The 60948-nt window shown below is 32.1% G+C and overlaps 10 protein-coding genes across 10 annotated transcripts; 6 read left to right on the top strand and 4 right to left on the bottom strand.

Annotated features, from left to right (window-relative positions):
* Positions 1 to 2034: 2034 nt before the first annotated feature.
* On the top strand, positions 2035 to 3272 carry LOC132926197 (52 kDa repressor of the inhibitor of the protein kinase-like). Its single transcript, XM_060990536.1, is given in 4 exon segments — positions 2035 to 2074; positions 2642 to 2909; positions 2911 to 3082; positions 3159 to 3272. Coding segments are annotated over 4 exon segments (594 nt in total).
* Positions 3273 to 17247: 13975 nt separating this feature from the next.
* On the bottom strand, positions 17248 to 19216 carry LOC132926196 (uncharacterized). The gene is made up of 4 exons (XM_060990535.1): positions 19099 to 19216; positions 18811 to 19031; positions 18080 to 18387; positions 17248 to 17266 (listed from the first exon to the last, which is right to left on the bottom strand). The coding sequence occupies exons 1-4, from the start codon at positions 19214 to 19216 to the stop codon at positions 17248 to 17250; spliced, it is 666 nt and encodes a 221-aa protein (XP_060846518.1).
* Positions 19217 to 20083: 867 nt separating this feature from the next.
* LOC132926195 (KRAB-A domain-containing protein 2-like) lies at positions 20084 to 21803 on the bottom strand. The gene is made up of 4 exons (XM_060990532.1): positions 20960 to 21803; positions 20597 to 20842; positions 20264 to 20431; positions 20084 to 20175 (listed from the first exon to the last, which is right to left on the bottom strand). Exons 1-4 carry the CDS (start codon positions 21801 to 21803, stop codon positions 20084 to 20086), a joined length of 1350 nt encoding a protein of 449 aa, XP_060846515.1.
* A 580-nt stretch (positions 21804 to 22383) lies between these two features.
* LOC132926194 (uncharacterized) lies at positions 22384 to 24606 on the top strand. Its single transcript, XM_060990531.1, is given in 6 exon segments — positions 22384 to 22389; positions 22817 to 23149; positions 23235 to 23651; positions 23653 to 23780; positions 24173 to 24515; positions 24577 to 24606. Coding segments are annotated over 6 exon segments (1257 nt in total).
* Positions 24607 to 24665: 59 nt separating this feature from the next.
* LOC132927639 (uncharacterized) lies at positions 24666 to 25592 on the top strand. The gene has a single exon (XM_060992220.1). It carries the CDS (start codon positions 24666 to 24668, stop codon positions 25590 to 25592), a length of 927 nt encoding a protein of 308 aa, XP_060848203.1.
* Positions 25593 to 26971: 1379 nt separating this feature from the next.
* LOC132926193 (uncharacterized) lies at positions 26972 to 27788 on the top strand. Its single transcript, XM_060990530.1, has 2 exons — positions 26972 to 27729; positions 27785 to 27788. The coding sequence occupies exons 1-2, from the start codon at positions 26972 to 26974 to the stop codon at positions 27786 to 27788; spliced, it is 762 nt and encodes a 253-aa protein (XP_060846513.1).
* A 9-nt stretch (positions 27789 to 27797) lies between these two features.
* LOC132926191 (ATP-dependent DNA helicase pif1-like) lies at positions 27798 to 29139 on the top strand. Its single transcript, XM_060990529.1, is given in 2 exon segments — positions 27798 to 28301; positions 28304 to 29139. Coding segments are annotated over 2 exon segments (1188 nt in total). The 5' UTR covers positions 27798 to 27949.
* Positions 29140 to 36163: 7024 nt separating this feature from the next.
* Positions 36164 to 36982, top strand: LOC132926190 (zinc finger MYM-type protein 1-like). The gene has a single exon (XM_060990528.1). It carries the CDS (start codon positions 36164 to 36166, stop codon positions 36980 to 36982), a length of 819 nt encoding a protein of 272 aa, XP_060846511.1.
* A 1390-nt stretch (positions 36983 to 38372) lies between these two features.
* Positions 38373 to 43746, bottom strand: LOC132926189 (uncharacterized). Its single transcript, XM_060990527.1, is given in 4 exon segments — positions 38373 to 38678; positions 41693 to 41933; positions 43375 to 43446; positions 43448 to 43746. Coding segments are annotated over 4 exon segments (918 nt in total).
* A 10231-nt stretch (positions 43747 to 53977) lies between these two features.
* Positions 53978 to 59540, bottom strand: LOC132926188 (zinc finger MYM-type protein 1-like). The gene is made up of 7 exons (XM_060990526.1): positions 59405 to 59540; positions 57780 to 59238; positions 56991 to 57064; positions 56813 to 56918; positions 56501 to 56742; positions 55270 to 55497; positions 53978 to 54126 (listed from the first exon to the last, which is right to left on the bottom strand). The coding sequence occupies exons 1-7, from the start codon at positions 59538 to 59540 to the stop codon at positions 53978 to 53980; spliced, it is 2394 nt and encodes a 797-aa protein (XP_060846509.1).
* Positions 59541 to 60948: the final 1408 nt, after the last annotated feature.

Raw genomic sequence — 60948 nt, 5'->3', positions numbered from 1 at the left:
AAATTCTAAGGCTAATCCTTGTGACATCTCAAAATTTTTTGATACACAAACTACAAGAGTTATGTCTTCAGGTGCCTCAAATATATCGCCCTGAATTTCGATTACATTTGAATTTGTTAATTATGTTTTCTGTATATCTTCTTCGAATTTTTCATATGTTTTTGTTCTGTAGTCATCTACATTTGATAACTTGTCGATTTTTGCTATTCGACTTAGAGCATCTGCGTTTGTGTTTTGCGTTCCTGGCTTATATATGATATTATAGTCATACTCTTCTAATTGTAGTCGCCACCTGGTCAAACGAGCTCCAGGATCTTTGACTCCAAATAACCACGATAATGGTTTGTGATCTGTCACAATGTTGAATTTGCACCCGTACACGTAGTGTCTAAATTGTTCAACTGCCCAAAGTATCGCTAGTAATTCTTTTTCTGTCGTATTATAATTGGTTTCCGCCTTATTGAGTGTACGTGACGCGTATGCAATTGGCAGATCCGAGCCAATTTTCCCTTGCGATAAAATAGCTCCGATTACAATACTACTTGCATCTGTGGTGATATTAAATGGTTGATTGAAATCGGGGTATTGTAAGATTGGTTCATTTATTAAAATGTTTTTAAAGTAATTAAACGATTCTTGACAAAGATCTGACCAGATGAACTGTTGATTTTGTTTTAGTAAATTAGTAAGTGGCTTAGCATTCTTACTGAAATCTTTGATAAATCTTCGATAATATCCGACTAGACCTAGGAAAGATTTTACGTCTTTTGCATTCGTTGGTGTGGGGTAGTTTACCATACATTGTATTTTCTTCGGGTCTGGTTTTACGCCTTGCTCTGTGATTACATGTCCGAGGTAGATTACTTCTCGTCGAAGGAATTCACATTTTGTCGGTTGTAATTGTAGTCCATGTTTTTTGAATCTTTCAAATATTTGACGTAAATTTTGTTCATGCTCTTTGATTGTTGCTCCTATCACAATCACGTCGTCTAAATATACGAATGATTTCACACCATTTAAACCAATTAGGATTCGGTTCATCAACCTTTGAAAAGTTGCTGGTGCGCCTTTTAGACCAAAACACATCCTATTGAATTCGAAATGCCCTTTTTCCGTGCTGAAAGCGGTTTTGTGCTTATCTTCTGGCTTTAGAGCTATTTGATGATACCCACTTGCCATGTCTAGGCATGAGAAATATTTGGCTTTTCCTAACTAATCTAAGATCGTTGATATGTCTGGCATTGGAAATGCATCTCCCACAGTAATTTCGTTAAGTTTACGAAAATCGATTACTACCCTATATTTTTGGATACCTGATGCGTCTGTTTTCTTTGGTACTACTAATAATGGTGCGTTCCATGGACTGTCACTGGAGCTAATTATTCCATCTTGTTCGAGTTGTTCAATTTGTTTATCTATTTCTTTTTTTTGAGAATAAGGGAGACGATATGGTCTCTGAAATATGGGTTGGTTTGTTTCTGACGTTTTGATTTCATGTTGTATTGTTTCTGTGCAGGATAATGTATCTCCTTCAAGAAAAAAAATGTCTGAATATTCACTGCATAATCTTTCAATGGATTCTTTTTCTTCATTGTTCATGTGATCGCATCTAAGATTTTCTTTTAATAGTTGAATACGATTATTTGCATTTTTTGGAATTTCTTTACTTTGTGTAAATTTTATAGGTACTATTTCAAAAGTTTCATGAGATAATTCGTTTAGATTTGGAATTTTCACAGTTTGTGGGTTTTCTGTTGGATTTATTACAGCAATGAGTGTTTGATTTTGTTTTATTTCGTTTAAGACATTTCCACAGATTATATGTTCATTAATGCTTTGGGCATGAATAAGAATACTTTGTGAATCAGTTATAGAGGTTCGTTTAATATTCGTATAGGAATTATCGCTTCGCTTCTGGCTGGTATGGTTGTTGTGGCATTGTCAGGATAAGTTATTTCCTCCTGATCTACGTTGATGATGATTTTGTTTTCCTTTAGAAAAGGTTTACCCAAATTCCATCCCCGTCAATTGGAAATGACGATGGTACCACATGAAATTCGGTTTCAAAAGTTTGGTTCTTATCTGAAATCATAAGTACAACACCACCCATAGTGTTGACTAAGCGGTCGTTTATTCCTTGTAACTGATAAATATTAGTATCCGAAACTAGAACTTCGTCATGCAATACGTCAAGTCGGATAAGGTTTAGTTTTGCGCCGGTATCTATTAGGAGTTTTGCACTTCCTGACGTACATTGTGAGGCTTGAAATATTGCATGGTCGTTATGTAATTTTATTGTAAATGGTAAGGTTCTTATTGTGTTTGGGCTATTATTTTTAAATCTTTGACCGAACGACTGCCCGAGGCATTCGGTCCCGATCCGTTTCCCGAATAATTTTTTTGATTTCCTTTATCACCTTCTTGTTGATTATTTTTTCTTTCATCCGCTCCTTTTTTTTTATAGCATTTTTCTATGGAATGACCAGCTTACTAATCTAAAGTGTGTGTGCAAGGGTTCCTAACAATATTTTAAAAATTGGATATTAATATTTAATTTTCAATATTAATTAAATAAAAATAAATATTATATCTAAACTAAATATTAATCAACCTTTATCATTGGAAATTGTTACTTGGGCAGTGAATACACCTGAAGAATATTTTAAAATAACAATATTCATATCCTATTTAGACTTGTTTATTAACGAAATTGAATCAAGATTTATTGAACATCAGAAAATATTAAAAGGATTTCAAAACTTATTTCCAAAAACGTTAGAAATGTCGACACTTGAAAAAGATGAATTTATTAGCTTGATAGATTTTTATAATAATGATTTGGCAGATAACAATAAAGATATTTTGATATCTGAGTTAAAACTTATGCAACGTAAAATACTTGCATTAGATAAACAACCCTAAAAATGCTATGGATGCTTTAATTATCTGCAATGACATGTATCCAAATATATACAAATTGCTACAAATATTAGCAACACTACCTGTTTCAACAGCTTCATCCGAAAGGTCTTTTTCGTCATTGAAGAGAATTAAAACGTACCTAAGGAATACAATGTCAGAGGTATTTATATAATATATTATATTATAGGAACTGTATTTAATTAAACAAAAATATGAATGAAATTTTAAAATTTTAGAAACGATTAAATGGATTGGCAATGCTGTCCATTCATCGTTCAATATCAATAGATGCAAAGGAAGTGTTGGACGAATTATCTACAGACAAACGACGGCTGGATTTTATTTTATGAATTTCTTGTTATAATTAACTAATATAACACTATAAAAACTATTTATAACTAAAACCAATTTGAAACAAAATAAAAATGACGTTTAGTTTAACTAATAACTTGTAAATTTGATCATATATATATTTTAAAACCCCCTCCAGAAAAAAATCGTATCTACGCCGCTGGACGTAAGTACATGATATTTAATTATATTTGCTTATTGTTGAGTTAGAGTATATTAATGGTGACCACATGAACTGTAGTTTTTCATAAGAAAGTATTTTTTTTTTCATTTTTATTTTATGGTTCGAGCTAAAAATGCATAATATACTGTAAGATCGTAGTTGGGCTAAATATTATCTTCTAATTAAAATAAAAATACTTATATTCGAAAAAAAAATTATTTAAATAATCAATTCTAATAGGTATGTAGGAAAATTATTAAAATATGTTTGTACATCTGGTCACCGCGTTACGTTATATATATAAGAAAAAAAAGAACGATGCGTGTGTCTTAATTATAATTTATTTCAGCATGGACAACTTGAACATCGGTTCCATAAACAATTGCCCGGGTTTGCGGGTGAATTACTACGGTAATTCAAACCCGTCGGTAATCCCAGCAAACCCGCGGCCAAAACAGGCCGTACGCCGTAAATTTATCGAAATTTAAGCCGCAGACCTCATTATGATAATTCTATATAATTTTTCTATTTCAGGTTGCTTCAACTGCAACGGCTACGGTCACATTGCGCGGAAATGTGAGTATTTTATATATTTATAATTATTATATATATATATATATATATTAAATTTCACTTGCCCCGTGTGCTTTTCGTGAGCAGTATATTATTCCATTGTATATTCGTGTTACAGGCAAAAAATCGAAAAAAAAATATAAGCGGCCTGCAGTGGCGGGGATAGGCTCCAGTGAGAGGCCGGAGCGGGTGGCCCCTTGTGCGGCGGAGAACCCGGAAAGTACCGCGGAAACCCCGGGAACATCCGAGGTGGCGCCGGGTGCGGCGGCGGAGGCCACGGGGGCGGCGGCGGAGGCCCCGGGTGCGGCAGCGGAGGCGGCCGAAAAAAAAATGTAAGTAATATAATTTATGTTTAAAATTATTTTACTACAGTCGGGTCTCGATAATCCGAAGGAGATTGGGGAAAGGGGTCGTTCGGATTAGCGATTTGTTCGGATTACCTATGGCTTAAAAAAAATCATCAAATTTATTGTAATTTAAATTATGAAATTTTATTTTTATCTGTAAAAACTCGTTATTTCAAAAGACAATGAATATATAAAAATATTAATATAATTATGAGTATAATTATGAACCTTACTATTTAAGATATTGATTTTTTTTTTTTTTTTTTGTACACTGGTTTCTATTATGGATTGGTATCCCTTGTCCCGAAAACGTCTAAACAACATTAGTTCTTCGCAGCTTTCATCGTTCATACACGTGCGATTACAAACATAATCGAAAAATGTTATTACCGAAAAATATTATTTATAAATACATACATACGTACATATTACATATAGCGATAAGATAATTCTCAAGCCAGTTCGGATTACCGCGTCTTTCGGATTAGCCTGTGTTCGGATTATCGAGACCCGACTGTATATTATTGTAGTTAATGTATTAAATTCTTTTTTTTACAGCAAAAACAATAAATTTTAAATTTTTTACATATTTTATATTCATTTTTTTTTATATTTTTTTATATTTATTATATATTATATACTGACACACGCACACACACACACACACGCACAAATATATATTTATACGATTTCCCACGTATATATTGTGGACGTATATTAAATTAAATGTATATTGTTAAACGTAACGTGTTTTTAAATATTTTATTATTATGTATATATTGTACATTTATGTCTGTTACGAATTTTTGGTTTTGCATATATATATTAATATATATATTATTACAATACATCAGTTTTGTTAGTTATTATACTATATATATATATATATATATATATATATATATATATATTTGTCCTCAATATTTTCAATATATTATAAGGTGTTTGCTATAGTGCAGGTATTATTGGTTTTATTATCTGCAACAGACTTAACTATAACGTACAAAAAAAATGAAATATGTGTAATATATGATATAGTCGTAGGAAATTTACCGACGAATAAACAATAAATAGATTTACAATATGTTATTACACGGGTAATTTGTTGTCGATGATAAGATAGTCTTTTGATATATTAGTACACCGCTATCGACAAATCATTGGACTCACGACGATGGCAATAAGTACACGCGTAAAATAAAATCGTATACGTAAAACCATTGATTATAAATACTATAGATAGCCCACTGCTATAGAAAATAGGCTGCGCGTCAGTTGGCGGCGGCCGTTATACAGCGCTGTGGGCACCCGCCTAGTATTGGCGGTGAACGTTGTAAGCGCTAGTGATTGCAGCCTTGCAGAAGTGGGGACCGACGATACGAGGCCCACTTTCATGTTGATAGACTACCGTGCGTGATCCGCTATCTGGGTGCATTCCGATTGCTTCACATACTTATCGGTTCAAAAATGAACGTGTACACTCCCGCCGCTATACGTACGCTCTGTGTTATCATTGCCATATTATGTTACTTACAGTAGCGGATTAAAAGGGGAAAGACCCTATAGGTTTTTAATTTTTTCGGCTCGCTGGATTCGCATAATATATGAATTTATGAGCGAAAAAAAAATAGTTCTTATTTAAAAAAAAATATGCATGACCCTATTATGAGTTTAATTTTGTACATTACACTATACACATAGGTTACTAAACACAAAATACAATGTTCATATTTTTATTCTTATTTGTAAATTAAAAATATGGAGTTTGTGGGTACCTACCCATTTTAATATTACAAAACTAATCTAGGTAGAAATAAAACGTTAAAATATTTTTGTTTTCTTGAACCTCGACAGTATGATTTCTTTTCAGAAAATAAATTAATCGTTGTTCTAAATGTATTGTTATATTTTATAAACACAATGACATTTTTCAATGTAATTATTTTGGAAAAAATGAATTTAACCTACTGTAGTGGATATTAGAATACTAAAATTAGTTACTTTCAACTTTGATCACAATTATATCATGAAATATACCTACCTATAATAATATTGTAGGCTGACATACCGTCTTCGCTCAGAATCGTTTTTCGTATACAATGATATTATATCATTGAATTCAAATTTAATAACATCCAGTGACCCACTTGTAACATCTGATCAATATCCAAGGTAGATTTCGACATAAATTGTGATATTTGTTATTTGAAAAACATTTATATATTTTGTCATCAAACTGTTTACGTTTAAATCTACTCATATCACTACTCATATTATTTTTAACTTCATTCGGTCGAAGGAAATTAAATAAATTTATGTATGATTTAATTTAAAATACCAGCTGTTTTGTTTGCGAGGCCAGGTCAGACTCAAGTCCCGACCGCCACCGGTTGCTCGCATTTCTATATATCTATAATAGTGTTCCTAAACGTTAATTATACAAATAGTATACAATTTTATTATATAAAAGGTTTTGGAAAATCCTTTTTACGGTACACGATCAAAAATAATGTCTACTGATAATATTGTCGGCATTTATTTTTCATTTGATTCATACGAATTATTAAGTACAGAGCTCTAAAGTTCTTCTAGAGTTCTAGCTGTCTGTTTTTTTTTTTAAAATGTCTGGTGATAAATGTATGTTTTTTAATTGTAATTTGTCGAGGAGAACCTCTAAGAATAGTTTTTATTCTTTCCCTAATAATGAAGAATTGGCTAAAAAATGGATTTTAAATTCAGATAAATTATTTAAAAATAAATATTACCATATGATATTACTGAAGGTTACTGTATTACTTATTTTTATTTTATCAAACATAGGAAATATGAATCTAGTGTCACTCAGCCCTAAACGGTTGAAAAAAAGGTACATTTGTGCTAATCATTTTGATACTAAAATGTACAACGAACCAGTTGATACAATTCGTCGCACATTAAAAAAAAATGCTGTTCCGATGGAATATTCGCTGGGTAAAATTTGTTATATATAAATTAATTTGGAAGGCTTTTTCTGTGTATGTCGTATATGTGGGTATAGCGTCCTCTTAAGCTTATCGGTTATTAAAAATTAAGTTAAGTATTCGTTCTTTAAGATTTTACAGCAACGCATAAGACGGTGCCTTTAAACGCACCTTCTAGTAAATTATCCAATAAGAGATCGCCAAGGTTCCTAGTTGAAAATATAATTCCAGGTTAGACTACAACAAAATAAAAAAAATAATAATACTGTTAAAATTTTTAAAATTGTAAACACATTATATCCTGCAGATACACTTACTGAAAAAGGGCAGTTCCAATCTAAAGAAACCTTTGTAGTTACAGGTAGGTACATAATATGTTGACACAATTAATAAATGTTGGGTTTTTCTATAGATGTTGAATTGTTCATAGTTTCATACTTAAAATAAAATAAAATTATATACTTGTATCGTCTTAAACATATAAAACCACGTAAATTAGACAAACTTATGAAGAATTTTGTATTATTTTTATGAATTTCAAACATAAAACAGTTTGCACATTTTCGTGATTTTTGCGTATTTTGTCAAAATTCAAACTTTAAATGCTTATAAAAAAAATTATGACTGTATTTTTACAGTAAACAAAAAATAATTGTTTTTTAGATAATTTAACATTAGCAGAATCGCTTGAAGTCTTAACACCGAAACGTAAATATGATAGGCGTCAGAGATCAATTAGCCCCGTTGCCAAGCAGCTTTTTTTCGATGAAAGTCCAAGTTTATCTATTACACCAACTACGAAATCTTTTGTATCATCATTGATTTCATTTCCTACTCCCCAAAAAAAATCACCGAAAAAAAAATTGTTCACGGAATCTGTTCTTAAACAAAAGCTATTGACTTTACGAAGGATGTTAAAAAGAAAACGAGCTATAATAAGCGCTTTGAAAAAAAAAATGAAAAAACTCAAAAAATGTTGTGCGAAATTTTTTTAACAAAACAAAATTTCCATCAAAGAATTCCAAAGCCCTTACAATGATGCAAGTTCTACATAAAAAACGTAAACCATGGTCTCCCCAAGAAAAAAAAATTGCTTTGTCACTTTACTATAAATCACCATCCACTTACAATTATATGCTTAAAAGTGGTATTATACTACCGGGGAAAAGCACTGTAAAGCGTTGGTTGAACTCAATTCATTTTTCCACTGGTTTTCCATCTATGTACATGGAACAAATTAAACTTAAAACCTCAGACTTTGCGTACGAAGAAAAAAAGTGCGTTATTTTATTAGACGAAGTTTCTATTATGAAATCTATTGAGTACAATAAAATATTCGATGAAATCGAAGGTTTTGAAGATTTACGGCCTCTGGGTCGAACGCCTACATTTGGAACACATGCTTTAGTGATAATGCTACGTGGACTATATAAAAAATGGAAATTTCCGTTTTGTTATTTTTTTACGGGTAACGGAGTAAAAGGTGATGATTTAGTGATAATTATAAAGAAATGCGTGGAAAAAGTTATGACTAGACTCAACCTAATACCGACCACTATTGTTTGTGACCAAGGTACTCAAAACCAACGAATGTTTAAATTACTCGATGGAACAGAAGATAGGCCGTTTACCATAATAAATGAAAAAAAAATATTTTTAATTTATGATATGCCACATTTGGTGAAAAGTATAAGAAATAATCTGTTGTCCGGTAATTTTGAAATTAACAATAACATTGTATCATTCAAAGACATTAGAAAAACTTACGAGACAGACATAAAAAATACTGCTCGGGCTATGACCAAAATAACGCCAGCGCACCTTGCTCCAAATGCGTTCCAGAAAATGACATGTAAACTAGCGATTCAGCTTTTTAGTAACTCTGTATCGGCTGCTATTAAGACGTGTGTCTCGACTGGTGAACTGATATCTGACACGGCAATAAATACCTCCAACTTCATAAGCGTTATAAATGATATGTTCGACGCAGCAAATAGTAAAAATCTTTACGATCGTAATATTAATAAAAGGCCAATAAGTGATAATACCACACATGTACTCCAAAATTTAGAAAAAGCTCAATTGATGTTTAAAAACGCAAAAAAAAATAATTTAAAAACAAATAAAACCAGTGTTCCTCCTTGTTTCACCGGGATAATTTGGTCAACAACCGCCATAATGAATCTATTTCAAAGTGAAAAAGAAGATATGAGTCAATTTCAGCCTACTGGAAAAAATTACTTTTTAATGACAAACCGTCTCACGCAAGATGTGTTGGAAAATTTTTTTTCATTAATGAGACAAAAAAATGGATATAACAGGAATCCCACAGCGAGAACTTTCCGTTGTTGTTTTGGCTATATATGCACTTACAGTTTAATGCAATGTTCAACGTGTTGCAGCAACTGTGAGGATGATGACGACAATTACATAACCATAGCTGATGTAGAAAACGTAACTGTAGAACCGGGGCCCGTAGTAGTCGAAGATTTAAATGAAACGCTCGAATCAGTTTCTAGTTTTTCAGAAACTTCTGGTAGTCCTAAAACAACTTTCGAGGCAACACCAATATCGTTGGAGACTTGTAGCATAACATATTTTGCTGGTTATTTGGCAAAAAAATGCATTCAAAAATTCAATTGTGAAATGTGCAAATTTAATTTCATAACAAAACGTATGATTATACAGACCAAGGGTATGGGTTGACAGCACCAAAAAATATATTATTAGATATATCTACTACCTATATGTTAAATGTTTTTAAAAATAATTTTTATGAAATGAAGTGCAACAAAAAATTATTAGCTCAATTAATTTCTAAAGCAAAAACCAAAATAGAGGAAAAATATTCAATTTTACAATCTAATTCATGCAAAGAACACTTTCAATATATAATTGAACCTCTTTTAAGAACTAAATTATACAAAGAATGCAAGTGGCTAAATGCAAACAACGGAAAGCGATCGATGCAAAATGCAGATAAACTTCGGGTTTTACAAAATATCTAAGTAATTTATTATACCTATTTATTATATTATCTATTATCAAAGGTGGGCAAGTTAATGAAAATAATTAACTCAAGTTAACTTAAGTTAAGAGGACACAAGATCGATAAGTTAAAAGTTAACAGTTAACAAATTATAAATTTAACTCGATAAGTTAAAAGTTAATATAGAAAAAAAAATTAACTTAACTTAGTTAAAAAAAAGTTGATCTATTTTTTTTTAAATTATTATGTTAATCAAATAAAGAGTGAATGTGTCTTCCTATTTTCTAATTTATAAATTATAAAAACAATTTGATTGAACTTTTATCATAATGTACACTGTATACCCTTTTACTTTTCTATTATTTATTAACTTAAACTATGCTCATCTCAAATTAATAATTTAACAAATACATTTTTTTATAACGTATAGCAATTGAATGTCATAATACGTGAAGTTGAGTACATGACCTTCATATATATAAGTTATATAACATCAAAACATAACAATTGTCAATTTGTAATTTAAAATTATTAATTTTATTAAAAACATTATTGCAACTCGCATAATATGTAATTTACAACATAATTCCTTTATATTTAAATATAATATAAAACAAAAACTATAAAACCTTTAATAATTATACATTTTATTAGCATGATTTATCACATGATATTGAAATATTTATTATATTTCAGTAACAAGGTCATTTCAAAATTTTTATCAGTCATTTTTCCTCTCCTTTTTTCCATTAATTGCCCTCCTGCACTAAACAGCCTTTCTACAGGAGCTGATGAGGGTATCGCTGAATTGAATCTTATGTATGCTTTTTTCAATTGTAAAGGTAAATCATTAGGTTTTTTTAACAGTGTGTTTGATAGATAGTTATCCACCAACATTTGTATGTTATTGTTAGGAAAATAATCTGTTTCTACAGTGTCCCCAAACTGTAAAAAATCATCTTCCGAATCACTACCAGTAATCTGATCTTTAGACATGGGTAGTGACAAACTATTATCAGTATTATCATCCTTCTCATTATCTGAGATCAAATAATCAATCAGTCGCTGTCTTATATTAATTTTGTCATGAGGTTTGGCCCAATTCAGTTTAAATTTTGGAATTAAGACAGCTGATATTTGACAGTTTTCGCAAGTCATGTATCTTTGAAATCTAAAAGGTAGAACATAACATGTATGATAATTGATACTAAAAAATAAAGTAAAAATAATTAATTTGTAACTTTGTAAGATTAGTTATACCGTTTAGCGAGTCCTTTCTTTAAGCTGAGAACAAGAGGTTGACAAAACTTAAGATTTTTCATCTCATCATAGGAATTATTTATTGCGCTAATGGTAGGTAATAAATAACCAATGCAATTTTTTTTTTCTCCTTGCAAAAATCCAAAGCTCGGGCAACTGGTTTCATAACCTGGAAGTATCGATTTTAATTTAAGCAACTTTTTATATTTGAACACTTTAAAATATTTAAATATATAATTGAGTATTACATAATATGAGTATTACCTTGCAGTATTCAATTAAAAAACCAACTTCTTGAGTATTTGAAAAAATAGGCAACTGTAGTTTGACACAAATTTCATTAAGATTATCATGATTATCAGTTATAACATTCATTGCATCATAGAAAGAGTTCCACCTAAAAACCAAAACATATGTATTACTCCGCACACAACAGTAGTGTATTAGTATAACAATTAACAATATTAAATTAGAAACAAATTTAATAACGTATTTATAATTTTACCTAGTGGCGTTAGGAACAACGAGATAACGACCAAGAATCTCTTTTATTTGATCTGCGCACTGTGTGGACTGGTTCTGTTTATTTAACAACGCTTGACACTTAGCAAAAACACGTCTACTAATTCGTTTATAACTTGCATCATTAAGAGCCTCTACACTATCTACTGTAGCAACAAGATTAAGAGTATGAGCAGCACATCGTTGGTGTGGAGGTAGAGTCAAATTTTCCAAACTATTCATGTTCATGTTCACATCTAATACATCAGAAATTTCAATGCTTGTAACAATTTCTTCTTCATTTACATTCAAATCGTTATCATCATTTCCATTAAAAATTTAATACCATTACTTAATTATTAATCTATTAAATTAATCTATTATATTTATTTATTAACTATGTACGATTAATAAACTATTAACTATTGTAATATTATTAAATATTTAAATTAGGTACAATATTAAAGAATACAGAATACAAAAAATAAATAAAATAATAATTACCTTAATATGACTTCTGAGATTGGCATTTGAAGTATGAGAAACAGATATTAATTTTCTTCTGGGTACACATAACAAACATTTAAATGTTAGAGAATTACTGCGAGTATTGGTTGCAGTATCAAATATTTGTTGAAAAAAAGAACTAACGCACGACCATTTTAAACTATTTGAAGATTGAAGTTGTCTTGTATTTTCACTACTCGTTACCGTACTTAATGACATTTTTAATTATTTTAAGTAATAATGTAATAAATAATATTAAGAAATCTGAAATATAAAATGTCTACCATATAATATTAAAACAATATGTCAATATAACGAATGGACTAAATAAATATCGCACACGGTAGGTAAATGAATGACGATTATGATAAAGTCGATTACGATTTACAAACAACGTAAGGGACTGGTCGATGCAAGCGTACTATAATTCATAATATTGTCTACAAGTATAGACCGGCATAATATTATCATGTATATATTATACACAACTATAACTATATAGGTACTTTAAACGATAATTTAGTTTTCAAGTTATTTTTAGAATTTTCTTTCCAATTTAAGTTTTATTTTTATTTTTATACTGATAATATCAGATAATATTTCGTTTATACGTAGATATTACTATTATAGCAATATTTACGTAAAAACGAAAAATTTCAAAATGTTTTTAACTTATTGGTTTTTTTTTTTAAATCAACTGAGAAAAGCTAAGTTATTTCAACTGTAAATTAAACTAGTTAAGTTCATAAGTTGATTATAAAACAAACTAACTAGATAAGTTAAAAAGTTAAAAAAAAATTAACTTTTTAACTTAACTTTAACTTTTTAACTAGTTAATGCCCACCTTTGTCTATTATTACAAAAACAGATTTAAAATAGTAATATTTTTTGTATGTTAATAGAGTTGAAGATAAACTCAATTGTTATTTGTTTCATTAATTTAAAATCGAAAAACATTTTAGTGAACCTAATTAAATATTTGTTATTTTTAAACACTTGGTTTTTTAATATGTTGATGAAAATATTGTAGTTATCGTGATTAAAAAAACCTTCTATAGTTTATATTATTTTTTTTTTTTTTTTTTTTGAACTTAAGCCCGGCGACTAAGGCCATCAGCTGTTGTAGGGGTTATGAATTGTGGAGGGGATGTAGTGGTACGGTAGATTTTGTTACGTTTGTCACGGTATGGTAGCAAACACGTGTATATGTGTGGCAAGGTTTTTAACTACTAAGAACCCGAATGGTCACCCATCCGGGTTCTAGTAGCTGTGGCCGTTACTTACTCCCAGTCGCATTCCACGACTGGTAGCAGCCAACGCGCCACGCCAAGCCACAGTTTATATTAATTAATTAATATTTATGTTATATATGTTATATATGTTGTATATATTTATATTAATTTTGTGATAATATGAATGTGAATTTAGTTTTGACGTATTTGAAAATTATTTTAAATGTACACAAATGAGTACCTAAGTAATCGAATTAAAGGGAAAAACTTTTTATGTGAGCAAACTGCGAACGGTCTGTTCGTATTCTGGCCGCTATCGGCGTCGGATCTGTGAAGTGTGAATGTAATAAACTAATAAATAATAATATTGCAATTGCAATCGCTGAACGACTGCGACGGCATTTGCCGTTTGACGACGACACACGACAACGCACGACAACGGTTATCCTCGGCGGCGGTCGGCGACGATAATGACGATTAGAAATAATTATTTTATTTTATTACAGGTCAATTAATGACAATTATACCTTAACGCTCTCTATCGGGAGTAATTACGGCGCAGCCTATTTTCTATAGCAGTGGGCTATCTATAGTATTTATAATCAATGGTTATACATACATATATTCAAATATTATACCGTATATTTATTGTAATTTTTTTTTAAAAATTTTCCCAGAAAACACGTAATTTAGTGTAGGTTAAAGAAATAATATATTAGGAATATAATAAAAACGTAATATTGCATTTGACGTACAACACGTTCCAGGAATTGATAATAATATCAGTCACTGTACGGGCGATACGGTATATTTATGAACCGCAATATTTATTTAGGGCTGTAAATACCTCTCTTCATTGAATATAATACTATAGTCCGTACCACGAGAGAACGCATACGGCGGCCGACCAAAACTCGTCGTTTTCGCGCACGAGCGTCCCCCTCCATTAAGCAGTCTAAAGCCGAAACTAGTCGTTCGCTATCGGAGCTATTCGGTTTTCAGTTGGCGCACATGTATACAGACTGGTTTTTGTCAACAACGCAACTGACAACTGTTGATTCGTACGTCGCTCGTCGTTTACGCTACTGTCTTATTTCTTTTTTACCGAGAATTTTGAATTATTTTAATTTTTTTTTACGCCAGTGTTTGCATTCTGTTTTATTTTGACTATCCGGTGTCTATGTTAATTTATTTTATCCAAAATGAGTCAACAAGGTAGTGATAACATGGCCATACAAGGGGGAACTGAAGATTCACCAAAGAAAAGAAACCCCCGTGGAAAAGTAAGAATTATTTTAATTATTATGATTGTATTATATTATATTTTACTATTTTTTTTATATATAAACTATTTTGTATTATATTATACTAATGCAACTGTTATTTTAGTTTGTTGGCTCTGGTCAGAAAATGACGATTGTCAATTTGTATAAAACCAAAATGGCGCAACAATCAACTGGACATGGGCCAAAATTGACGGCAAAAGAAATCATAAAAAATATATCCGAAGAAAGTGGTGTCGGACAACGAACTGTGAGCGTTACTCTGTCAGAATATCGCAACAAAGGAATTGTAACATCACCAAACAAGACAAAAATCAGACCGAAGGTAACAGATAAAATTGACGAGTTCAACCAAAATGCTATCAGGCAAAAAGTGCATCAGTTTTGGCACAACCGTGAAATCCCGACTTTAAATAAAATATTAACAGTCATAAACGAAGATGACAGAATTCTAAAACATCTAAATTTCGAGTATGTTCATAAGTCTCGGAATAGCGCGTTAATTGAACGTAATGATATTTTCTGTTGGCGTCGAAGATATTTAGAAACTATTAAGCATTACCGTGGGTTAGGTAGACCAATATATTACTGAGATGAGACATGGATAAACGCAGGCGAAACTACTACACGAACATGGGTGGATAAAACAGTCAAATCGACAAGGGACGCATTTCTTCGGGGCTTTTTAACTGGACAAAAGGAACCGTCTGGTAAGGGAAAGCGGCTCATTGTTGTGCACATCGTGTCATCAGACGGCTTTGTTGCTGGTGGTTTATTTTGCTTCGAGTCAAAAAAACATACCCAAGATTACCATGACGAAATGAACGGTGACAATTTTTACGAGTGGTTCAACAATATTTTACCATTATTGAACGAAAATGCCGTGATCGTCATGGATAATGCGTCTTATCATTCGGTGAAGATGGACCCATGCCCCGTCATATCCTAAAAAAAGGTAGATATTATCAACTGGCTCGAAAATAAAGGTGAGGTAGTTGATCACACAAAAGTCAAATCTCAATTATTGGAACGTGTTCAGGAGTTAAAGCCACAGAACGATCTATATGTAATAGATGAATTAAAAAGGCTGCCAATAAAACTGTGTTACGTTTGCCCCCGTATCATTGTGAATTAAACCCTATAGAGCTCGCGTGGGCATCTGTAAAAAATTATGTCCGTATGAATAATACGACATACAAATTAAATAATGTTCGTAAACTATTGGAAGAAGGCGTAGAACGGGTTACTCCAGATATGTGGAAAAACTTTGTTGCCCATGTAATAAAAGAAGAAGATACATTTTGGCAAATTGATGTTATATCTGATCAACTTCTGGACGAAGAACAAGGATCACACGTCTTAACGATTACAGGTGACACAAGTTCAGACTTTGATTCCAAATAAATCATTTGACAATAAAAAACATTTATTGTAAAATGATTTAATTTGAATTTAATTTAATTTAGTTAATATTTTTTTTAAATTATGACTATGGCTTTAATTGTAACCTATAGTACGATTTTGTACATTTATATTTTTAATTATTATTTTTGACTATATTATGCAGTATTATTTATTATTTGTATTTTTTATTGTTTTTAAATCAATCTTACGATTTTGTACATTTTGAATTTATGATTTTTAATATTACTGTATTATTTGTATTTTTAATTTAATGACTTATGGAAAAAATATAATAAATGTAATATGATTTTATAACCGAAAAAAAAATTGGTTTATTGCTCTCATAACAATATTAATTAATATTAAGTGATACATCAACTAATACGCGGAGTCCGTGATTGTACGAGCACGTAATATTTTAATCATTTGAACCCGCTGTATACACTTATAAGTTATAAGCTGGCGTGAAGTGGGAATGTCACGTATTGCCATATGCGTTCTCTCGTGATACGATGGGAGAAATTTGGCCTCGAAACGACGGAGCGCAATCATTCGGATGCGCGAGCCGTATGAGTTCTCTCGTGGTACGGACTTAAATAACAGTATTTCATTGAAGTTGGTACTTTGGGTATTATTATTATATTGTACATATTTATTTCGTTTGCTATTCGTGTAATACTGTGAAATTGTATACAGTGTATGGGTACTAACTACTAATGTCGATTGTCGTATTTCCGCCGCTAACGTTTAAACAACTAAGATAAACTATGTTTCCTGGAGAAAAAAACAATGTATTAGCTACAAAGAATATTTAAGCTACGATAGAAAAAGATACTAAAAGTTTTCCCTCCCCCGTTTTTGAGTTATCACGGCCGAATATTAACTTAGGGGAAGCGCGTATAAACCTTACAACCTATACAACCCCGTTTTAGTGAATTCGTATTTATATTTCATATAGTATAAACATAACTTCGAAGAAAATGTAGTAGAATATAATTAATATAATCGAAAGAATATCTACATATACAGTGTGTAAACGGTAATCGAGAACACTCAATGTCTTTGCGTAGAGACCTGCTATTTGAATTCTGTTTTTTTGGCAGTTGTTATGACATAAAAATACACATTTTTATGGTCTTTGAATTTTTTTTTACTTAACTAGTCACGCGCATGCGCATGTCAACTTTTTTTTTTTAAATGGCAACCCCCTGCCTTAACCACAAATTAATTTTTGCCTATTTTTTTAATGAATTTTGGTAGTTGAGTCAACTTTCTAAGTCCAAAATTGACCAAGTTTGACAAGATTGACATTTTTATAACTATTTATTACGGTGATATTCATACGTTATTTTAACTTCAATTACTGAATAATTTTCTCTTTAATTTGTGTAATAAATCATAACTTATTATAGCAGAAAAAACGTAAATTAGTATGTTGTTTATTTCTTTACATTTAATGGATCTATTAGAACGTATTAATAATTAATAACAAATTCAATTCTTATTTAAGTTACCAATTTATTTAATTAATAAAAATCTAAAAATAAAAAAAAAATCGAAATAAATAAACGAATAAATTGTTCAAACTGTTCTCCGCCGTGAACAAAACATGCTTCAGCGCGCCGCATAAATTCTTTATTTGTTGCAGCAGTAATTTGTTCATCAGTCAGTCGATTGCATGTTTCTGTTATCTTATCTTTTAAATTTTGAAGATTTATAGGAGGATCAGCATACACTATTGTTTTCAAGTGTCCCCATAAAAAAAAATCTAGTGGCGTAAGGTCAGGTGATCGTGGTGGCCACTCAATGGGTCCGTAAGTTCCTAGCCATCGATTTTGAAATTGTGCATTTAAATAGTCGCGAACTATGTGAGCATTGTGAGCTGGAGCACCGTCGTGTTGAAAAATAATATTACCTCTTAGAGCTAAAGGAATATCATCAAGCATCATTGGTAATTCATTTAGTAAAAAATTATAATATCGTCTACCATTGAGTGTTCCATCGTAAAAAAATGGACCAAGCAATTTACCACCAATTAAACCACACCAAACGTTTGTTCCCCAAACAGTTTGATTGTTGGTTTCAAATGTCCAATGTGGATTTTGATCGTCCCAGTAACGGTTATTCTGCTTATTAATTACACCATTATTAGTAAATTTGGATTCATCTGTCCATAATATTGAGTTTAAAATAAATGGATTTTCGTCTAAACTGGTCATCAACCACGCAACAAAAGCTAGTTTACGAGGTGCATCACCCTGACGCAAATGCTGAACTAAATCTGGTCGATATGGATGCATTTTATATTTTTTTAATATCTTACAAACTGTGGTATGAGATATTCCAAGCTCTCTACCAACGTGCCGTGTTGAACTTCTGGGATTTGCTCGAACATAGGCTAATAGGTTTTCCTCGACCTCTTCACCTAAAGCATCACCTCGTCTTTGTTGTAAATTATTTACCCTTTTAGAAAATGATCCATAGGTTCTTAGATTCCTTTCTAAGTTATAAAAAAAACTATGGACAGGATGTTCTCTATCTGAAGTAAATAAAAAAAACGAAACTAACTTAGAAGATTATCTAAAGAAAAATAAAGACAATTATACCTGGGTAACGTTGTGCATATGTTTGTGCCGCAAGACGTGAATTTTTTTGACACTCCCAATAAATAAACAACATATCAACTTTATCTGAATGAGGCATATTTGTCACGGAGTAACGCATGGTTTGAACGATGAAAAATATCGAAATGTTCAGTTATTTCATTTATCTCATCGTATTTAATTTTATATCAAATTGTCATACAGATAAAAGTTTACTATAAGGTAAACCTAATGTTTAATCTTATTAATGACCGAAAAATACGATAAGTATTAGATTAGCAGAGGTAATTACCTAATTAATTTGAACAATTTATAAATACATTTATAATTTAACGTTCTAATTGAAAATTATTCAGTAATTGAAGTTAAAATAACGTATGAATATCACCGTAATAAATAGTTATAAAAATGTCAATCTTTAACAATCCTATAATAATTATTTTCAGAGATACAATCAAAAAGCTGAAAATCGAGCGCATTTTTTTCTATTTTTTTTTTTTTTTTTTGAATTGCTGTAACTTGGTCAATTTTGGACTTAGAAAGTTGACTCAACTACCAAAATTCATTAAAAAAATAGGCAAAAATTAATTTGTGGTTAAGGCAGGGGGTTGCCATTTAAAAAAAAAAGTTGACATGCGCATGCGCGTGACTAGTTAAGTAAAAAAAAATTCAAAGACCATAAAAATGTGTATTTTTATGTCATAACAACTGCCAAAAAAACAGAATTCAAATAGCAGGTCTCTACGCAAAGATATTGAGTGTTCTCGATTACCGTTTACACACTGTATATTAGTTTATTACATAACATAAACCTGTAATATAGTAAAGGTATTTGTATGAGTGTATGAGTATCAGTGGAACCCCTATGTGGTGCCATCTATTAATTAGCTTGGATCACACTATGGCTCGGGCCACACGATGCGTTTTTTCCGCAGACCGCGAGTGCGGCAATTCCGCATGCGGCAGGGTTGACTTTGAAAACACACAGTTATAAATACAATCGTCCACACGACGCGGTACAGCTGGAAATTCCCGCGGCCTGCCGCAACATGTTGCGGTGGTTCCGGATCGCTACTTTTACTTTGATAATAAAATTATCAAATTAAAGTTGGCTTACATAATTTATACATGTCATTTTCGCATGAAATAATAACAGCAAGTAAATTACGCGGAGAACCTCGTGCTCTATCGACATCTGGTATTGGGACACGAACAGTTGTACCGACATCAAGCTTTGAAAATTTTTCGTTAGTCAATCTCAACATTTTTGACGCTTGTTTTTCAAGACAGATAACCGATTTTTGTCGTTGGTCTTTAATTTTTTCAATCCTTTTATCTGTAAATAGATGACGATTGCTATTTTATTTTTTTTTTTGTAATTTACAAACTATTATTTTATACATTATTTTATTAAATATTAAAATATTAAATATACCATTAAATATGCAGAAATATGCAAGCATTTTTACCAAATTACATATAATAAATATTTAATAATTACCTATGTCTTTAGTATTTCTTAAATCATTTTCAGTCTCCAAGTTTACTTCATTTTCAAGATCTCCAACACTGACTAAATCGTCTTCTACTGCATTAATATGATCTGAATGGTTGCTGTTATTAAATAGTTCTTCAATATCCTCTTCTGACTTAAGTTTTTCTATTTCATCGTAAGGTATCCCTACTGAAGCTAACCCTGTTCTCGCTGTACAACCAAACATCGCCTCGTATGGTGATCTTCCAATACCTATTAAAAAAATTAATTAATTAATAAAAATAAAAATTATTAAAAAAAATTGTTTTTAGTTAATAGCTTACCTGAGTTCAAAGCCCGATTTTTTTGAAATTGCACAAATTTTAATGCCATTGGCCAGTCTTGATTTATTATCAGTCATCCAAGAAGCCAAAATTTCTTCAACGTCCCTATTCGCGCGTTCAATTGATCCTTGGGTCTGGCTATGACGAGGCTTGCCATGCACAATTTTGATGTCTCCCCACATTTCATTTAAATTTGTTATAATAGAATTAACAAACTCACGACCATTATCCGAGTGGAGTATAGCGGGTGCACCAAATATTGTATAAATATCTATCAAATTTAAAGCGATTTCTTCGGCCCTTTTTGTCTTCAGAGGTTTTAAAATAACAAATTTCGTTAAATGATCTTGATAATTCATTATATAGCGATAATTATTATAGTTTTGAGATTGCATGTCAATCAAATCAATTTGCGCTCTTGAATTAAATGCGGAATGTAGAATTGGTTTTGTCACAAGCCCTCTTTTCGGATTTGATTGTTTTACTTGACAATTACTGCATAAACCTAAATATGCCATAACTGCCTCCGTTGTCACATTACAATATTTTGTTTTTAACACAGCCATCATCCTATTTCTACCACCATGCCCTACTGATAAATGTGCGGCATGAATTACTTCAAACAACTCGTCTACTGTGACGTAATATAAAACGTCAGATTCATTATCAACTATAGGTTTAATCAATTTTTCTTTTCCCCCAATTGACACAACATCATATTTACGTATAAGTCTTTTATTCGTTACCGTTTTTTTTAGTGTTCCAATTTTTAATTCTTTTATTTTTTGAATCTTGTTGTTGTATTCTTCAAAACTAAAATAAAATATATTGTCACCTCTCTTTTTACTGCTGACAATTTTGTCAATTGCTGCTTTAAATTTGTTCTCCATACTTTAATATTAAAATTAAATAAAACTATGACACTATAATTTAATCGAACTTTTAATATATTTTGTTCACTGGTGACACAAATTTTTACAAATAATATTATTAAACACACACTCGTCGCATATACAACTCGCTATAATATGCCCGTAGATACTAACTAATAAACTAAAAGATTATCTCATATTATTACTCGGGTTATCGACGTTATTGCTAGTTGGGATTTTCGTTTATCTATCTACTTCCGTCATGATATTTTCAACTAACGAAGCTTATTCAGCACCTACACGCTTATCGCTGATCGTTCACATCGACATAAAAATATTGAACATCATTCTCCAATTAAACTGGTGATTGACGACAATAACCGGAGAATGTCTGCATTTACAACGTTTACCAATTTTTAGGTAAATGATGTCATTTACCGGGGAATGACGTCTTTTACCTCGTTTACATCATTTACCGTAACATATATATTTATAGTTTCTTTTCTAGGTTCGCTTATACCTATAGCTTAATTAATTTATTGTATTTAATTAATTTTTATATACAAATAAAATAAAAATATTAAATATATTTCTATTTATGTCTGTATGTTTAACTGATGGTACTCATTATGTTCTGTTATTTATGGGAAAATTAAAAAATTGAGATATATACTCAATACAATACAATACCAATTTATTAAGAACTAACCTATCTTATTAACAATATTTATTTTAGTTGTTAAATTATTTAAGTTTTATTTTTAATGTATTAGTTACAAATAGTTATTTTGAGATTTGTATTATTTTTTTTCAATACTGGTAAATGTTTAAACATTAATTTACATTATGCAGTGCAAATACATATAAACTATTAAATTGTTGTTTTAAAACATGTATGCTGCTGTTCTACATTTTGACCCTAATCATTAAGTGCTCATATTTTTATAATTTTATATCACTATATAATATATATATATATAAAAATATATACTACTACTATTCATTTAAACTGATCATCTATGATTTTATAGGCAGTCGAACAGCAGCATGAGGCACCTGACGGTGAACAAGCAGTTCACGAAGAAATTGACAACGCCGATGAACAAGGCGGCGCGGAAATCGTTGAGGTCCAAATGGATTTCAATGAAGTGCAAATCGTCGAGGACAATGTGGAAATTGTCGAGGTCCAGGTGGAAGATGACAATGTGGAAGTTGTCGAAGTCCAGATGGAAGACGACAATGTGGAAGTTGTCGAGTTCCAGATGGATGACGTCATAGTCGTTGATGTTCTGCCGGCCGACGCGCGGGCAGAACTTGAATTCGCAGACATCTTCGACCATTTACCTCCGGACGTCGACGAAGAGGTCAGTGAATAAATATTTCATCATATTGATAAAATAAAAAGCATATTATAAGAACCATTAAAATTTTATTATTCACACATTGCAGTTCGAGCCGATTCCACTGGGTGTTCCTGTGGCGGCAGAACGTTTGCCAATGAGAGACCGTCCGGCAGGTGTTCAACACCCACTCCCGGACCAACACAACATAGGTGCTTTGGACGCGGTTTGCCGAGAATGCAACGCCCGTCACTTCCACTGCGAGCGCGCAGCTAGAGGTCACTTCTCCACGTGCTGTAACAACGGTCAAGTGACCGCCACAGGACAGCGCGTTCTGCTGACAGCAACTGTGCGTTTAACTAATTTGTTGATTGATGATTCACAGGACGGTACCAACTTTCGAAGGGAGACTCGCCGGTACAACAACTCACTGGCGTTCGCAGCGTTCTCCAGCGACCTCAACCGCAGACGGTTGCCGGGTCGGGGACCAAGCGTGTACACTGTTCACGGACAAGTGTACCGCAGGGGTCAACAATGACGTCGTCGGCAACGAACACAGGCCACCGAGCTACTGTGAGTTGTACTTTGTCAACTCCGCCGAGGCCAACCAGTCCGGAATGCGACAAACAGGATGTCGCAGACCGTCTTTTGGCAGGTTTGCTTGCAGACCTGGACCAAATGCTTCGGGAGATCAACCCGTACGCTCAGGCTTTTAGGTGAGACAACCACTAAACTCATACACATACACTTTTGTAGTTATTAAACGCTGTGCTTAAACTTAAATTTTATGATTGCACACATTGCTTTTTTTTTTTGTCTATACACACGGTCGGTTCTTAATGCATAAAGGTAATAATATTTGAATTTATTATTTTATACAATATACATTACACTATAACAAAAAAACAAAACCACGGTACTTCCGAATAAACTAAATAACATATAGACTACTGATTATATGCATTATATTTATTTTTATTATCCCACTTGTTGGTCTTTTTGCATCTTTTTGCAATGTGAATATTATAAGTATAAATGTGTTTACAGGAACATGAGCAGGTTGTGGTTGGAGGAACAAGAAAGAGCCAATGCCAACCCTGATTTGATTGGACCGAGGTCGGTAAGTATGCATTTTGTTACAGATGCAGCCAGGGACCAGCGACCGACCGCAAACAAAGTTGCGGCCGTGTTCGTTGGTGACGACGGACGACCACCGAGAGAATTAAATCTGGTAATTTTTGACAGGAATCCCGTTGACCCCCGACATCGGATGCAAACCATACCCGCGGGCTCATGTCACGCAGATCCCATGTTGTACCCTCTGTTCTTCCCGCACGGGGAGAGCGGATGGCACTTCAACGTGATGCAAGAGGGTAACCGCAACAACCAAGTTCGCAGTCGGAACACTATCCGGGAGTTTGTGTGTTATCGTATGGCAATTCGATATACAGGAAACAACTATACTGATCACGGAGGCATAAGTTTAATACACGGTGGTGGTTTTTTATTGAAGCAGTACGTGTGCGACCAGTATGTTCGGATGGAATCGAACAATCTCAACTACGCCCGTAGAAATCAGCAAGCGCTCCTCGCTGACGCTTATCAAGGGCTGGTGGACCACGTCAACCAACAGCATCACTTGGACGAGGCCAACCCGATGGCTGTCGGCCGTAGAGTCATTCTACCGTCGACGTTCGTCGGGAGTCCACGTTACATGAAAGGATGTTATCACGACGCGATGACTATTGTGCGTAAGTACGGTAAACCTGATCTGTTTATAACTTTTACGTGCAATCCTAGGTGGCCAGAAATCACACAGAACGTCGAAAGATGGTCTGCTCCAAACGACAGACCCGATCTCATAGCCCGGGTGTTCCACGCCAAACTCAAGGCCCTCATGCGGGACATAATAGTAAATCGTGTGTTTGGTAATGTAGACGCTTATGTATACACTGTTGAGTTTCAGAAACGTGGACTGCCGCACGCGCACATATTGGTCATCCTCGGCGAGGACAGCAAGTTGCATACCGCCGAGGATGTGGACAATGTTGTGTGCGCTTCCTTGCCGGACCCGGCAACCGACAGGCGCCTGTTTGACTGTGTGAAATTACACATGATTCACGGGCCGTGTGGGCAACTAAACCCTAACAGCCCGTGCATGGTGGACAACAGTTGTTCAAAGAAGTATCTAAAAGAATACAGCGAAGAAACCCTCTACGCCTCAAACAACGGGTACCCGACGTACCGCCGACCGAACAATGGATCTGTGGCCTTGGTCAGACGACAAGAGGTGGGCAATGAATTTGTGGTCCCCCACAATCCGTACCTACTGGCCAAATACGATGCACACATCAACGTTGAGGTGTGCTCTACGATTAAGAGTGTCATGTATTTGTATAAATATGTGTACAAAGGCCATGATGCGGCTACTATGGAAGTTTGGGACGGCGATGAGATATTAAAGTAAGCAGATTCAAATTAATTATTTTCATATACTAAGTCTTTGCTATATATTATACATTAATAACACTCGATGAACCATACACTAAAATGTTTGTCGTAAGAACTGCATTCATTTGGTTAATTGTAATGCTTTTTGACTATGGAAATCATTGTTTACTTACAACACGCTGTAAATACATTATATAATACTCCAGCAGTTTTAATTGTATTTTCAACTATACTTGGCCATGCTTTATCTCATTATCTCAAACTAATTGTTGTTGAAACATAACATAAAAATCATTAAACTCCAATTCACCATCGATCAATGGTTTTCATCAAAGCTTCAGTTCAATTTGATATACAATTGTAGTTATTCGAATGGCTCAGGTATAGTTGATAATTGTTAAATTCAAATTGGTATGGCGTTGCACAAACTAATAAAATGCACTTTTATACACATTTCAAACACATGCATACTTAAAACATTTTTTTATTAACTTAGTATTACTACTGTTTTAATTTATTTCAAACTCATATCTGTGTGATGTTTAATTACTATTACTATATAATATAATACTTGACCATACATTAGTGTACATGTATATATATACATAAACTTCACTCTTTTGGTGTCAAGTATGGTTTTGTCTATATTGTTACTATCCGAAAACAAATTATTAACCCCCAGCTCACAATTGACGATGGTTTTAATTGAGTTAATTATTTTTAATTCATTCGAATGGCGCAGACATAGTTAACAGTTGTCATTTGTTATAGTAATAACCTATAACTGAATTTTAATTGTTTACAACTGTTAATTTTATATTATTATTAAATTAAATTAATTAAATTAAATTATTATAAAATAATAATAATAATAAAAATAAATAAAATTCACAATATAACAATATATTAATCCTATACTTTAAACACTATACCACTATACACTTTTTCATGTTATAATAATATACTTTTTATTAACTATATACTTTTTTTTTTTTTTTTTTTTTTTTTTAATGACTAATTTTATTTTATTCATGTGCTTGGTAGTATCACATGCACAATGATAGCACTAATGATTAATAATGAAAAATAATATATCTAATCTAAGCATAAAACAAATTATTAATTATTTAAACGTTATGCTCGCCAAACCCTTATAGCATTACATCTATTAATAAGATATATTATTTGTTACATATATGCAATTATTATATTAATGTATTAATATATTAAATATATATTATATATGTAATTAACTTAATATCAATTGATGTGTCGCATTATGACTGTGCAGCTTTGTTACTATTATTGTTTATTATATGTTATTTTTTTTTCAGTTTCATCAATTCACGATACGTAAGTCCGCCAGAAGGGATCTGGCGGTTGTTTTCGTATGAAATGCACAAGAGAAGTCACACGATCGTTAGACTTCCAGTGCACTTGGAAGACCGACAGACCGTCTACTTTGCTCCTGGACAAGCCCAACAGCGAGTACAGAACGATGACCAACGTCGTACAAAATTGACAGAGTTCTTCACGCTCAACACAAACGACGTGGAGGCAAGGCAGTACCTCTATCACGAGATACCGGTGCACTACACGTGGCATCAGGCACAGAGAAGGTGGGTGCGGCGACAAAGACGGATGACCAACGAAACGTTGGCTCGGATGTACGTCGTCAACCCACTCGACCGTGACCGGTTCCACCTGCGACTGTTACTTTTGCACCGGAGAGGCTCGCAGTCTTTCCGGGACATGAGGACAGTCGACGGGGTGGTGCACGAGAGCTACGGGGCTGCCGCCATAGCGTTGGGACTCTTGGAGTCCGACCGCGCATGGCTGGTATGCATGGAAGAGTCTGCGGCGTTAGACACTCCCCGACAGCTCCGGTATCTCTTCGTAACGATATTGGTGATGTGCCATCCAGCGGAACCGCTGGCCTTGTTCCAAGCCAACGAGGCCAGCATGATGGAAGATTTCAATCGGCGTTTCCAAGACTTGGACCGTGCCAGAGCGACAAGTCTTGACGCCATTGGAGACCTACTTCGTGCACACGGAAAAACGCTCGGCGACTACGGGTTGCCAAACCCGGACGTCGGTTTATTGGAACCCGAACAGGACGACCAACTGTTTGTGGCAATAGACGTGGCGTTGCGGTGGGCGCAACAAGTGGTGGACATGAACGACGAACAGCGTACGGTGTACGATCAGGTGATGGCGGCCGTCGACGACAACCGGGACGTCCAAAAGGTGTTTTACGTCGACGGACCCGGTGGCACTGGAAAGACGACGCTCTACGGATGCCTCATTTGGGCGCTTCGCAACCGAGGGCTGTCGGTGTTGTGCGTGGCGTACACTGGGATCGCGGCGTCGCTCATGGACGGTGGTATGACTGTGCACTCGACGTTCGGGCTGCCGTTCGGTACCCTTTCGGACGAGGACACGTCTACCATCACCATGCAGTCCGAACGCGCTCAGAGGATACGTGACGCGGCACTGATCGTCTGGGACCAAGCGCCCATGTCACCGGGACCGCAACTCACGGTGGTCGATCGCTTGCTCAAGGACGTCATGAGCTCGGAATCGCCGTTCGGCGGTAAACCGGTCCTGTTCGCGGGCGACTTCAGGCAGATACTGCCCGTAGTCCACAGGGGAAACAGGAGTGCCGTCGTCATGTCGTCGATCAAACACAACTCCCTGTGGCAAAACTCGGAGAAGTTTGAACTGACGCAAACATGCGCGCCGGCAACGACGCGGTCTTCGCGGATTGGTTGCTCCGGCTCGGCAGCGGCCAACTGCCGACGGTCGAAGGTGTCCCGGACACCGTCGAAATCCCTCGGGAAATGGTATGTGACGTTGCTGATTTAATTGATTTTGTTTACCCGCAGCACATGTCGTTGGCTAACGTCGACGATTTCGCTCGGAAAATCATTCTGTGTCCTAGGAACGAGGAATGCAGGCAAATCAATCGCAAGGTGCTCCAACGCATCGAGGGCGCTGAATGAACGTACACAGGCGTAGACTCTGTGGTGATGGACGATCCCGACGAGGTAGCAAATTACCCCACCGAGTTCCTAAACTCACTAGAACTTAACGGCCTGCCGTTGTTCAGATTGACACTCAGGGTAGGTGCTGTAGTCATGTTGCTAAGAAATCTCGATCCTAAGCGAACACTGTGTAACGGTACAAGGTTAGTGGTCACCGAGCTCCAGCGACACAACTTTAAGGCTAGAGTGTTGTCTGGTAATGTTGATGCACAGGAGGACGTCGTTATACCAGCGATACCCAAGACTTCGGGTAGTGGAGACGACGTGCCTTTCGAAATGAGGCGGGTTCAATTCCCAGTAAGGTTATCGTTTGCTATGACAATCAACAAGTCGCAGGGACAGACGTTTGACCGAGTTGGATTGCTTCTGTCGGTGCCCGTGTTCACACACGGGCAACTGTATGTTGCATTTTCGAGAGTGAGGAACGCTCAATCTGTCAGAGTCGGCATGTACGATGATGGCAATGGGCGGTTTGTCACAAAGAACGTTGTGTACAGGGAAGTACTACCAACGGGGTAACTGGTATTTAGGCAACGGTGAAATTGTTCACAACAAAAATGATATAAGATTTACTATTCCTAATTGCCATTCGCTATTACCATTGTTTAATTTCAATAAAAAATTCTGATATATTTTGTTTTTTGAGACTTTATAACCAGAGACTACAAAATTGTTTATATATATACAACATTGTTGTTGTATACCGATCATGGGTCTTATGATCCACCGGGCGTTGGCCACATCATGGGTCTTATGATCCACCGGGCGTTGGCCACTTGAAGTACCTAATCCTTAGGGATCCGTACATTTTTAGGTACTTCATGGACAGTTGGGTTATTTCTACAGTCGTGTAGCTGCTCCCGACTGTTCACTGAGGAGAGATAGTTCGACAACCTCCACGTGGTTCTCTCTGGATGCGAATCTGCTTCAAAGCCTATTACCTATTTTTGTTTTTTTTTTTATCATGTACCTGTAAGATATCTGTAATTTTGTAATTGTCAATTTGTTTGTAACACATACCATTCAATTAAATATGTGCAATACCAATTCAACTATTGTAATTAATAGTGTATATTTTTTTTTAGTATATATATATTTAACATAATATCTGTCATCTAATCACCATGAAATTGTTTGTACTTTGTTTTTGTTTTTATATATACACCATGTATTGATTTATCTGTACAACAATACAAGGTGTTATTGCTTTCAATTTATTCATAATGTACAAGTATATATCATAACAATATGTCTTATTTTTATTAGACTACCTATTGTATGCAAAGCTTTTACTTACTATAATGTATAACAATTTTTTTTATCACAATAATTGTACATTGACGTTGTTCTGTTGGACTTGAACGTTACAAACATAATATGTATGTTATAAGTATATTATACATGTAAAACTCATACTCTCCTCATCTGTACACAAATTGTTGTTACACCAATTATGTAATATAATAAACATAAAATAATTAAATTAATTATATTTCTAATGTTTTATAAAATATATATACCTAATAAAATACATGCAATTTTAGGTAATATTTAATTTTTTTAACACAATACATTGCAAATTTAATCACGTGTATTATATTTAATAATAATATATTATAATATTAATAAGTGTATTGGCTGATGTTAGTATTTAATATTAAATTTTTAAATACACATTAGGTATATGTTGTAATGGTCACGATCAGATTGCCTACATAGGTGGCTTTATTATACATAAACTGATTTACACCAGTGATGACTGATAACTAGACATTAAAAAGTCAACATCATCATAACTTAAAAAACTTTTACTTTGCACGATTATTTTTATTTTTAAAACACAAATACGATAAATGTGTGGTTATCCATTTGTAAAGTTTGTATTATTGTGAATTACTCATCAATTAATACCATTGTCGTAGCGTTGTACACTCAATATTCAATACATATAATTTTCACCCGTGCGTCGACAAACCTAGCTGGTTTGGTTTCCCTTAAAGCTTTTTGAAAGTTGAGTTCATACAACATTTTGATTTCACTTATTGCGCCGACGGGGTCCGCGATCCGACGCAGTCGGATTGCCTACCTGGTAGGCATAGTTGCACATAAATTTATTTTCACGAGTGATTACTGATTATTCAACGCTCAAACGACGACATTCGACTCTAACATTTTTTCTTACTTTCGACGCCAGGAGGTCAGACAATCCGCCGTAGGCAGATTCCGCAGCCGGGTATCGATTTACACCGGTAGAAGGCTGATAGCAAGACACTCAAAAGTCTACGTATCAATCTCGACTTTCAAAAACTTTTCACATTCGAAAGAAGACCGCCAAACAATCGACAACTTATCATCATAGCGATAGAAGACTCGCAGTATTACCAATCAGTGGTACCAACACCGCGGACTTATTACCGCCAAATCTTCCTTTTTTTTGAAAACTTTCCGCTTTTAAGCTCTTCCATCCGTCCTAGGGTATTCACTTACAGCGAGTTTCACTCAAAGCGAGGCACACTCACAGCGAGTTTCACTCACAGCGAGGCACACTCACAGCGAGTTTCACTCACAGCGAGGCACACTCACACCGAGGCACACGGGCAGCTAGTCTAATATAATAAAACGTGAACGAGTTCGTTCGTTGTCTTCTTGAGCGCTGCCGGTACTTTAGCAGAGAGCCAATCGCGAGATCGCCTTTCCGCCGTCATATCGACGACGGCTTCACCCGTCGTCGCCGTGCCGACGGCCGCGCGACTGTTGAAGCCGTTTTCCGCGCGGCGGTTTTTATCCCGGCCGTCCGGTATCGTGCTCCCGCGATTTTTTAATACCTATCATTTTTTTTTTTCCGAAAATTTCGACTTTTGAGTAGCCGTTCTCGACGTGTTTTTCGCGTCTTCGGTGTGCTCTCTTTTTACGCGTTTGTTTTCTCCGGGTCGCGATCGCGTTGACCGATCTCCTGAATACGATTTCACGGCCTTTGAGTTATTTTTTTGAATAATAAATCATGTTTTATCGTTATTATTATTGTTATATATACTATATCGTTAAATACCTACCTAAAACTTAACACGATATATGTTATATAATTTCATGATGTGGGCATTGATTGTTTAGATATATAATAATATAATATAATATATAATATATTACGCTAAATGTGATTGAAAACATTACGATGTCTCGACGGACGTCGTGGGCGAACAAATAAAAAAACACGTTTAGAGTCGAATCGTACGTATTTCGTGGGTAAAACGGTGCTAGACGCCCGATTCGTCGCGGCTCGGAAACGGCTCAAGTGCTCGAGATTCGACGTCGGTTTTCAACTCGAACTGTAGTCGATAGGTTTAGGCGTTAGGATAGGATATAGGATTAGGCATGTGTAACGAGAACGAATCCCGCTCCGGCGGTATGTCCGGCGGCGCTTTGATTAACACGGCCGCCCACATTTTTCGCACTTTTTTTCGATTTTTTTTATTACGCGATTTTATATTTTAAAATGTTGACATTTTTTTTTCCGTCATAGATCATTGAATTATTATGACTTCATAATAAATAACCTCATTATATTAGTTTTACGTACGATTTTATTTTACGCGTGTACTTATTGCCGTCGTCGAGAGTCCAATGATGTGTCGATTGCGGTGTACTAATATAACGGAAGGTTTATTCGTCGATAAATTTCCTACGACTTTATTATATATTACACATATTTCGTTTTTTGTACGTCATAGTTAAGTCTGTTGCACCTTATAATATATTGAAAATATTGAGGACAAATATATATATATAGTATTATAACAAAACTGATAAAATGTACGATATATACATAATAATAAAATATTTAAAAACACGTTACGTTTAACTATATTAATAGGTTTAACTATATACATATAATTTAATATACGTCCACAATATATAAGTAGGAAATCGTATAAATATATTTGTGCGTGTGTATGTGTGTGTTTGTGTATATACTATGAAAAAAAAGTGAGTAGGTATAAAATATAATTAAAATAATTTAAAAAAAAAGAATCAAATACATTACAATAATAGTAAAATAATTTTAAACATAAATGATATTACTTATATTTTTTTTTTTATCATAATAATTGTACATTGACAATGTTCAATGTTTCAATGAGTTTCACTCAAAGCGAGGCACACTCACAGCGAGGCACACGGGCAGCTAGACTTATATTATAAAACCGCAAGCGTTTCGCCCGAAACCCACTTGAGCGCGCTTGCTGTACTGATTGCAGTTCCTAAAACGGAAAAAAGAATGCGCTCCGGTCGCCGCCGCCCGCCGTTATCGCGCCAGTACGGTTATCAAATATATGTTGGACAACTATACGATTATTATGATTATTACTATTTTATTTCACTTTTCTACGGATTTTATAGCGTTTTCCGAGTTTTCCCGTGTTCGCGTAATTTACGATATTTTATATTAGCGATATATTAGCGATTGGGCGTGAGAAAAAAGTCGTTTAATATAATAAATATAAATTATAAATAAAATACACATAAAACGGATATTTCAGATATTTACAAATATATTTTAAAGAAAATTAACTAGAATGTCTGTGTGTGTGTGTAATGAAATACGAATTAAACGAGTACAACGCGATTTCGGTGACGGTTCGGAAACGGTTTAAGTGCTCGAGATTTGACATCGGTTTTCAACTCAAACTGTAGTCGATAGGATTAGGCGTTAGGATAGGATAAGATTTAGGCAGGTGTACCGAGATCGAATCCCGCTCCAGCGACCTTCCCGGCGGCCCTTTTATTAACACTGCGAATCATTTTTTGCATTTTTTTTTCCAATGTTTTTTTTATTTTACATGATTTTGCTGGCGACGTCGGTATATTTTTTTTATTACTCGACTAATAAAAAGCAGTATTTCAACATTTATGTACTATTTTTTTTTTTTGAATATTGCGAGTGTTAAATATACGTGTTTTGGTATCAGCTTTGTTATTATGTTTTTTGTAATAGTACTTATTGACTACCACTGAGTATGTTATATTATATTATTTATAGTATATATTATATAATATGTAAACACAATATGTGTACGTATGGAATACTTAGAAAATGTTTTAAGAGACTGTGCTATAATGTATTTATTAAAGTCATATAGATCGGGTATGCACACTAATATTTAATTATAACCTGATGTAATAAATGTATTGTGGATTATTTCACTTATAATAACTCATAATACTCACATCGTCCGCGATCCGACGCAGTCGGATTGCCTACCTGAGGGGTTTGGTAACACTTAAAGTATATTCAATTTTTAGCAAATAAAAAGTTCAGATTTCATAATTTGCGACCACATAGTCTGCAATTCGACGCAGTAAATAGGACGTAGATAGGACGTTCTAACACTTCGTTCGACTTAAACTTTTTCCCCTACTATACGACATCAGACTTTCGACGTCAGGAGGTATAACAATCCGCCGTATCGAATGAGGACTGATAGCTAGACACTCGATTACCATTTTTCGTACTTATTTATTTTTTATATATATTCAAAAAAGAACCGTGCATGCGACAAGACACAGTATTACACCGGTTAACGACTGATAGCTAGACACTTAGTTACCATTTTTCAAACTTATTTAGTTGTGTATAAATCAATTTTCCCAAAAGATATGACGTTCGACAAAAATGTTGTCCCCTACTATACAACATCAGACTTTCGACGTCAGGAGGTATAACAATCCGCCGTAGGCGGATTGCCCAGCACAGGTATCGATTTGCATCGAGTGAGGACTGATAGCTAGACACTCTATTACCATTTTTCGTACTTATATATTTTTATACATTCAAAAAAGAACCGGGCAAACCTCGAGTTGAACTATATATGTGACCGATTTCTAGACACCCGACTACCATTTCCAACCGAATTTCCCTAGGAACGATTTTCACTCGACCCCCTCGAAGGCGCCGGAGGCGGCTTCCACAAGCCGTGAATCGAGGCATATATATATATAATAATAATTTAATAAACAATATTATTATCGATGCCACGAACGTCTTATCAATTCCCGACAACAACCGCCTTATCATCATTTATCCCGATAGAAGACTCGCAGTACTACCAATCAGCGATAGGTCTTCCTTATTTGAAAACTTTCCACTTTCAAGCTCTTCCATCCGTCCTAGGGTATTCACTTACAGCGAGTTTCACTCAGAGCGAGGCACACCCGCAGCTAGTAATAGTATAATCTAGTAATATCAAGACGGCACGCCGGTTCTATACCAATATTTTGTTGACGATCTTTTATTTTATTTCTGGAGTAGTGATAATAATTAATTATAAATTATAATTCAGTCTGTGCGTACTGCCAGTATTGCGTAGTGTCGAGTTCTTACCGCTGCACGCTGTAGCTGTGTCACTTTTATTTGTCTACTTATTATATCGTTGTTGTTTTTATTTTAAATATTTTATTTATTTTGTGAATATGAGTACGAATAGAAAACGGTTAAGTGGTGACCAATACAAAAAAATTGCCAAATTAAAAAGTGAAAAATTGCATAACACACAAATTGACTGATTTTTTTAAAAATCCAGTTTCTACTTCTGGTAATTGTAGTAGTAATAGTAACACTAACACTATAGATATTCTGAAGAAAAAAGATGCTCAGGTTAGTGAAACAAAAATTAGTTTATCTGTTGAAGTGGACAATATTGAAGCTGAAGGTAGTTGTGGGTCAAATGAGTTAACTAATATGATAGTAAATGAAACCATTTTCGAGACAGACCCAGTTAAATGGGTTATTAACGACGAATTTCGCGACTATGTTGCAAAAAATGGTTTTAATCAAAATATAACAAACGGTTTTATTAACTCTAAACGTGTATATTGTGATAAAACAAGATATTTGACCAACATTATGTTTAATAGACGATTGATTAATGGAGAAATAATTGTTCGTTCATGGTTAGTTTATTCTCCAAGTTTAGGAGTAGTTTTTTGTAGGCCTTGTCGTATATTTCAAACATCTTTAGAAACTCAACTTGTTACTGAAGGATTTAATGATTGGAAAAATGCTATTAGCCGTTTCAGTTACCACGAAAATAGTAAAGAGCACAGAGATGCTATTATTAATTTAAAACATAGAGGGAATGTCTCGGAGCGTATTGATTATTCATTAATTAAACAATTAGATACAGAAATCGAATATTGGAGAAATGTGTTGAAGAGGGTAGTCGAAACTATTAAATCGTTAGCTTCTCGTGGACTCCCTTTTCGAGGACATGATTCGTGTTTTGGTTCTGTACACAATGGTAATTACTTAATGTCACTCGAATTAATCGCAAAATTTGACCCGTTTTTAGCCGATCATATAGTTCGTTTTGGAAATAAAGGTAGTGGCTCTACATCGTATTTATCTCACGTGATATGTGAAGAGTTTATTTTATAATTGATGAAAAAATTAAAATATAATATTGTTAAAGAATTAAAAGTATCAAAATATTTTTCCATAAGTATTGATTCGACGCCAGATATTTCGCACGTCGACAAATTATCATTTATGGTGAGATATGTCCTCGAAACAGGTCTTCCTGTAGAACGATTCTTATGTTTTGTTTTAAATCCAGGACATAAAGCTTTAGATTTGACTAATGCCATTACCAATACTTTAAAATCGCACGATATTGACATTTCTGACTGTCGAGGGCAAAGCTATGATAATGCTAGTAATATGTCAGGTCAATACAGTGGAGTTCAGGCACGAATTAAAGAAATTAATCCACTTGTTTATTATGTACCATGTAGCGCACACTCGTTAAATTTGGTTGGCATATCTTCTGCTGAAAGTTGCTCACAAGCATCAATGTTTTTTGGATTTATACAACAATTATACAACTTTTTTTCCGAATCAACGCATAGATGGTCAATTTTGCAATTAAATATGAAACATAATGCTAATACAATTAAGAGTTTATCGAATACTAGGTGGTCGGCTCGCGCAGACGCATGTCGAGCATTATATAATTCGTGGGACGAAATTATTAATGCATTGGTCACTATCAAGGATGACATTTTTGAAAAATGTGCTACGCGAAATGAATCAAATGGTCTTTATAACCAAATGCAAAAATTAGAAACATCATTTATGGTTATTTTCTGGAATTATATATTAGAACGATTTAATGCATCAAATAAGCAACTACAATGTGTTGAAATTGGAAATGATAAAGTTTCTCAAATTTATACATCACTTATTAATTTAGTACAAAAAACCCGAGATCATTTTAATGAATATGAAACTAAAGCTAAAAAAATATCAAAGATTACTGAGTACAATGTTGATATAAATCGACAAAAAAAAAAAAATACACTTCGATGAAAAATCCAAACAAACTGAGTTAAGTGGCAGAGATAAATTTCGTGTTGAAACATTTTACGTTATTATTGATAAAATTACTAATGAACTTGATAAAAGACACTAGTCTTACAAAATGTTTTGTGATTTATTCGAAGTACTACTAAAAATTACATCATTAAATTCTTTAAAAATAGTTGAGTCCGCTGAGAAATTGCAAAAAATGTACCCGAATGATTTGGATAATACTTTTTCGTTAGAATGCTTACATTTACAATCTTATTTACTGAATACTAATATCGATATTGTCATCGATAGTTTAACTCCAATTACATTGTGTCAGTATTTGAGAAAAAAATCTTTACATATTGAAATATTTCCAAATGTTGACACTGCATTAAGAATTTTCGTAAGTGTACCAGTGTCCAATTGTACCACCGAGAGATCGTTTTCATGCCTCAAACGAGTAAAAAACTACTTAAGGTCCACTCAAACTGATGAGAAGTTAAACAGCTTAGCATTATTCTCGATAGAAAATGAAATGTTAAAAGAATTGAATTGCGACGATTTAATTGACGCATTCGCAAAAACCAAATGTCGACGTAAACCGATAGTTTAATAAATAATTTATTATGTAAGACATTTAGAATGTATACAAATATTTTGTAATTCTTTTTTTTTCTAATATTTTTCAACTTTAATTATTATGTTTTTGTATTTAAAATATAATAAAAATTTGTTTTGTATACCTGCCTAATTAAATTTTATTTTACCATAATTAAGGGCGGCAATTTTCCACAGGCCTACAAGCGATATATATACAAATACGCCTCTGCTGAAGTATAATTATAAGTAATACAATTGGTTCAAATTAATTTTAGATCACCAAGTACAAGTACAACAACAGCAAATAGAATATACTTAAATAATGTAAAGCGTCCAAGATATATTGGTGATTTAAGAGTTGAACATTTTATTTCTCCTAGAAGAGCCAGTAGAAATTTTTTTTTCAAAAATAAACACAATGAAACCTTAAATAAACTGAAAATTACTAGAGAGAAAGCCAGAAGACTTCAGAACAGTCAAATCTTATGAAGACCTTATAAAAGTTTTAGAACAAAAAAATCTTATTTCAGATAATGCATCACACATTTTACAGGTATGTGAATGTGTGCAGTGTTGTTAAACAATAATAAATCTTCGTACAGAGTGCTTTTCACATAAACAATTATACGTGGGATTTTCTCGAACTGGGGACCCGAATCATCTTATGATTTTAATTTCAACAGGAGATAAAACAAAAAACTTCATATACTCAGGAGTCTTATAAAATTCTTTACCAACCATAAATTACTCAGCATTTCTTTTTTATCTGTATTTATTTTTAGTAAAAATCTATTTATCATTTATACCGCTAGAAAAATTTCAATCCGTTTACTGGTTTACATTTTAGTAGATAAATGATTTCCCCAGCCTTTAATGCCATATAACCGGGTCCTTCGCCCATATGGTATGCGAATTCGGATAAACTATATGTGGCTAATGATAGTTTGTGTAGCAGCACTTTACGTTCTAATTCGCATTGTTTTTGTATTAGATCTGTGTATAAAGTTGTTATCGATGCTTTGAAACGGTTGTCAATGTATACCAATTTAGTATTTATATAAGCCTCTAAATCTATGTTTTGTGGATGTATGTCTTTGTTTTTAAAGTAATGAATCTGTAATTATGGTTAATTGAGAATAATTAGTTTGTATAGCTGGTATATTACATATATATGTTGATCTTACGTGCTGTAACGCAAAAACTATTTGGTCCGATTCCACTAGGTATGTTCGAGAGGTTTTGTAATTGTTCGAAGTTATTAATGAAGCAGGTCCGTCGTATAAAATAATGAACTCATGAGTTTCACAATCATAAGTATTTGCGTTCCACACTACCTCTCCTTTATAAGTATCCAAACCGTATGGTCGGGTAATTTTAAGGTTGAACCGGTTGGGAGGGTTAATATATTTTGTTTGTGGTTTAATATGGCTAACCCTTCGGTAAGAGTGATTTTATAATTAGCTTGAACTATAACCTCTTGCCATGTGCCTTTCTCGGATGAAAATGTAGAGCCTTTGCAGTTGCCATGTCTATCTACAAAACCAGCTACTGTAACGGATGATAGTAGAGTCCGTTAACTTTAAAGCCTGTAATTATTCTTCCGTTTGGTAGATGGTATGTTAGTCTCTGGTGTAATTCAGAGCATCGGACACTGTCTAATTCAGTTATTTGTGTGAAAAAATTAAAAAAAATAAAAAAAATTATTTATTCATGATAATTAATTATTAATATTTTCTCTTGAGTGATATGGTTTAAGACGCCTAACATGGATTATATCTTCAGTTACTTTATTATCTAAAATAAGTTCGACTTTATAATTTAGGTCATTGATTTTTTCTAAGATTTTAAAAGGACCTCTATATTTTGGACCTAATTTTGGAGATTTTCCTACTTCTGAAAATGGAAATTTAATGTGAACTAAGTTTCCCGAATTAAAACTAATTATTTGATGTAATTTGTCATGATATTTTTTTTGGTTTTGTTGAGCTATTGAAACTATACTGGGGATTTTATTACGTATTTCGTTTAATTCAATCAATGACTTTTTTATATCGTATGGTAGATTATTTGGAATTAATTTATTGTCAATTGGAAAGTATGGTTCGAAACCATGCATTAAATAAAAAGGACTATATACAATATGTGCTAGTTTGTGGGGTAGCATTTTAACTTAGTGTTACGTATGGTAAATAGTATGACCATCTAGATTGATTATTATTTTCTATGTTATTTTTTAGTGAAGTAGAAAGAACACCATTAATTTTTTCGACCAGCCCCTGCGATTGGGGGGATCCTGTGTGCAAAAAAGGTTCTCAGAGATGTTATATAGTAGTTATTTTGTGTAATGTGAAGTTTAATATTAGTGCCTATGGGTATCGCGGAGATGTTGTAGGCACCGTTAATATCCCTACCTGTGAAGTTACTGAATGCGATGTCGCAAAACAATGTTCTATGTTTCGTCACATTGTAACTTCCATACGCAATCAGATAGACTCCCAATTTTAGCTGATGAACTCAATGAAAAAACAGTGACCAAATATTACCTACTATGTATACCTACACAAAAGAGTACATTATAAATTATAATATAAATTTATATTATATTATAGATTGTTAGAAATAATGATTAAATAAGATGGATTTGTATTATAATTTAGGATATTATATTTTCTGATATAATACAAATAATGCAATGCATGTTTCATATTTTTAATTAAGGATAATGGTAAGTACTAAGTTGTATAACTATTTAAGCTATTAATTTTAAAATTGTTGTACTGAGTACAAGGTGTACCTATATTATTAATTTAATACTTCTTTATAGATTTTGGTATTAATTAATCATTCATAATGTAATATGTAATACATATGTATGTATTAATATCAGACTTATATATATGTTAAATATTCAAAATTATATTTATGTTACCTATACATGCAAAACTCAAATCAAAATTAGTAATACCCTGCCTAATTTTGTACCTTTATTGGAGTATAGTCAAATAAGTTTACTCTGTCCTTAAAAACATGTGATTTAAGGTTTTCTTATAAATTAATAAACAGGTTAACAAAAGTACTTAGGTATTAATTATATTTTGTGGTAAATATTTCCATGATTTTATGTCATGCTTTGAGTAAGTAGCTACACTTATTTTTATTTAAATTATTGAAAATAATAATTTTGGGTGGCATTTTTTATTCAATTGCAGTTCCATTTAAAATTCAAATTAAAAGATGTTAAGGACATCCATTTGCATATAAATGCTCACGTTGACAAGAAACAAAAATTAAATTGCTGTTTCTTATCACCTTATATTTGTTTTTTTTTTTATTTAACATCAATAAAAATTAACATAATACCTACATTATTTAATATTTATACAATTGTTATGAATATCTCTATTTTAATCAAGCCTGTGATAGAGATAGAGAATAATACAATAATGATTATTTTAAATCAAATGAATAAGAAAATCTACAGATAGGTACATTCAAATAAAATACAAGCACAAATATTATTGATTAAAAATTGAAAACAATATTTTTCTGGGAAGAACATCTTCTAAGACCGTGGTTTTCTGTGTGGTCATTGTAACTGTTATATTCATCAGGTATTGATTAACCAATGGTATTAATTGCACCACTACGGCATTTTTATTTTCAATAAGGTTGAAGTGTTGAACATTATATGTAATTTTATGCAATAAAATATTAATAATATTATATACCTACTAATTAATATGTATATAAAATTATATTGTGTATTTGTGTACTATCACTAGGTATGTAATAAATTTAAAAACTTGATTATGATAACACTTATCGGTGTAAATTCGGCTTTAATACGTTTCGGATAAAATACTGTCGGAGCAAATATTTGTCGGCTAAAATACTGTCGGTTGTAATATTTGTCGGCTAAAATATTGTCGGTTGAAACGTTTGTCGGCTAAAATACTGTCGGTTGTAATATTTGTCGGCTAAAATACTGTCGGTTGTAATACTTGTCGGCTAAAATACGGTTCTGCTAATATACTTGTCCAATCAATTATTTTTCGGCTGAAATATTTTTCGGTTAGAATACGGATCGGCTGATATATTTTCGGCTATTATACGCGCTCCCATACAAACGTTATCGCCTACGTTAAATTTAATTGTTTCATTAACAATTTTTCGTTGTTTAATTTCGACTGTCGTTGGATCTGCATCAGCTTGCACTGGTGTCATGCCTATGGTCCTGTGTTTTGAGTTGTTGTACTCGTTAACCAATAAAGGTAAAATAGATAACCATTCTTGAGAGTCGCGTGCTGTAAACTCTCTAAACATTTTTTCTTTCAATGTGCGGTTGAAACGTTCTACAATACACGCTTTCCTATAGCACGTTATATCACAAAAAAAAGCATAACTCTTTCTTGGCAAAATTTTACTTCAAGTATAAAACACAAAATTCCACCAAATATTATATGGAACAAAATAACGAGTCCTGTCGATAGCATACTCTTTTACGCAGGAGAACCCCCTCTACAATATAGACGTCATAGCAATATACTAAAATATGTGACTAAAATTAAAAATCTGACTAATCACATCACTGAAAACATCATCCACAGCCCTCTACCTACCAATATACTGCCCTCCCGAAACACAGTATTCGAAAACTTCAAAATAATCAGTAATAACTTAGATTTCCGATCACAATCACTAAACAAAATTCAGCCTCCTCTCCCTCCGTGGCTCTGGTCGCCAAAAATCAACACCCAATTGGCAGAATACTGTAAACATAATACAGATAGTCGAATCATACTCAACTGTTTTGCAGAAATAATGTCACAACAATATCCGGACTATACACAAATATACACAGATGCTTCCAAAAGTAAAAATGGGGTGGGCTTTTCTGTAATCACAGATTGGGAGAACCATCTCTTTAAACTACCGTCGTCTTTTAGTATATACACAGCTGAAACTCATGCTATTTACCAAGCACTATTAATCATCTCAACTTCAAACCCAACAAACTGTCACATCATTATCAGTGACTCTCTGAGTGCTCTTACTGCAATTTCTAACCCCTACCCCAAAAATGAACTTATTCAACACATACAGAAATTAATATCTGAAATAAACATCCCGACATGTTTCATGTGGGTCCCTTCACACATTGGGATACCCGGGAATGAAAAAGCAGACACATCAGCCTATGAAGCCATTACATCTCCACATTCCATTAAAATCAGCTCTACTTCCTCATCTGAAATCTTCGGCACAATCCACCAAAAAATAATGGAAGAATGGCAACTTTTTTGGGAAAATATTCTCCTTACTAACAAACTAAGAAATACAAAATTACTCGTTAAGAAACTAAATTACCCTCCCGGCACAAAAAGAAAAGACGAAGTAACAGTCACTCGAGCCAAAATAGGCCATTCTTACTTAACACATGTACACCTCATCAAAAAAGAACCAGCACCCATATGTGATACTTGCAACGTAACTCTATCAATTGAACATATCGTAATCATCTGTCCCAAATACATTGAAGCACGCAAGATACTCCAAAATCCAGCATCACTCTATCAAGCCTTCAAAGACGAAAACACAGCTGCAATCAGTACATTTTTCCATAATATAAACACTAAACACCCATTGTAAATAGTAACTATAATAATGTAGTAAAATTTATTGTAAAACTTAATGTATACATATATATATTTTTCTTTCTCTCTTTTTCTTGTATAAATTTTAATTAAAGTAAGCTAAAAACCTGTGTTGTTGAAGCCTTAATAAACCACTTAAAAAAAAAAAATATACACGCTTTCATAGTACTATAAGTCGAATATTTATGAATGTTGTGCTTCTCCATCAATGCGTCGAATGTAGAATTAAAATTCTTCGCCGTTATCGAGCTGTAATAGTTTTGGTGTGCGTTTAAGCAGTATTTTTGACATTGCACTGGAAACTTCTTTAGCAGTTTTAGATTTTAATGGTATCGCCCAGGCAAACTTTGTAAAACAGTCTATAACGCATAGAATATACTTGTGCCCCTTGTTTTGCTTTGAATATGGTATCATTTCGACCAAGTCGGCCTGCCAGAGATCGATTTTACCATAAACTTTAACTCTACGCCTTTTATAATTTTTTCTTGCCGGTTTGTGTAATTCGACTGCGATATCAAGTTTAGACATTTGGAATATGTTTTATAAAAATAAAGATATTGAAAGTAATATGTCTTGTAAAATAATTATTATTGACTATTTTATTTACTAAAATTAAAAATGTAATAATATTTTTTTTTTAGATTCAAAAAGAAAGATAAAAAAACTAAGCTCCTTAAGTAATTTTGTAGTAACAACTACAACAGGTGCAGAAGATCAAAATGTAATTAAAGGTGTAAGAACTGTCAAAGATTATTGGATGTTAAATGCTTATTTCCCAGTACTTGATGCTATAATTATAAACTTAAAAACAAGATTTTCTACCGAAAGCCTAAAATTTGCTAAGTCAGTTGACACATTTTTAGATCTTCATTATGAAAAAGATTCCTGTTTTGTCAATCATTATAAGGTAAGTGATTCATGCAAAATTAAATGTTTTCCTTGTGTTTGTTTCTTTATCATAAAAATATTTGTTTCAGTCTCTGTTACAAATTGAAGAATCTGATCTAAAATGTGAACTTGCTGTAGCCAAAAATTGTTTGGAAAACAAAAAAAAGGATTGTGAAGCTCTAACTCAAGGAGAGATACTTCATTCTGTTGTAAAATATGACATATATCCAAACATCTACAAATTATTGCATGTTGCATTGTCTATTCCTATTGGTTCTGCTTCTTGTGAACGATCGTTCTCCTCAATGAGAAGAATTAATACTTATTTAAGATCAAATATGGCACAAAACAGATTTACAAATTTAAGTATTCTTAACATTGAGCGAGAATTATGAAACACAATTAAAAATTATGATATTCTTAACCAATTTGCACAAAAAGATAGAAAAATGCAGTTATAATAATAATAATAAAAAAAAAATACTATTTTATAATAAATGTACTTTGCTATTGAATATTTTAAATTTTACTTCTTTTTGAAAATTTTGGTATTCATAATTTAGTATATTTTCTTGTTTATTATGGCCTATGGGTGAAGGTGTAATTCCATAACCCATTCCCCATGTTAAAAATTTAATTTTATCAATTTTTAAAAGAAATAAAAAAAGTTCCTACAAGTCGTTCTGGTAGTAGTCAAGAATATGCTGCGCTATATAAAGGCAAAATTGGAGCTATTTCAACGCAATGCTGTTTTTAAAGGATACTGCCGTTCCAAGAATAAGCGACGGAAATGTTTCGGATGTAAACGTAGACGTAGATGAAGAGAGCGAGGAACCAGATGAAATCGATGACCTTGATCTGACATCTACATCAACTTATAACATTTCTTTACCTTCATCAACTTCATTTACGACACAAACAAAAAATAAAAGAACGAAAAAACAAGACACCAGCCGTAATTTCGAGTAACTGTTGATCGATCTCGAAACAAGAAAACTAGCTGCTTTAACCGAACCAACTGCAGCTCCAGATGATGAAGATATGCATTTTTTTAAATCAATTCTTCCATATTTTAAAAATATGAGCCCCATTCAGAAATTACGTATTAGGAATGAAATACAAAATATTTTGTTACGTGAAAGTTTACCTCCACAGCAATACTTAGGCTCAGCAAATACTCATAACCAACATTATATTCTTCCATTAGTTTCTATGGTACATCCGACATACAGTTCCTTGCCATCATCTTCACAAAATTTCCAGTATTCAGACGACACACATTCCAATATTTAAAATTAAAATGTTTCCACTCATTATTCATTCGTTATTTTTTATAATTTGTTATTTTAAAAGTTAAAAGGAGTTTTTTTATTTTATCACTTTAACGATAATATTATAATATACTAAAAGGTATACAATACAGAAATCTTATTATTTTATTAAATTATAACATTATACATTTTATTCTGATATATTATGTTATTGTTAATATATAAAAACTATTAATTTTAATTTGTTATTGATTAAAATAATATGCTTACCTTAAAGTAATAAGTAGTCTCTCTTCTACAGAAATTGGTACTTTAAAGTTAGTTGTTATATGATAACATTCATGTTCAATTGCCTCTTTTATATAGTCAAAAGTACTTCTAGTCATTCGTGTATAAGAACGGAATAAATTACCATCAGCACGTAACTGTGTATACAAATGATGAAACTCGCAAAATTCAAACCTATCTTTATATATTAAGTGTACTGGATTACGTTTGCGTTTTTTATTCAAAAAAAAAAGTTTAACAGCCAAACTTTCTGATAGTAACATTTTACGTTGTTTGGTGGTTAACGGCATCTTTTCGACTGTACTGTAATTTTATAAGTTCACAACCTTTTGCACGTATGAATTAATCGACGTCAATTTTGCCAACAATACGTTGCGTTGCATGCGTTGCGTTGCGGCCGAACGTATAGCCGCAACGCACGGATTCAGTTAGGACGCGGCGTTATATAAATAAAAAAATGTCACACATTTAAAAAATTACCATAGTTCCTCAATTAAAATAAAAAACATATTTAGTGATGGAAAATTATATTTTGCAATAAGCTAAAAAAATCACTTATCCAACAAATTTCCTGCTCTATTTAAAAGTAATTTAATATTTAAAATAGATAGGATTGTTACTATACCAAATTAATTCTGAATGCGTTATCGCCAGATATTTTATCATTAAACGTCTCAAGGTCAATTGTATTGTCCATAGGTAGGGTTACCACATTGTGTCTTTAGGAAAAGAGTACGTAATATATAAAGCCATAAAGATAATATAAAAACTCTAATTTCATAGTTGATATTTATTTAATTAACAAGACATTTTATATACTAAATTATGTGTGAAATACTTAATAGTTAATACTGAAATACATAATATTATCATATACCTATGATATATTTGGTTAAAAATTAGTTTTTATTTATAATTTTAATTAGGTACACGCCACACGGGTATTTGATTAATATATATGTTTAAGAATTTAATATTTATTACTGCTTCGTATTTTTGATAGCAAACATTTGTCTTTAATACAATAATCATAAAACTGAGTACAGTCAAAATGCTTAAAATTGTATTGTGTCATCAACAAATTTTTTACAGAATCGGGTAGAAGTCTATTTCTGTCATCAGTCCATTGTGCTTTCATAAGACTAAATATTCTCTCGACATTGGCATTTTGAGCAGGTATGGCGAAGTAGAACGTGCATATTTTTAATAGTTCTGAAGATGTATCATAGCTTCTTTGTTCAAAATATTTCACCCACTTTTTATCTGATAATAATGATGAAAAGTTTTCATTTTTTTCCATTTGCGACAAAAACAAATTTAAGTTTTGAGATTGATCAAATAATAAAGAGTCGTTTAATTGTAGATCATATTTGTTTAAAAATACAATGCTATTTTCTATATCAGTCCATAAAGGTTTGGTGTTTAAAGACATCCATTTTAAACAATTAAATTGATCAAAATTGACTGTCCATTTTTTCAAATAACACAAACCATGATCATAAACATTTAACATTTCTTTTTTTAAATTAGATACACCTGATTGATTATAATTATTTTTAAATATTTCTTTTACTTTTAAGGGTAAAAATTCTTGTTGTTTTCGTTCGTGTAAAGCATTTTCTACAGACAACAAAATTGACGAAATCTCCCAAATCGAATTATTCTCTTTTTCCATTATTTCAATTTTTGAATGAAATACATACATTAGTGAATGAATAAACCATAAATAACTTTCATTTAATGGATTTTCAAAAAATGATTTAATTGCAATCGGTATTTGATTTTGTGACAAAAAATATGACTGAAGTGCTGGATATATTTGTAACAATCTATTAATAGCCGGAAATAATGATAACCATCTTGTTTTTGAATGAAATAAAAGTTTTTTGTACTCAACATCGACAAAAATACAAAATTCTTTTAATGCTTCTGTACGTACTGTATAAATTGAAAAATAATTATATATTTTTAATATAATAGACTCTATATCTATCGGTAAGCCATCAATTGCATGCTGAACACAGTTATTTAGAATATGAGCAGGGCATCCGATTCCAATAATTGGTTTTTTAATATACTGTTGGAGACGATAAAAAACATTATTTGTTCCTCGTCTTTCTACACCACCGAAATTGGTGTTACAATTATCTCCAGAAAAGGCTATACACTTCGAAAGTAAATTCATGTTTTCTAAAGTCTCTATCAATAAATTACAGATTGTTTCACTAGTTTCATTTGGTAATGACTTAAGTTCAATTAAATTATGTTTAATCCCAAAATTTTTATCAAAATATTGAATTAAAATAGGAAAAATTTTCACAGCACCATGGTTAGACCCATCTGTACAAACTCCAATAAATGAAATATTGTTATCATTAATGATTTTAAATATGGTTGGGAAAAACGTGGGATTTTCAGGTATTTTTCGGAACCAGAATCCTAATCACGATGTTGTATTTTTACATTGTATAATTCACCAGGACGTCCTTTGTAAAGCTGAAATAGATATTACACATGTACTTAATGTAGTTTCAAAACTAATTAATACGATTCGATCTCGGGGCTTTGTACACCGACAATTCCAAGAATTTCTGATTGAAGTTGACGCAGATTATTCTGACCTTCTTTACCACACGAAAGTAAGATGGTTAAGTTGTGGATATGCATTTGAACGGGTTCGGAATTTAAAAGAGGAAATACAAGATTTCTCAAAGAATAAAACAGACAAATGGTCTAGCAATGGGCGTACCGATTTTGCATTTTTTACCGATTTGCTCGAACACTATAACAAATTAAATAAAAAATTGCAAGGAAAGAACCAATTCATAGATGAGACTTGGGGTTGTCTGAAATCATTTAAAACACAGCTTTTTCTGTTTTATAACTGCACAGAGAAGAACGATTTAACTCACTTTCTGCGTTTAAAATCCATTTCACCGATGAGTGCGAACAAACTAAAAAAATTCAGTAAGGCGTTGAAAAAACTTCACACATAATTTCAAACTAGGATTCAAGATTTTAAGAACATTAAATCATCACTAGATGTTTTCTCGATGTCCTTTAATGTAGATCCAGAAAATGTATCTGCAGAATTGCAGTTGGAAATTATTTATGAAATGCAGTGCAGTACTCATTTGAAGCAATTGTTCTTGAATTCCACAAAACTAGATTTTTATAGAGCACTTCCGAAAGCTGAATTCCCAAAGATAATTTGCTCACGCCCAGAAAATTATGGCGATGTTGCATCGTCTTATGTGTGCGAACAGACTTTTTCGACCATGAAATTGCGGAAAAACTCAATCACAAACCGATTGACTGACGAACACCTTTTCGCACTGTTGAAAGTTGCTTCGTCACAGATGGAACCTGCTTTCGAAAATATTATGGAAGATCAAAAACAATTCCAAATGTCTCACACGCCTACCATGGTTGGGCCTTCAAATAAAAGTTAAATTAATTATTAATTAAATTTTAAGGTAAAAGGTAATTTATAACATTTGTGTGTAATGCTGTAATGTTTTTATAATATTATATGATTCAAAGCTTTAACACATAATGTATTTTTTCTATAATTCAGGGAGCTTTTGCATCCAGAACTGTTCCAGCGACGCGTCGCCCATATCGTCCGGATAGACATCTCGCATGTCGCGCAGCAGGCGTGATAGCATGCGGTCGCCCATACCACCCGGCTGAATGATGGACTGGAAACGCGTTGCGCGGGGAACGGTTTACGTGCTGATGAGCTTCGCGCGTAAGGCGTCGTACGTGGCGTCTTCACCCAAAATGTCGGACACTGCGCGAATTCCGTCTTCGTCGAGCGAATTGGAACTGCGGAACTGCGGCGGCGGGACGACGAAATCGCGGGCGCGGAAGGAAGTTGAAAACTGAGGTCACCGATTTAGTGTTGGTGTTGTGAAGCTGTAGGCGATCTGGGGAATTTTCCCCTACAATACCACACAACACGAACGGCTAATAAAATGCTCGTAGAAGCGTATAGGAAAGTGGCACGAGGTCGTGCGGAGTCCAATAAATAATTTAACTCGTATAAGTTGTTGGACATCGTTCGACGATACGTTCGTTTATTACACGGCACAAAACAAAATTACTTAATGAAAAACTATGGTACAATTGGTACAATTGTTGGAACCGACGTAAACGAATTTCACGTTATTGAGGCGTGGAGTCGTTAAGTTCGGTCATAGACTTATAATGTAATAGACTATATAGGAATGAAGGCTTATCATTGAATCATAAATATGTGCGAGAGAGACAGCCTCTGTTGCGGTTTTATCAAGGAGGTTATATTACAACTATATGTTTATACTCTTTGGGTGATTTTCCCCGCCTAGTATAAAATATAATTCTACTTGGGAAGATCGTATATTTGCGTTGAAGCGATATTGTTTTTAATTATATTTATATCATTTTGGTTCAAAATGAATCCGTCAAGATGTCACGTGACAAAAAAAAGACATAGAGACATCCATAATACTAAAACATTGAACATTATTTCTATATCCTTACCCTAATCAATAATCATACAGTTAACAGAATTTGGTATTTATATAAGTGTTATTATTTACCTACCCGTGTAACGTGGTGTTCATAGTATATTTTGTTTTTAATTTAATATAAGTTTAAAACATATATTATGGTACAAACGTGTTGTGTTACTGGTTGCAGTTCCCAAAGGACTGTAAATTTGGGACTAAAATTACATAGGTACAATTTAATGAATACAAATTCATATTCAGTACTGAAAAATATATCTCGTTATTTAATAAATATAAAATGTAGGTATACACAAGTATAATATTTTATATTTGCTATTTACAAATAGGTTTCCAAAAGAAAAAAAATTAAGAGACAAATGGGTGTCAGGATTAAATAAAAACTATGTATTTTCACCATCTATTCACACTAGATTTTGCAGTAGACACTTTAAAGTTGCTGATTATGTAACTAACTTCGGTACAAAGAAGCTTAAAAGTGATGCTATTCTATCAATATTTTATTCACCCAGAATTTTATTGAATGGTAAGAAATTATTATGGAGTAGGTATACTCCAGGTACCTATACTTTTTTTAAATTAAATTTGTACGCAAGTCCTATTCTAAATAGATATATTTATTGTATTTTGGTTATTATAATTTCCATATAGAATTTGAAGGAACTGTTGACAATGACACTGTATCATCAACTTAAAAATTTAGGTAAATATCCATATTAATGTTTAGTTCATTAAAAATAATTATTATTATGACAACAATTAAGTTACTTGACTTAATAGAAACTGAACATATTCCAACAATTGTGACACCAAGTAGGAATGAGATATTGTATCGAGCTACTGCCGTTTCTATAGCCACAATAGGTAAACATATAATTATTTAATTTTCATCGTTTGGAATTATTAAGGTTGGCATATATTTACATTAATAAATAGAACTTGAACATAACTACTGTAAACATACATCACCGTCATCACCAATCACATCAGTTGAAAATAAACTTTTGAAATCAATGCCTACTAAAAGTAGTACATCTTTAAGGTAACTATTAATCTATTAGAATTATAAGCAATGTAAATAAAACAGGTAGGTACATATTTTATTTGCCTATTTAAGAAAGACTGAGATATGTTGCCTATTGGCTTATGTCATGTCCAAGCAATGCTGGTATAAAACACTGTTTTTAATAATTTCAATGCATTGTTTCTTCGATCCACACTAACTGGGACACAGGTATATGAGTTACGGTATACACTTTACATAAATGTATATTTTTTAGAAAAAAAAAATGATGCGGTATTGCGGTGATTTTGAAGAAAAAGATTTAGAGACACCTCGAAAAAGAAAATTATTTTGGAATATTTACCAGCGTACTAATCAAATTAAACAGAAAAAAATCAAGGTGCTCAAACAGAAAAATCTGCGTCCCAAACTAAAAGTGGATACTTTAAATAATTTGTTTGATGACTTACAAATAAAAAATAAAATAACAGCCAACTATTCTCATCTTTTAAAGGTATACATGTCGCATTATACAGTCACATTCATGACTACATTAAAAATTAGTCATTGTTTAGACAAACCAAACCAGACAAATTTTTCTTTATAACAACAAATATTTTCTTTAGTCAACTATAGTATGAGTATGTATTATTATATGTATAATATGACTAACCATTTTTTTCTAGTAGTTTTTTATATGTATTTTTTTTATATTTTATAATTAATAAAATAAAAATTAATTATTGTATGTGTATGTTGCATGTTAGTTTTAATTTTGCATTACATATTATATTAATATCATATATTCCTAAAACTTTTTAATAATATTGTTCAAGTAAGAAAATTGTTTTTATCTATCACAGTAAAGACTAAAATATAATTTGTTTAGTATTTGTATTTAAAATGAATAATTTTTAAAATAATTTATAAAATAACTCACAATTTATCTGTGGTTATAGAGTATTGGATCTGAAGAAGAAAAACATTTATTAATGAGGAAATTACGCATATCAAAGGGAAAATCAATTACCCCTGAATTGAGAAAATTTGCTTTAACCCTTCATTTTTACTCTCCATCTGCCTATACATATGTTAGAATATATTTTCCAAAAGTCTGCCTGATATCAGTACTCTGAGAAAAGTGGTGTACTGCTGTAAATGGTTTGCCAGGTATTACAAAAGAGTCTGTAAAAGTTGAAGAAATGAAAAATCTTGGTAAAAATTTGTTTGGTTGTCTAACTATGGATGAAATGAGCATAAAACAGCACGTTCAGTGGACAGGTAAAAGACATCAAGGTTATGTGGACTATGGACCAGGTGGTAGTACAGCAAGTGGATAATCTACCCTACGCTAAGGATGCACTTGTGTTTGTAGTTGTTGGAATGAATACTGCTTGGAAAATTCCCGTCGCATATTAATTAATAAAAGGTATTACTGCTGAAGAAAAAGCAAATATTTTAAGGTCTTGTCTTGTAGAACTTCAGGAGACAGGTATAATAATAAAATCTTTAACATTTGATGGTGCTGCTAACAACCTTGCAATGGCTAATGTGCTAGGAGCGAGTCTATATTATCCTGATTTAAAATCTTATTTTAAGCATTCGGTTACACAAAACACAGTACATATTATTTACATATTATTGGACCCTTGCCACATGGTAAAATTACTAAGAAATACTTTAGGAGACTGGGGTTTACTTTTTAACTCTAATAATGAAGCAATTAAATGGAATTATTTTAAAAAATTGGTTAATATTCAGAATGAGAGCAGTCTTCATGCAGCTACCAAAATAATAACACGACACATTCGTTACTTCAAGGAGAAGATGAAAGTCAATTTAGCTGTGCAAATATTCAGCAATAGTGTTGCAGATGCAATATAATATTGTAAAAATGATTTGCAGATCGCAGAATGTGATGGGGCAGAACCAACTGTTGAATTTTGTCGTAGGATAAATAACATTTTTGATATATTAAATACAAGAAATTATTTAAGTAAAAGTCCATACAATAAACCAATTAGTAACTTCTCGAAACATGAAATAATAATTTATATTGAAGATTCCATCAAATATTTAGAAAGTCTTCAGTGCTTAGAAAAGAAACCTAAAATAGGATTGCGTTCAATAATAAAATCTGAAAGGAAAACTGGTTTTATAGGTCTTATTGTAAGTCTTACAAGTCTTTGTAATCAGAGCAAGAGGTGGTTACAATAACAATCCTACGGTTGCCCAGTTCGAAGCTGCATATAAAGCAATAATTATTCATGCTGAAGTAAAGTCATCTAGTAATGCTAATTGCATGGCATTAGATAACACTTCAGTACTTCGAGTTTCAAGTGTGAAAAAAAATAAAGAGGATCAACAAAAAGAACTATTAGATTTGTTATGTACTGCTGGGACAAACGATATAGAAGATGACGTACTGAATTGTATATCAACACAATGCATTTATAGATGACATAGTGGCTTACATAGCAGGTTTTGTTGTGAGAAAACTGGAAAAAAATATTCTATGTTTAGTTTGTGCAGCTGAATTAGAGTCAGAATCATCAAGATCACAACTGTTTGATTTCGAGCACAATATCCGCCGATCGCTCTTATCTTTGTATTATTATCAGTCCACTATTGTAGTCAGTAGCGTGTGCGTGCTCGAAGCGTAACGTTCTCTAATATGTGTATTTTTATAGTTTTATTATAATAAACAACTTCGAAAAACAATCGCATTATTTTAGTCATTTAAATTCGAAATAGACTTATTCCTGCCTTCGGGTTAAGCCCGTAAAATATTAAGAAAGTTAACAACAACTTTTAGACAGAAAAAATCGAGGTGGCTTAGTCAAGGCAAGTAACAGTGTAATCCAAATTTGTAGAATTGGAGAACGGGCAGTAAGGGAATTTAAACAAATAGATAAATCTAATACAGTCAATAAAATAACACTTTCAGCTATGAAATATATTAACATGGAAAAATACTTTGAAAATTTATCAACTCATATCTTAGATCAGGAACCACTTTATAACCATCTTCTACAATTAATCAAGTATATTTTAAATTATTATATTACGATCCGTCTTCATCACATCAACAAAAGTTCTAATGAAATCGATGATAAAAGAAGGTCATACTATACAAAATTAGTTTTATTTAAACATCAGTAATATTTTATTTTTCAAATAATTTTACAAAATGAAATATATTGTTTTTTTTTTGTATTTGTTTATAATGATTACTTCCATTGTTCTTAATTTTTAATTAGTTTTTAGCTATGTTTTTTATTGAGTAAAATACACACACATATACGATTGTTTGTACAATAAATACCTTTAGCTTTCGTAACTAAATTAGTTTATGTAGTTTAACCAAAAAATCTTTGTGATATCAATCTTGTTTCTAGAGTATTAATCAATGTAGATTATATACCTCTCGTTAATAAACATCACGGTGAAAACAACAATAATAATTTAATTTAGATTAATATAGTAATATATAACATATTTCGTATAATAATAATAATTTATTTAAAATTTAACATAACAAAAAATGAAACATCATAATATTTAATAGACAATAGTGCTTACGTTTAATTATCAGTAATCTTATCTAAAGAAAAACCAAAGTATTTGTATAATTTTATATAGTCACCGATAAAACCGCAACACAGTCTATCTCTCTCGCACATATGATATCTTCAACCAGACTTATGACGAATGGATCTTTGCAGGAAAAAAAAATTTGTGTCAATGTATAATATTGCCTATGTTTGGCCCCTTTTCTGCAGCTTATATAATGTAATAAGGATAATATTTATAATAGTAAATTTAAATTATAATAGTTAAATGTATGTGATCGTCATTTAATAAAATATAATAATACATAATTCGTAAATTCACATAATGTACGATCGTCATTTAATATTTAATAATATACAATAGTCAATACGCAAATTCACATAATATAAGTAATATACAATTCAATAATAATATTTAGAAATTCATTTTTTATTAACACTATAAGAGTGATCGTCAGATGAATGAACATTTAAAACATTGCATGTATTATTTAGTAAGGATTTTCTTATTATATTACCTTCACTCGAAGACAATTGAGGAAATTCATGCTTATTATTTTTATTCTTAGTGAAGAAACGTGGTTGTTTTTCAATATTTTTTTTTATGTTAACTGTATTCTTATCTGTTGGCATAGGTTTTGACTCATTTGTAAGTAATTCAATAATTTTATTACAATGTTTTAAAATATGTTTTTGACATTCTTCATTTAAAGCCCCAGCTCGATTGTGCATACCAATTATAATCTCTATTTTTGTATTAATTTCATCAGTTAAAGATGTTGATGAAGATATTCCAGCAGTATAATATTTCCATCAATAGCTGGTAAGGCTATTACATTATTTTCATGTTTGGTATTCATTACAACATTAAGTTTGGCAATTGCATGTATATGTTTACAGATATTAAAATATAAAACATTATCTATGCATGAGCATTTAAATGTATGGACACAGATATTACAAGAATCACAACGTAAAATACAATTTTCACAAATAACATTACATTTTTCAATTATATATTTTATATATAATTCAATTTCAGAAGTAACTATCCATATATTTGGTTCAGTTTCAGTAATCATGTTTGATGAAATATTTACAATTTTATTATGACTAGATATAATTTTTAGTAATTTGGATGACTTTTTTTGTTCAGTAATTTTGATGGCCCTTTCGAAGAATTTGTCTCTAACTAGTAGCAATAATGCATTTATTGATGAATTCAGTCTTCTAGATTGTTTACCTTCTAAATAACAATATTTGATACTTTTATGAAGGGCTTCTAAGTACATGTTAGTGTTAATACCAACATATTTCCGATTAAAAAATTCCAATTTTTCAACCCTTGAAGAATATGTTGTAGCAAAATAATTACCAAAATCAGCAGTGTCTAAATCATTTCTGAGGTAATTTAATATTTTTAATAATTCATTATTAAATGCTTTTTCATCAGTTTCATATAATAAAGATTTTAATGTTTTAAAAACTATAGCTTTTTTTTATGGCAATGTATTTTAGATAGGTTCTTGTTCCAACTTCTGAGTACATGCCATGTACATAATAGTTGTTTTGAAACTGGAACCATAACAGAACACCATGCATTGTAAAATGCTGGTTCATCATCGGACATATGACAAAATATGATTTAATTAAACCAACTATTTTTTTTACAGATTTAAAAAATAATATGTATAGAGTAGTATCGGATTTATTGCTAAAACAAAATGCCACTGGAATACCATTACCTACCATATTCATCTACAACAAGTAACGTGTACAGCTGAAAACTGTAAATGTTCAAACCATGGGTCCCATTAACACAGATTTTGTCATTTCCAAATTTGACCAGCATTTCGGCTTGGAAATCAGTCATAATAATGATACAAAAATCATCTTTTCCTAAATGAGTTGCATCATCTTGCCCTTGGTGTTTAAAATACAAAACTGGATTATTACTACCTTTTGCTAACTGTTCTGCCCATAATTGAACACTAAAAAAAATCATTTTCATGTCTTTTTGTAAAACATTTGTTAATATTGTAGTCCCTTTTGATGTTGTGCAAGTCTCGTTTTTCTATTAAATGTAAACGCTTCAATGTCGTTCCTTCCACAGAATCTCGAACATCATTTAACACTCTTTGAATTGGAACGCCCATAGATAACTTATCTATTAAAGAGTATTATCATTAAGTATAAATGGTACAATAGTATGATATACTGAATAAAATTATATAACTACCTGCCAATTGTGCTCTATCAGCTGTAGTTAATCTCAATTTTCCGATTTCATTTTGGTCCCATAAATGAGTACTGCTGTATTTTACAATTAATTGATTATCCTTCTTGTGTAATTTATTATATGATGGATATATTTTTCCTATTTTTACTGATCCACCATTTTTTAAGCTTCTTTTACCCTAATTCAAATTAATATGCTTATTTAAATTTTACTTTCTTATAAATTTCCTTACTTTGTCAGAAATCCTTGGATAAAATGATCTATGACATTAATAGTATGAATATTCTATATTGTTAACTTTTTTTGGTGATGTTCTCTTTACAAATTGACATTTATTTGTTTCTTCAATCTCATGTTTCCATTTCTCAAATTCTAATAGTATAAATAATGTATAAATATTGTAAAATATTTTTTTTTTTTTAAAACAGTTATTGGTAGTTTTAGAAGATTAAATTTTGTTAAATTAATTACATTTTATAATATTAATTATTAAATATTTAATTATGTATAAATTACTGTAAACCATAGGCGGAGCCAGAAGTGTTGTTCAGCATATGCAGAATCTAAATCGACCCACCACAATAAGGGGAGTGGATTAGGGAGGAGGGTAATCCATAAAATCGCAAAAATGTTTTAAATAGTCACTTTATATTTAAAAATAATTAAGATTGGAGTATGTAATAAAGATATAACATTACTTATGTCATGACTAATAATAAAAAAAAAAAAATTAAAAATATATATTTATAATATTGACTTAAATAAACTAATTAAAATTATTATAATGACATTCGTCTATTAAAATCTACCGCTATTTTAAAATCGTCTATAACAGCATCAGCATCAACATTTACTGCCATTTCCTGTTCTACTGTCAATACCATCAAAGCATTCAATCTCTCTTGCTTCATGGTAGAGCTTAATTTGGATTTGACTAGGGTTAATTTAGAGAAAGACCTCTCACAAGTACAACTTGTTACTGGGATCACTACAAACTTTTGAATGACATTAAAAAATTGGTTGAAGTATTTATAATGATCATTAGACTTCAACCAAATTAACCATTCGTGGATTTTACTTTTATTACTTAAGCTGTCTTTATTTGGAATCGTAGAATTATTTTTTAATAGCATTACTTCTACTTCTAGTTTTTCACTATCACATTGAAACATTTTAGATAGAAAATATAGGTCAGTTTGCGATATATCCATATTTAGTAAACTATCAACTGCATTTATAGCTTGCATAGTGTCCTGGCTAAATCGTTCATCAATACTATGAACCATGACGTCTATCATTGGATAAAAGGCTGATATTCTTAGTTCTGATTCTTTAGTTTCTTGAACAAATTGTGTTTTGTTACTGTCTATGTGAGAAGAGATTTTTCTTTTATTAATTAATGGAATTGGAACATCCAATTCTTTACATATAGATACACTTGTATCAAATATTTTTTTAAAATATACTTCTGTTCTCATATCTAATAATGCTAAACGAAGAGCTTTTACATTTGCCATAGCTGAAAGTAAATCATAATTTTCTTTTTGAAGCATTTTACTAACTTTATTTATCAATTGTAAAACTGGTTGCATAATTTCTAATCCTAATATAAAATTAAAACTCTTTATTTGAAATAGAAGACCACGTCCTTTTGCACATACATCAGTAGCTGAAGTAGAAGAAATTATTTCTTCTATTGCTGGGATAAGAACTAAGTAATTATGCTTTAGTGCTGCAACGGCTTCTGCTCTACATGCCCATCTTGTAGTAGATAACGATTTCAATGTTTTCAATTGCATGTTAGTATCTTTTGATATTTTTTCTAAAATAGCATGACGTACCGCGCTACCTTCAATAAATGAATAACACAATTGAACAACTCCAAAAAAATCAAATATCATTGGTATATTTCTCCTAGTAGTACAAGCATCTACTAAAACCAGGTTGAGGCAGTGAGCATAACAGTGCACATACATGATTCTTGAATTTTCTTCTTTACATTTAGTTTGAACTCCCGAAATACATCCTGACATCGTGGAAGCACCATCAAAACATACAGACACCACATCATCCCAATTAAGATTATAGTTTGACATGATTTCTGACAACACTGCAAATATGGCATTAGAATTAACACTTAATAGTCGCTTAAGACAAATAAAACGTTCAACTGGCATAAATAAGTGTATATCAAAATATCGTACAACCACAGACATCTGTTCATGATGACCTACGTCAGTTGTATCATCTGAAATTATCGATATAGGTTTGTTACAAATTTGTGATAATATTGTTCTTTATTTTATTCGCGAAACAGCGACAAGGGAAACAAAATGCAGCATCCAATGTTTGACTATACTCTAACCAATTATAATCGTGATACCATTTCGAATGAAAACTTCTTTTAGTAGTACCTACTGTTTTTCGAGGAAATTGTATATTCATTGGCTGATAAGGTCCTTTCTTAATCCTTTCCATTTTTTCAAGCCTATTAGATGGCAGTGGTATTACTGGGTCCATGGGATCGGTTGTTTTATTTTTACTAATCATATTGATAAATGATAATGCAATATTTGAAATGTAACCTCTTCATTTTTGATCGACTTTCTTATAACAGATTTTTTTTTGGGGGGGGGGCGATCAGGGCGTGCAGCTGCATACCCTGCACGCCCTGTGGCTCCGCCTATGCTGTAAACATTATTATTACCTTCAAATATTTCAAAGTTCAATATGTCATTATTAATATCCACCGTATGTCTTATATTTAAGTGTAACTGGTAAGTCTTAAACGAACTAAATATTTTATTACATTCTTCGAAAGAACAAATAAGTTTACTCTCCAAAGTGTTAATTTGCATTTCATGTCTTATATGTTTTATGAGATCTAATTTTTTTGAAAATGATGTATTACACTTATCACAAATCTATATCTTTTTTTCTTTTTCGTGTTTAGTCCTCACATGTTTATAAAAACCTGATTTTGAACTATATTGTAGTTCACACGTGGTACACGTAAACATGATTAAACACAGTTAGGAAAAAAGCAGAAAATGTGTATAGTTACAACAAACTGAATAAACAGAATGAAATTGTTGCTGTTTATTCCGGATCAAATTAAATTATATAATAATCAAAATTAAATGTTAGAAGCTGGAAGCTAGAATATATTATCCATAGGACTATGTGCTGGCTTTATATAGAATGGTAGAAAAGTATAAAACCAAAAGTAATAATAAAGATAACACTTTTATTATTTTCACATCTTTCTATACTCCAAAGATCAAAGTTCAAGATTCCATAAAATAGTCTTTATTAAACAAGAAGGACAATAAATTAATTGTCAGATACAGCAATACTCATTTATGCACCAAAATTAAATTGAAAAATTTGGGTTAGTTAAGCTGATAGAGCACAATTGGCCGGTAGCAATATTATTTTATTTTATTACCATAGTACCATCTATACTAGTTCCTATTCAAAGGGTATCAAATTATGTTCAATATTCTGTGGATGTAACAGCATTGAAACCATAGGCATGACCTGTGAAATTTGATTTAACTTACATTATAAATTGTGGTGTATAATATAACCTTATTTTTTTTAATTTTCTGATTTCATATAATTTTTTTTTTAATTTTCATCATATGGACTTGTAGCGTTTATATATATAAGACTAAAAAAATTGATAATTCTAGTACAATAACCCCATCCTCCTAGATATGCCACTGTTGTGTACGACCTGCGAATAATTATTTTAAAGTAAATTTTTATTATATACAATTATTATTTAAAAAAATATTTTATAGCACAAAATCTATTTGTCGCTTTTTTTCTTTGGCGAAGCGATCAATAACTTCAGCCAGATCGATATGAATTTGCCTATGAACACTCAAAAGAGCTAAACCTGTAAGTCGTTCTTGACCTGATGAGTTGCGTAAATAGTTTTTTAATCTTTTCA

The sequence above is a fragment of the Rhopalosiphum padi genome, chromosome 3 (assembly GCF_020882245.1).
Source record: "Rhopalosiphum padi isolate XX-2018 chromosome 3, ASM2088224v1, whole genome shotgun sequence".
Lineage (NCBI taxonomy): Eukaryota > Metazoa > Arthropoda > Insecta > Hemiptera > Aphididae > Rhopalosiphum > Rhopalosiphum padi.
Note: the sequence above shows the minus strand (reverse complement) of the source record. Positions and strands in the feature narration are given on the sequence as shown.

What these genes read in the sequence shown, in the direction of transcription:
- LOC132926195 (XM_060990532.1), bottom strand. Translation starts at nt 21,803, where the DNA reads ATGGAGAACAAATTTAAAGCAGCAATTGACAAAATTGTCAGCAGTAAA. An exon ending in TAAATCAAGACTGGCCAATG is followed by an intron (nt 20,843 to 20,959) that starts GCATTAAAATTT and finishes TTTTTTTAATAG; the next exon opens with GTATTGGAAGATCACCATAC. An exon ending in TAGAGCACGAGGTTCTCCGC is followed by an intron (nt 20,176 to 20,263) that starts GTAATTTACTTG and finishes TTATTATCAAAG; the next exon opens with TAAAAGTAGCGATCCGGAAC.
- LOC132926196 (XM_060990535.1), bottom strand. Translation starts at nt 19,216, where the DNA reads ATGCGTTACTCCGTGACAAATATGCCTCATTCAGATAAAGTTGATATG. An exon ending in ATATGCACAACGTTACCCAG is followed by an intron (nt 19,032 to 19,098) that starts GTATAATTGTCT and finishes TATTTACTTCAG; the next exon opens with ATAGAGAACATCCTGTCCAT. An exon ending in CTCATACCACAGTTTGTAAG is followed by an intron (nt 18,388 to 18,810) that starts ATATTAAAAAAA and finishes ATTTTTCAACAC; the next exon opens with GACGGTGCTCCAGCTCACAA.
- LOC132926193 (XM_060990530.1), top strand. Translation starts at nt 26,972, where the DNA reads ATGCACAAGAGAAGTCACACGATCGTTAGACTTCCAGTGCACTTGGAA.
- LOC132926188 (XM_060990526.1), bottom strand. Translation starts at nt 59,540, where the DNA reads ATGATTAGTAAAAATAAAACAACCGATCCCATGGACCCAGTAATACCA. An exon ending in TGATAGAGCACAATTGGCAG is followed by an intron (nt 56,919 to 56,990) that starts GTAGTTATATAA and finishes ACTCTTTAATAG; the next exon opens with ATAAGTTATCTATGGGCGTT. An exon ending in ACTTGTTGTAGATGAATATG is followed by an intron (nt 55,498 to 56,500) that starts GTAGGTAATGGT and finishes ATACAAAAATAG; the next exon opens with AGATTATAATTGGTATGCAC.
- LOC132926190 (XM_060990528.1), top strand. Translation starts at nt 36,164, where the DNA reads ATGGTGAGATATGTCCTCGAAACAGGTCTTCCTGTAGAACGATTCTTA.
- LOC132927639 (XM_060992220.1), top strand. Translation starts at nt 24,666, where the DNA reads ATGGAATCGAACAATCTCAACTACGCCCGTAGAAATCAGCAAGCGCTC.